This window comes from Hakea prostrata, chromosome 9 (assembly GCF_041222555.1).
Source record: "Hakea prostrata isolate BN-2017 chromosome 9, UWA_Hpros_2, whole genome shotgun sequence".
NCBI classification, from domain to species: domain Eukaryota; kingdom Viridiplantae; phylum Streptophyta; class Magnoliopsida; order Proteales; family Proteaceae; genus Hakea; species Hakea prostrata.
Window position 1 is genome coordinate 14,718,754 of NC_142608.1, and position 65,347 is coordinate 14,784,100.

Sequence of the window (65,347 nt, forward strand, 5' to 3'; positions counted from 1 at the left end):
GCCAAGTTTTCTGTCGTCAACCAAACCTATATACACATAATACATTCCGAGGTAAGTGGTGCAGTTTGGATCTTGAGAATCCGAAGGGCCAAGAATTGTTTCATGTCTTATATTTTATGAGGTGAAGTGGATTACCATTCTGGAAATTTCAAGCTTTAATCTTCAGACCTACTTCCCATGATCATAGGAATCTCAATTTCCCATTAACCAAAGGGATCATCTCTGATGTAGTCAAGTTTTAAAAGCCTAGATCAAATGTGAAAGCTTCATTCATATCCATGTAGAAAAAGTAGGACCTGACTGTCCTGCTTAACTTCTTCTTGACTTCATTTCTTTTGTATAGGTAGGAGAGGCTTCCCTTGGATCTGGAGCTGCCAGGATATCCAACAGACTAATAAAGCTGGTCCAAGAATGCTTTGGTCGTTCTGAACATGTGGCCCCAACTGTTGAGCAATGTTCATCTTCCATCTACCCTGTATTAAGTTCAAATTCATTGTTTTGAGATTACGGGCTGGAAATGAAGAACAAGCTGACCAGATTGGTAAATTGTACTTGAAGGTTTGAAGAATATAGATTGGAGAGACTAGCTAAGCCATCAAACGGATTTCCATGTAAGAGTATAGTTATTAGCTAGATCTTCTCTTTCCTTCTCTGTAATTTTGATCTGATAACTTATGGTTGCAGCTATTTACAGTTAAAGCTCAACTAACAATCCATCAAGGAAATCCCTTCTTGTGGACGTGTCACACCCCACCCAGCTGGTATTGGACTCACCCGAATAGCAGTGGATATAGATCCATAGTCACAAGATCAGACCCGTCACACCCCACCCAGCTAGCATCAGACTTACTTGCATAGTGATCCATAACCACAAAATCTAGGTTCACAGTCAGCCCATAACACATAATACACAATAGCATAGTCAAAGGAGCAGGCAATCTAAAAGGTATTAAATATAAGTTATTATAGTTATCCAAGATTTAAATATCAAAATATTATCAGACTTAAAACATCTAAATTTACTGTTATAACAATGGATGTCTTAAAATATTATCAAATGCTTAAAAGGGTAAACCCTCAATTTCTTTAACTAAAGTTATGTTTTCCCATTCAAACTCTAGTATATCCCGAAAGAAAGCCACTAGGCGATTGAAACAGTCAAACACCGTATGACACTTCATGCATGGACACATGTCCCCATGGGTCTTAATTTCCTCACTCGCTAGTGCATTGCAGGACTTCGACAGTATCGGGTACTCTGGGAAGACGGTGTCCTCATAGTCTGTATAAGAGTCTAAAAAGAATATTTTCGCATGGGATGAATCTAACCATGCTAGTCTCTATCTAAGGTAGATATACATTAAGACATAGCACCAATCTTCTCTGGAAGTCTCATACAAATCCCAACGTCTACAACTGACTGGGCGTCACAACCGAGGTTTGAGAACACAATCCAATCATGGACCATAGTTGGAGATATAGGGCCATACTCTCTCACCACGACCATTGGTATGAGATCTGGAAAGTGTCAAGGAAACTCTCTAGCCCAATGCATGAGGTTATATAGGCAATCATATTGTTCAAGGTTCAGATATCATTCCTATGGCACCAACTAACTTGGTTTGATATCTTCACCTAAACAAGGAAATGTCAATCCTCATCGAAGTGTCTACTTACTGTTGGAAAGCACCCATAACCCTATGGTCATCCATGTATAATAGGTAGGCTACCCATGTCCCCTCACCTTGTACAACATGTTGTTAGATGCCCATGGATCTCTTATTGTATGCAACCCTACCATGAATGAACCTTGGTATAACAATAGTTCCTACACTTGCCACTCTAAAACAACATCACAGGTCACTCGACCTCAATGCCCATGCCAATAGGGTTACAACACGATGGGGACCCTAACATGCATCTAGACACTCAAAGCATATGCACATATAAAGTGTATATGAAATATGAGATACTAGGAGTAATGGGCGAACCCACAACTCAGGGTAGAAATACACATGTATGCATAGTTCCCCCATTCTCATCATAACATTAACATCATAACTATAATTAAAAATAAATAACAAGATAATCAACATAATTGAAATTTATGTCACTACCCTTGTATGCAAGTCCTTTAACAAAGCCGCACAGTCACACAACAAGCATGATACACAAAAGATAGAACATGAATTTATACACATGATAATGTAAGATTGTCTCTCTCACTTGATAAGATGCTAACACTCTCCACAGGAACCAAAGTGAGCAATTATAAAGCCAAAAGATCACTCAAGACCTAGCAAAAACATAAAAAGTAGCTAAATTACAAATTGGAACCAAACGGGACACAAACGAATACCGGAGGAAATCAACCAGTTGGACCTAGGGAGGGCCAATTAGTCAGGATCACTAGGACTAGTGAACCACCCCCTGGGCTCTGAACCAACTTTGGTCTCTCATGCTCTATTTCTTGAAATCCAGATATTTGGGGACTTTTATGGTTTTAATGGAACAACAACAATGTCCCAAAAATACCTTCCAAACACTCCAATTAGTCTCCAGCACAAAATATTTAATTGTGTTATCAGAGAGTCAACATCTCAAAGAGGGTTGATAGGTCTCAAAGGGGTGAAATGAAACCAACCAACACTCAAAAAGACTAGAAAACAAACTAAGAAGCTTCAACAAACATTTAATAACTCCCAATCAACTCATCTATCAAATTTGGCACCATGAATGCCAACCACTAACTTAAATAATCCATAGAAAATGAAGAGAGAAGGTTTTCTTACCTTCATTTGCAATAATCTCCTCAGTCCTCACTTTGGCACACCTTAATCCGCAACGATTTGACTCAACACTTCACCTCTCTCTTCTTCTAAGCTCTCAGCCTCCAAAAGAACATAAAGAATTCGTTTGTGAGCCATGTGTGAAATCCCTCGAATTTCTAACCCTTTAACCCATGATTTCAGGATTGCGAACCCGGGCCTCAAGTCGGTCAACTGTGAGCCATTCGAGTCGAGCCCGAAGGTTCGGAAGTGCACCCAATGCTAGTGGATGAACCTTGTGAGGACTTGACCTCTCTCTTAGGGTTTAAGAGGAGAGAGAAGATCAACCACGATGCTGTTAAAAGATGATTTTGGCACGCCGTAGACCGAAGATGGAGAGTCTGATTGACGAGGTAAATATACCCAAACGAAGATAATCGAAAGACCTTTCTTTCAAGTCTAAAGAACACATACAAATAAAGGAATGAGTTCCATAGAACTCAGTGAGGTTAACTAACATTCATGTCATGCATTCAACCATTATTTCCACATCATGTCCACAAGATGATAATGTAAGTAATAACATTAATATAATGAATGCATGATTATGCTATTATGCTACTAACTCTATCATAAGGTCTCTATGGTAGACACGCATTAAGTAGAACACCAATCTCCTTTGGGTGGTTTCGATCACTCTCCCTCAACAAGAGGCGTCTATTGGGTTCTCCACTCTTGTTGGGTAAAGTCCGTCAAGCCATGGTTGGGGTTATAAGTCACCAGTCTCTCACATCACCCGTTTGGTATGAGATTTGGCGCACGTCAAGGTTACACCTAGGCCCAATGCAAGGTCCTATGGTCTCATACTACATATGGTCCAGATATTTCCCCTCATGCCTAGTGCCCTTTTGGTTTGATGCCTTCCCACCTATGAATGGTATCATCAACGGGAGGCATCTGTTGGATCCATTCCTTAACCCGATGGTCATCTACATATAATGAAAATGATGCTCTCCATGTCCTCTCACGGGTTGGTTACCGGTCTTGAGTGTCCATGAGCCCTTATCTATTATATGCAACCTTACCAATCTATGATGGCAGTGGGCCTACTTGACACACAGGACCCAGCCACTGACATCACGGGTTAACCGACTTCAATACCCCTACCGGAAGGGTAGTACTCATAGGAATTCCTAGCCCAACACTTCTAGACACCTATCATTCATGTAGTTGAGTCTAGATGCAATCACATAAGATCACTAGGGTAATGGGCGAACCCACAACCCTACTTGATAAAATAGGATAAGAGGAATAATCTCATTCGATGTCATCCATCTCATATCGTTTTCATATCAACAATATAAGATTCAAAATAAAGAATAATACCCAATCATTAAACCTTACCTTCCGTTCGAGCAAAGTCACACACAAGCATATCATGATTATCAATTTAAAGCAATTTATATCACCAATAGAATAAAAATAGCAATACTTAATAATACAAAACATGGTTTGTCATTCCTCACCTTTCAATTCAATTCCGTTCTCCAAAGTCCCAAATTCACACTCACGAGTTGGTGCTTATAATCAAATTAACCTAATCATGTAAGAGAATTAATAGATATTAATTGGAAGTCAATTGGGTTTCAAAAGGTATCCCAAAATCATCTCACAAAACCCAATCTGTCATATAGGTTCAAACTCGCCGTTCTCAACCTAGTTTCGGCGAAATTCATTATTTCACCACCGATTCGAAGTCGAATCAAAGCGAAACTTTGGGAATGTCTAATTGGAAACAATAGGGTCCTAAAGGTACCATCAATTTTCCCAATTTGTTCTAAATCAAAAAGCCCCAGATTTAGCTCTCACGAGTGCTCGAGGGCGTCTTTGAGAGCCAAAACGCGAAATCATTTGCAATGATTCACACAAACTAGAGGGATGCATAAATACAACTATTTATGAGCATTCACTATACCTAACATGCTTCAACTACCGAAATCCAACATTCCATGTGAAGAAACCCCACAAACCTATGTTTAAAGAAGAGGCTTTGAAGGATTCTTACCTTTTTCAATGTTCTCGCAACGATCTGGGTCACAAAGTGCCATTGGGTTGATGGAATCTAGTCTTCTCCTTATTTCTCCTCTTCCAGCCTTAGCCCCACTCTAGCATTAGAAAATGAGTTTAGATGAGTTTAAACATAAAATAGGGTTTTGAAACCCAAATTCCCGATTTTGCCTCGTCACTGGGGAGGGGCGGTTGGGTCAGGGTGGTCGACCACCCAACCGGTCCATGTTTGGACCTCCATCTGGGGTCCGATTCTAGTGATTCTCGGCTCGAATAAAAGGTCTTTCAATTATCTACATTTGGATATATTTACCTCGTCGATCGGGCTCTCCATTGTCAGTCTACAGAAGTGCCAAAATCATATTTTAATGCCGTCGTGATTGACCCTCTCTCTCCTCTTAAACCCTAGGAGAGAGGTCGAGTCATCACAAGGTTCATCTACTTGCATTGGGTCCACTTTAGAATCTTCGGGCTCAACTCGAATGGCCCACAGTTGTTGCTGACTCGAGGCCCGGGTTTGTGGTCTTGAAATCATGGGTTAAAGGGTTAGAAATCCAGGGGTTTCACAGAATGGACCGTTCAACCGCCCCCCCCCCTCCATTATTGGGGCAATCAGGAATTTGTGTATAAAACTCTATTTTAAGCTCCTATTCACTCCTACACGCAGAGTGCGAGAAGGCAACAACAATGGGCCATCTAGGTAGAGACCATTGGTTGGAGTCTGAACCAATGGAAGTATTTGGAGATGATGCTGATTTGGGAGTTCTGTCAGAGTTTGGAAGGAGTTCTTCTTCGTTTGTTAACGTAGTGATTCTTCTTCGTTTGTTAACGCAGCAAAGTTCGTTGATGGTTCCTTTGGGCGTGGATGGTTCCTCTCGGCAGGAAATTAGGTTTGGTGATATCTGTGTTTTAAAATAGAGTTCCTGATCCCCACCCTCCCCTCTCTTTTTGAAATTTCGGCAATTTCTGCAAGATCCCACAGTCTCTGTTTTGGGTGGAAAAATTAATTAAGGCTTTTATTTGTGATGCTCTAGTATGATGAAATATTTTCCTTTGATATCATTCATTTTTGGTTTTTTGGAATTATCTTTTAATGATTCCATTAGATTACATCTTCTTGTCCTAGAAATTTGTAGTTCCTCTCATGTTCGATTTCTACAGACAAGAACTGAAGGATTTCATTTCTCTCAATGTCTGCCAATCCCTAAAGAAGCTACTAAAACATGAAGGTGATTTTTAGGATTTTATAAGTGAGTAAAATTTTTGGAGTTTGGCTCTCTGTTTTGTGAGATTATCAACTCCCTTGAAATTGATTTATCTGTGCAGGCTTTTTTCTTCTTTCAGAGGAAACGGTGCAAGTGTTCTTCGGATTGTTTCATAGCCTTTCATAGATCTATTGGCTGGTTCAGCAGCTGGAGGAATAGCAGTTTTGTGCACTTACCCCTTAGATTTGGTTCGAAGAAAACTAGCTTATCAGGTAAGTTATTCACAGAGGTTGACTTGGTTCACTGGTACTTTTTCTGTTGAACAACCAAGTTGATAATTTTGAAAATTTGAATTATACATCTCGCAATTATAAAAAATAAAAATAAAAGCAATACATCTTTTTTGGGGAGTAATCTGCCGAAATTGATCAAGTTTAGGCATTACATGGCAAACTAATCTTTCTGTTTCCAAATGTTTGAAATTATTCACTAGTTGATATTACACCTCAAGCTAACTCATGATAATGGTTTAGGATCTATTCTGATGATGCATTTGTTATCTAACTACTTTATGTTAGTTGGATGAGTTCAAGAACTTGGATTAATGCATCCCATACCAGATAAGTAGGCAATTAGGTAGGTTGTCAAGTGTGAAGTTTAAGTCCATGCTGTGACTGCAAATCTTAATGACTTAGCTTTTGTACAGAGCTCCTTATCTAGATGATTGTTTCAAATTCTGCTGCATTGTGGTTGAATTCTGTTTTTCTTTTTTGTAACTATGGTTTTCAAAATTTTTGTAGGTCACTGGAAGAAGTTTTGGGAATGATGTGAGCAGTTACCAAATGCAGCCTTGCATATCATGGTATAAAAGATGTTTTCAGGAGTATTTACAAGAAAGGTGGAGTGTGCTTTATGTAGGAGAACATGGATGGGCTCATGAAGTGTATGTGAAGTGGCAGGCCACAAAGGAGAATCCTGGGAAACTTATTACAAAGACGAAGGTTTTAAAGGATTCAAAGATTTTTTTTTTTCATTTACATGTTGATCTACAGAATCTGATTGAGGCCATGTTTGACTTTATTATTTGATGATTTATAACATTTCATAAAGAAATAAGAGCATTAGTTCAGTAAGCAAGCATTTCATTGACCAAATCAAAGATCTTCATTTTAAAAATAAAAAACACATTGAATATACAGTCCCATAAAATTCCATGGAAGTCATTGAATTCCTAAGTGCCAACTAAATCCTTTGCTTTCATGTCCTTAAGAAAAACCCAATCCCATTGAGGGTCTTCAGCATAGATGATGAGAATTCATGGTACCCTTCACAATGGATATCTATTGGTGTGGATGCTCCAACATGGCTAATTTTGAGTGTGTCGAGCAACTTTTTGTGATAGTACACCTTTTAACAATCTGCATCGTCTTCATCCAGCTGAAACAGACGGAGATTTCTTACGTTGTGGTACATGTAACCAAGCCTTCATCATATCATATGTTGCAAAACCAATGGCCACAGACGGAACTATCTGAAACAAAATTCCAGGTCCTAGTTAGTATACATTCAGTATTTAGTATTATATTTTAAGACCTTTATACTTCTCAAATTGAGAGGATTCTAGTGCAAAGTAGAATACTATATAATAAGCAAAAAATAGAATAATTTGTAGTGATCATTTTATTCCCCTTGCAAACAAAAGGATAGTGCAATACAATGTTGCACTACAAAAAAAAATGGTTTTCGTGGCGGTTTTTCACGCCACTAAAAGTGGCAAAAACTGCCACCATTTGTTTCGTGGCGGTTTGTCAAACTGCCACAAATCCTCCGTGGAATGCACCACAACCATTTAATACCGCGCATGTAACATGCAATTAGTGGCGGTTTTATAAAGCCGCCACTAATAATATGAATATGAATTAAGTCTATTTAGTAGTGGTAGATGAATAACCGCCACCAATTGGTCATATTTCGTGGCGGTAAGTAGATGACCGCCACTAATTGTAGATATTTAGTGGCGGTATGACTAAGAACCGCCACTAAATGTCTATATTTAATGATTGGTACACTAAGACAGCCACCATTTAAGTTTTTTTAGTGATAGTAAATTACAGAACCGCTACGAATTAGCTTCTATTTAGTGGCGGATGTAGCATAAATTGCCACCAATTATCAATATTTAATGGCGGATCTCACATAAACCGCCACCAATTACCAACATTTAGTGGTAAATTACTCCCAAATAGTGGCGGTTTTCTGTTTACCGCCACCAAATAGATTAATATATATTTTTTAAATTTCCCCTGTTTTGGCATTTATTCCTGTATGACAATACAAATACATAAATAGAAAGAAAATTCAAGAAAGCTAAAAAATATTTAAAGAACAAAATTTAAGAAAAATAATGCCAAATACATATTAATCAAGTCAACTTGTGTACAAATATACAAATTTTAAGAACCAAATAAAAAAAGTCAAATGAAGAGTTTAATAACCAATGCATCAATATTCAATACATCAAATTCTTGCCTCAGGATAGTTGTCAAATCAAGCTCCAAATCCTCCAATGGAACCCTCTTCCACTAACATGCATCTCTGAAATCAACTCATGCAAGATCAAATTCTACACTTTCAATTCAGTGTCCTCATGAGAAGTACTGAAATGCACAGAAGAGGTAGACAGCAGTTGGCCAAAACATGTATAGATAGGCATTCTTCTCACTTGGGCTTTGACAATTTCTCTGCACATTTGAAATTCAAAATGTCATCAATGGGTATAACCCCAAAAGAACACATTATTATCTACACAGAGTGTGAACTAGTGAGGAAAATCTAAGCATCAGCTCATTCAATCAATTCAACAAAACTATCATTAGCAATACAAAACAAAATTGCAGAACCATGTAAAGTTTATAAATTCAACTAAATTACTAACCACTTTGGATTTTGAATTGATGAATCGCTGAAAAGGGAAAAACATCTACCTTTTTCTTTTTGAAGTTCTTGGAGTTGAGCATTAAATTCATCAAACTTCTTCAAGGACAGGTCAGCTTCATCAACTGCAGGAGCCCCACCCTGCTCACTGAGTTTCAAATTCCCAGCAATCTCTGCACAAATCTTCTGAATCTGTGACTACATCAGAAAATTCCCTCACTCTCTCCTCTTTCTGCTTCCATAGTTGTTCTAATACAGGGGCTATTGCAGCAAGTTGTTCTTTAATTGTACCCATTGTCTCCTCAGGCTGTAAAATAACAACAGGCAAAGGCAGTTAACTCAAGTTCCCAACCCTGGGGAAAATATGAATAAGACAATCCAATCCACGTAAATTGGTGTATCCATACCATTCCAACAAATTTTTTCTCTCCCAATGATGAGAGGAGCCTGGAGAGTTCACATTTGGCATCAGCCAATGCCTGGAGAAGATGGGCCCTTGACTTTGCAGCCAGGTCAACATTCCTTTTATAAACATCTAAGCATTCCTGCTCTAACTGAAGTAGCATCTTATCGCGTTCCTCATCACTCTCACCAACCTCATCCCATATTTGCTGCAATGCAAACAGAATAACAATTTGTCATTTCTTCAGTTTCATACGCATTGCTACATGTCCAAAGAAAACCAAAGGATGCTAAATGTAAGGCAAATCCAGTTGAAAGAAACTGAAACTGGGTGTTGAAGTTGTGCATCGCACATATTTGCTCTATGGTACCATCCTCTTTGTAATGTTTTTCTATTCTAAAAATAATGTACAATATGAAAAAATAAAAAAAATAAAATCACACATGCTTCCCATGTCAAGATTTCAGACATTCAATATAATATGTTTGTTGTTACACTTTTCACAAAATTGAAAGAGAAAATATATAGTTGTTTATCATGTATGTGCCCAACGTCCACACTTTCATATTTCCACGGAACTTTACCAAAGAACAACATTATCAAAACAGAAACAATACCAAAACATCCTAGGTTGGAGCATTTAAGTTCATGTATAATATGTGCTAAATCTCAATTACATTCCAAAAACAAACAAATCATGCATTAGCTTATCAACAATCCTAGAAAGTTGATGGATGACCACCGACTATTTTCCAACTGGATAATTTTAACTAGCTGATTTAAGGGGTGAAGTTCTGCCACATTGCCACTGTGTGGTTACTCCCATCTGAATTATTTATCAATTTCACTAGATCATAAGGCAATGATCGTTAAAGAAAGTGAAAAAAAGAAAGAAAAAGAAAGAAATTCCAAAAACCCAATAAATGATGTATATGGACATAGTTACAAAACCTATAGGACAACTGTGCAGAAAAATATTTAACGATGGATTGCCTGCAACTGCTGCAGCAGAGACCCACAGAAGTGCAAACGTATTCTAAATTATTCAAAAGCAAAATACAAAAACTTACATGGAAAGATATTGATTTTATAAAGAGATTATACATTAATTGAGTATTACAGTTAATATAATTAATGATTTGAGTTACCTCTTTGTTCCAATCAGTGCGAAATGTAACCCACAATAAAATACATGTCTGCAAGGCTGTACCTCCTATCATCCCTGACCATATGCCCTATATAAAATCAAAAACAAACATCAATTAATTAATTATCATCCATTGTTTTTTTTTTATACTTATTAAATGTAGCTACAAAACCCCTTGAATCTTCCAACATCCAGCACATACAAACAGATGAAATAAATGCTCAGCTTGCAATGCAATAGCAAAAGAGCTGGAGGTTAACTTTCAAAAGAGATACCACAGAACCATTTAGCTATGAGACATCATTTTGGATTCTAAAGGTCGACAGAGAGAAAAATTAATTGACTACAGACTGAGAATACATGAACTTTTGTATGGACTCTCTGAAAAGATCCAAGATTATACTCCACATGGGTTAGATTCCACTAGATGAGAATCGATCAAAGTCGATGATTGGGACAACCTAATCATTGACAAGCAAGAGGCACGAGCTTATTGTGATGGCAATGTTGTATCTTAACTCTTCTAATGTAGGATTCTACGATAAAAACAATAACAATAACAAGATACTGAAAATGCTAGTGCACTTCAATGATAAAAACAATAACAAGAACAAGAACAATAACAACATAACAATGATAAGGTCTCATATGGCTAAAAAGACAATATCACATCAGTAATTGATTACTGCATGCAATCCCCAAGTGAATCAAGAACCAGGCCAAAATACCCAATTGGTTTTGATGTGGACTCACCAAGTATGTAATAAACAATATAACAAAGGCTAGTGGTAGGATCAAAATTAGTAAGGAAGTCCAAAATGTACTTGGTAGGTAAAGAGTGCAATAAGGTAAATAACAGCTATTCTGTGAATATATCAAAAAGGCAGTAGTAAATGGCACTCCAATAATAAAGAAGCAATTGGATATGAAGGGGCATGGGGCCTTGTGTGGGGCTGCTTTTTCGAAAATCTTATGGATTCATCCGGTGGAGCAAGATTATCTCCCAATGCTGCTAGAGTTTAGTTTCTATTTTCAGTTTTAGAATGTATATTTTATTTCAACCCTTGGTTTTGCACCACCATCTTTACTTTTATTTTATAATTTTAAGGTTGTTTTCAACTTCCGTCCCTTAGCTTTTAAATAGTAAAACTATCTTCTTATCCATTTGCTTTCTTATTTTAAGTTGGTATCCAATTTACCCCTATTCTTTTATCATTGTTTTGCTTTTCGTTGTCTTTCATAGTTTCCTCAGTTATCTTCTTGTTGGGAACCATAATCTCATCGGCTGTCCATTCCTTGGTGTCTTCAATGTAGACCTCCTTGGTAGGATCCTTGATATGTTATCAGTCTAATATCCTCCTTTAGCATAGTAGCTTTGAAAGGAAGTGAGTGGACATTCGGATAGCATCAGCCTTAAATCTTGGAATGTTCTTTTCATCAATGTAAACGTTTCAAACCATCTGCCATATACTTAAAACAAGATCATCATGGCTGCAATTAATCTCCCACTAATTTGCACAGTTTGAGATTGACTTTTGCATTATTTAACATCAGAGCTACAGAGGAGTGTCCTAACAACCCTTCTAAAGAATAACTGAACTTTTTCTTGCTTAATTCTCCTTATGTATGAAAGAAGAAACATAAAAGGATAAGAAAGAGAAAAGGGGATGGGAAAATAGGCTATCTCAATTCTCAGCATTGGGCCTCTCATTTACAACTATCTCAGCTGTTGAAACAAATCTTCCTCAGACCAAACACTTGCAAGCAAGCAACAAAAATTCGATTAATCAAGTCTTAATTTTAGTGCAGCTGATGGTGCCTATTAATAGCTTGGCCTAGGCTTTACAAAATAGAATTCTCAAAATTAGAAACCTCAAGAATATAGCCACTGAATAAAAGCTAAGCACTAAAATAGAAACTTCCTACAAGTCTAACTGTCAAATATAAAAATGGAAATCCTATGGAAACAAAAACAGTAACGAACTGAATGGAAACTACTTAAGATTCTATTACAATGATATAATTATACTTTCTAAAGCCATAGTTCAAAATCTCATTACCTTTGAAAGGGTCAATTGCTACCTCTTCCTCAGGATTTGTATACATTCAACCACTTCAGTTAAGATTGCTACCCCCAAGGATTGGTTATATGCAGTATGTAGATGAAAGAGAAGGCAAATTAGAATGGAACACCTCACTGGCCTCTAGCCCACAAATTCACTCCCCTCAACCCAATCATAGCCAGCAGCTTATCTCCCCTGTATCCCTGCTGCAATCCTATTGATTTCACTTTAATGGCCAGAAAAGAGGCAACTTAACATGCTATACCAAATTCTGTACACTACCTAAAGAACAAACAGAAGGATCTACGATCATGTCAATAGTATCACATTTCATCTGTTCTAGCAGGTACTAAATAACAGAAGTTCTCGACAGTTGCAATACAATATTTAACAAACACAGCCCTCAGTAATACCCAGCAATACCCAACCCTGCTTCAATATGATATCCAGCTATTAGAGAACTAAGCGGAAATACAGACTCAAGTGGCTGGAGCACCAGTGTGATAACTATCAGCCATCAGATCGTCATAGAAATACAGACTAAGGAAGAAATATGTTGGAGCACCAGTGTGATAACTAAAGAAAGGATATCTTCTCTTCAATCGCAAATGGAAGAAATTAGATACAAATAAACTTGAAAACAAGTCGATGTACCAGATTGGAAACAAAGAGAAAGCCGAAGAAATCAAATCAATGTTCCTCAGTTACCTCTCAATATCTGTACGAAATCAAATTGATGTTGAACAATGAGAAAGCCGAAGAAATCTCTTCAATACTCGAATATCCTCCTGCAAACTGAAATCAATAACTTAGAGTAAGAAAACTGAGGAAATCTGAGGATCCCATGGTCAAGGCACACCTAATTTCCTAACCATTTTGAAATCAATAACTTTCAAGGAAACTAAGGAGCTACTCCGCTACCAAAGGTGAATCTCCTTTGACAAAAGCAGTAACAAATTCGACAAATTACCTCTCCTTGCGCTTCTCCAAAAATCGAGCCAAAGATGCTTTCCGAGCTTGAGGAACAGCTGCAAAACCAAAGACCAATCAGTCAAAAGTCTAGGATAGTAGAGTGTAAGATCTCAAGCTACCAACAACCAGAGTCTAAATTTATACAATATAACGTATAAAAAATTACCTGTTGGCATGAGAGTTGTTGAAGCAGATGACAGAGGAGTACCCATAATAGGAGCCTCAGATTGGCTGCTGCTAGGAGTTGTCAAAGTACCTATTGATTTTGCGGCCATCCCTTCATCACTGTTGCTGGACCCGCTACCTGATTGAGCACGAGATTGTGATGTAACAGAGGGAGGTCTTGGAAGGGACTGGTTCTCATGCGCAGCTTCTACCCCGGCTGGTTTTACAGTTGGTGTTGGCACTTGAGGTCTTTGGTTTGTTACAGAAGTTCCGTTTCCAGCCAAAAACATAATCGATTGAGCCTATATACAGAGTACAATGCTTTTTAGCAAATTGACCAACAAACAGCCTACCTATCTCTACATGGTTCTATGTTGTTGGGGATTATTTTTTTTTGGGGGGGGGGGGGGGGCAGTAGTCTTCCTGGGGATGGGGATGAGGATAGCAGGAGAGTAAAATACCTTCTCAGGAGAGACATCATCATAAACTACTACAGAACCACCATAAAAGATGGTCATTTGAGCCCCTGTGGGCTTTGAGATGTTCCTGGAAAAGAAAAAAAAAAGAAGACTCAATTCAGCATTCAAGGAGAATAAAAACCTGCCATACCAATTCCTCAGATAAGAAATGATATATTACCTTGAGTCAATGGACCCATTAGCAGGGAAAATTGCATGTGAGGTGGTAACCGAAATTCCTCCAAATGGTTGTTGATTCAGAGCAGTAGCAGGCAAGCTTTGGCCTGTAGTTGCTACTTGTGTCTTGAAGAAAGGGTTGCATATAGAAACCAAGATGCAGTGGTTAGGTGCACGGGAATCAATATGTTGCATTGGGTAAGTGGTCACTGCATTATGATTACCCAATTGCCTATCAAGATTGAAGTTTTTCTGCAGCATACATGGTTATGAAGATCAGATCTGCTATAAAGCTAACAAAAATACCAAAATTTCAACAAACTATCCTGCTAACTTGAAAGGGTTAGGGTTCAGATCGAACCTGGAGTATGCTTGCAGTGGGCTTGTGATTAGCATTGAACGCATCTGCTATTGGTACATCCATTATTCAACTAATCCACCTGACAACAGGTTAATGTACAATGACCCCTGTTCAATAGTTACAATCAGCAAATGCTACATAAATAATTTAGAAATTTAGGAACAGAGAGATTTGTGATAGAAAATTAACCTTTAATAATTAAATTTGTTTCTTTCATTTTCATCTTGAAAAGATAAAGTATGTCAAGACTGAACAATCGTTCCTAAGAACAGTTGCATGACTGGTGACCAGGCTATTTACCTGTAGATTAAAGCTCCGGCACAATTTTACGAAGCCCCAGTATGCATGATTCCAGCAAGAAATTTGCATTTTGGATGCATGTACATTCAACCAAAGCAAAAGAGTCTATGAAAGGTACCACTAGAACTTCTAAGAATTCAATATTGATGCATCTAACATCAGACTTCATCAAAAGATTCTTTTATCCCTGTTCTGATTTAAGAACAAATCAAAATTACCGGTTTCATCAGTTTCTTGCTTCTTCCATTTGATTTGAGTAGGGTAATTGTCAATAAAGAAAGAAATTAGGAAATGAGCCTTTGATTAAGAAGATAGAGAAAGTACATACACATTTACAGAGATCTGTACAAAAAAAGTACATGAAAAAGGTTTGTCATCCACAACTATCTATTTCGTCAGATGGTTTATTACCAATAGGAACAGAAGGAAGCTCCAAAATATATCCAGTAATTGTTAGCCAGAAAAAATGTAGAGACCTCAAGGATTTGTCTTCCAAGCCTACCACAGTGACCCGTGAAGTGAATAACTTAAAGAGTATATCCAAGAGGAAAGTTAAACAAGAATGAAGTAGAACAAAAACAGGGAATAACTCTGAAATAGACTACAGTACTCATTCTTCACATTCTTAAGGACTTGGAATCCAGATCTTGAGATACTGATGTTACAAGTGGTGAAAGCGATTCCAACTTACCTGAAGCTTCAGTCGTCTCAGAAATTCGAGCATTTGACGATTCTGACTCTAGAAAAATCCGCCAAAACTTTCAGAATCCTCGAAAGGTTCAAGTTCAACCATAGCTCCATTCTCTTCCGCAACTTTGGGTTTCCATCTCCTTCCTTCAAAACCTCATTCATCCTCTCTGAAATTCTTCCAAACTCCCTAGGATTGAGAGAGAGCGAGCTCAAGAGACGCAGGAGAGAGAAAGAGAGCGAACTCAAGAATGAGGTTTTCAACTCTTCATCTTCCGAAAATCGGAAGTGAAAAATAGGCACGGCTGCGAGGGGTTGGGCCGGAAGAGTTTGGGAAAAGCCGGCGGTATATTTTTCGGGATACACCGTCGGTTTCATAAAACCGCCACAGGTTAGGGATATTTGCAGCAGCCACTAATATACTTATAAATGCCGACGGTTTTCAAAAATCGCCACTAAATGCGTGTTACTTTCACATTCTTCCATCGGCATCGGGGTGGGGTTTGTGGTTTTTAATAATTAGTGGCGGTTTGTTATAAACCGCCACTAAGTATATATTATTAGTGGCAGTTATCATAAAATGCCACTAAGTATATATTATTAGTGGCGGTTATCATAAACTGCCACTAAGTATATATTATTAGTGACGGTTTATCACAAACCACCACTAATTAAGTATCACCAATTCCCTTTTTTCTTGTTGTGTTGACTATAGGACTGATGCTGAAATGGAACTGTACTTCTGGCTAATCCAAAGAGTTTCACATAATATGAATGCTCTAGACCTTCCACATCAGCATCAAGCAATGCAAAAAAAAACCTGTTAGCATAGGCTTCAGATCCAACAATCTCATATTGAAAAATCCTTGGCTTAAACTTATTGAATACCAGTTATTTCCACAAACGGCATGCTAACATTTTCAGGAAAAATCAGATATATGCATATACAGAGCATTGGTAAGCTGGTTGTTTTGAAAAGAATAACATAATCCTTGTATACATCTAATTTACAACATTTGCAACCAAAATGCTAGTCATGACAGATTTGAGAAAAAGCATTTTCGGTAAAATACCTTTAAATAGTTGATGCTCAGACCAACAGACAATTGTCTCCATCCCTGATTACTAATGATGGAAGCAAGCCCCTCCATTGTGTTCTTGTATCCAGGATCTCCACATTGAATTGCTGGTCACAGGTCTTGGACCTGAAATTATCAAGTGAATCTAGAAACCAAAACTTTTATCTGAGCCAAAATGAAGTTGCTAAATGTACAATTTCAGACCAGAATAAGGGAGGATACCGAAAAGTGTTGGACCTGCTCAAAGAAATTTGGATCATTGCTATTCACATTTTCCCAAATCCTCTTTCTTTCAATATTTTCCATTCTCCATCTAGTAAATATTTTTAACATAGAGTGAAAAAAAAATGATTTCTAAGTAGAACTCTTTTCAATCTCAGGAGTGTGGCTTACCAACTTAAAGCTATAATGTACAAACCAGAGGTAATTTTAAAAATAACTATGTAATGCAGCCCAATCAGATAGATATTACAGAACATTTCAAGTTTCCCAACAGCAAATATGTTCTATCTATAGATTTAGATTGAGATAAGACAAACAATCTTGCATGATAAACTAATGAATACCTACTTAATGGGTTAGGGCTACAATACCATACACTAATCATTGCTAGAAACACTGAATTTTCCTCACTAAAGTCCATATTATCTTTCCTTTAGCAGTTCAAATGTTTCACTGCTTCATCCCCACGATAGGTACTAAAACTGAGCGGCAAGTTCATACTAGTGACTATGACCATCACTAGCAGGCTAAAGTCGATTGGATCACCAAGTATATTGCAAGGAATAGAAAAGTTGATCACTATTTTTATGGATACTGGAGTATTTCAGGAAAGTAGATACAAGACTAATAACAAGTTTGATAATAAGCATGCACCATAAATAACAAAAATGAAAGAAGGCATTATGAGCCTTGCATGAGTTCTATAAGAAAATGTACCTCCATCCTCCGGAATGTCTGACGTCCACAAGGTAAGGTTGTCTCTCAGAAGCTGCATAATTAATGTGCTATCTTTGTAGGATTCCTCACTTAGGGTATCAAGCTCTGAAATTGCTTCATCGAAAGCTTGCTTGGTAAGGTGGCAGGCCCTGTCACAAGATCATGTCCAACTTTACAAGGGATTCAATGAAATGGTAGCAAAAGAATACTTAAAACAAACAGGAATTGATACCTTTCAGGTGAATTCATTATCTCATAATAGATGACAGAGAAATTCAATGCCAAACCCAAACGGATTGGATGGGAGACAAATCAGATTCTGCAGTACTGAAGGCTGTCTGTGGACAGAATGCACAAAAAAACACAAAAAAGCTAAGCAGGTTAATGCAATTGCACAATCATCTTACTTCTTGACAGAAAATTTTTGCATATGCAATCAAATCTTCAAGATGCCAAGGTTCAGACTACGTAGCCCTAACAAACAGCATTTTTCCCAACAGACTGGGGAAAAAGTAAAAAAAAGCTATACAATATGAAGAATTTGTACTTGGCACCCCTTACAAATCCATATTTCAAAAACTTGGTAGATCTTAGAGAACTCGAGATTCTCAACCATCTTGAGACACGATATGTGACACAAAAAATGCACATATTCGAACGAATTGGTTGAAATTTCAAATATTTCAAGAATTCTGGATAAATTTCAAATATTTTAAGAATCTCAACCTGCTTGGTAGGTAGTTGCATACTCATAGTATTGTATTGTTAAACTATGACAGTAGGGTGTCTTTGACTTATGTATTAGTCATTGTATTGGGGTTGGAGTTTATGTAACAAGCATCCTGAACACTTCATTGTATCTTGTGGCTCATAGCAGAAACTTTAAGTCGTTAAACATGTCTTAAGTTACAATGTGTCTTTATATATGCACTGCTTGATTATGTCTTAAAGCACTCAAACAATGTCTAGAATAGGCAATCTTAGTTTTCATCATTTAATCTGGTTGAAACAGCTGTTCAAGGACAAGTTTTGGAACCTTCGGCATTACCTTTCATCCAGGTTCCTTGCCAACACTTCAGATCCACTAGATGTCGTAAAAACTATTAACAACGAGAGTCTAAAATTTGGAATCATGTTACTCTTTTCTGAGTTAACAGTTGCAGACATTCATTTGCATCAGTTCGCACTGCAACCATACAAAACAACCGCCCTTCCATTTCTGAGATGGTCTTGCCTCTGCTTCTTCTATTTATTAAAATTTTCTTTGAAGTCAAACAAAAGAATTATATAACTGATAAGCATCTTCTTCAGTTCTTGTCTGTAGAAATCCAACATGAGAGGAATTACAAATATCTAGGACAAGAAGATGTCATCTAATGGAATCATTAAAAGATAATTCCAAAAAACCAAAAACGAATGATATCAAAGGCAAATATTTCATCATACTAGAGCGTCACAAATAAAAGCCTTAATTAATTTTTCCACAAAAAACAGAGACTGGGATCTCGCTGAAATTGCCGAAATTTCACAAAGAGAGGGGAGGGTGGGGATCAGGAACTCTATTTTAAAACACAGATATCACCAAACCTAATTTTCTGCCGAGAGGAACCATCCACGCCCAAAGGAACCATCAACGAACTTTTCCCAGAACTTTGCTGCGTTAACAAACGAAGAAGAATCGATGCGTTAACAAACGAAGAAGAACCTTGATCCGAACGGGAGGGAGAGGGTTTTGGGTCTCGGCTAACGAAGGACTCGACTTTGTAAATTAACAAAATTTAAACCCTTCAAATGTAAAAGAAAATTTTAATATTTACAAACATACCCCGCTATTTGATTGTCAGCCGTTCGATCGCATCTTGATAAAACCAGAGAGACACGGACTCCACCATTTACCAGCACCTTCCACTACTAGGGTTTTTGCAGCGGAAACGCAGAGAAGGAATTAGCATTCTGCTGGAGAGAAACCTCTTCAGAAGAAAACGAACAGAAGATAAGCAAGCAATGGTAGGGTTTGAGATTGGAACGGTTCCGTTCAATCCAGATGGTTGGGGTCCTCCGGAGACACCAGCAGCACTGGTCGCCAACCACCCATCCAACGTCCCGTTCGCTCCATTTTCCCGCTCTGAGAAGCTAGGGCGCATTGCAGATTGGACTCGCAACTATAATAATCCTTCTCGTGGCAACAAAAATCCCTCTGATGCTGTTTTTGATTTCACCCTAGATGATTCTTCTGCTGCTCTTGCCGCTGACGACGATTCCAATTTCCGTCTCGTCGATGGGAAGCCGCCGCCGCGCCCGAGATTTGGACCCAAGTGGCGCTTTCAACAGCAAAGGCAACTCCCACAGCGCCGTGATGAAGAGGTCGAAGCCCGCAAGCGTGAGGCTGAGAAGGAACGTGCTCGTCGTGACCGTCTCTACAATCTCAATCGCTCTGGCGCTAACGTCCAACGCCGTGAAGCTGCGGTCTTCAAGTCTTCCGTTGATATTCAACCCGAATGGACCATGCTCGAGCAGATTCCCTTCTCTACTTTCTCTAAGCTCTCATTCTCTGTTCCTGAACCTGAAGATCTCCTCTTCTGTGGAGCTCTTGAGTTTTACGACCGAACTTACGACCGTGTCAATCCAAAGAACGAGAAGCGATTGGAGCGCTTTAAGAATCGCAACTTCTTCAAGATTACCACTACCGACGATCCCATTATCCGTCGTCTCGCCAATGAGGATAAAGCGACAGTCTTTGCTACTGACACGATTCTTTCTTCTTTGATGTGCGCTCCCAGATCGGTTTATTCTTGGGATATTGTGATTCAGCGTGTTGGGAACAAGTTGTTCTTTGATAAGCGTGATGGTTCGCAGCTTGATCTGTTGTCCGTTAACGAGACGTCGCAGGAGCCCTTGCCGGAAGCCAAGGAAGATATCAATTCTGCTTATGCTTTGAGTGTTGAAGCCGCTTATATTAACCAGAATTTCTCGCAGCAGGTTTTGGTCAGGGATGGTAATAAGGTTGCATTTGAGGAACCCAATCCTTTTGCTGCTGAGGGAGAAGAGGTCGCTTCTGTTGCTTATCGTTATCGTAGGTGGAAGCTTGATGATGAGATGTACCTTGTTGCGCGGTGTGAGCTTCAGGGTGCCACAGATGTGAAAGGCCAACAGGCCTTCTTGACCTTGAATGCCCTTAACGAATTCGATCCCAAGTATTCGGGAGTTGATTGGAGGCAGAAACTGGAGACGCAAAGAGGGGCGGTATTGGCTACAGAGCTGAAGAACAATGCCAACAAATTGGCAAAGTGGACTGCTCAAGCACTGTTGGCAAGTGCAGACATGATGAAGTTGGGTTATGTTTCGAGGGTTCATCCTCGAGATCACTATAATCATGTTATCTTAACTGTGGCCGGGTATAAGCCGAGGGAGTTTGCCACTCAGATTAATTTGAACACTTCTAATATGTGGGGAATTGTCAAGTCCATTGTGGATTTGTGCATGAAATTGGATGAGGGAAAATATGTTCTGGTAAAAGATCCATCGAAGCCGCAAGTTAGGATATATGAGGTTCCTGCGGATGCGTTTGAAAATGATTACGAGGAAGAGCCATTGCCTGAGGATGAACAGGTGCAGCCGATGGCTGAGGAGGATGCTAATGGTGGGGAAGCTTTGGCATCTGCTAACAATGTGGAGGAGGAGAAGATTGAAGCAGAAGTCTAACAGGTAATTTTTTTCCCTCTCTCAAGGTATTCACTCAATTCAAACATATCACATGGTTTTGTGCTTCTTGCCTTGCCCTTTAATTATCATTCCACTGTGGAACTTTTCGTCGTCATTGCTCTACAATGAATGAAGTCGTGTTTTGCAGGGTGCAGTATTATGTATATAGGAAGAAAGGTTTATATATTTTATGTATACATTGTACCTCATAGGTAAGGTCACACTTCACAATAGATTGTTACTTTGGTGTGGTCATTGTAGTACAACAACACCACGCCTTATACCAACTAAGTGGTGTATGTACTCTTAATCTTTAAGAACGGGGTGACATATGGGTTCCTTAATGAACACCTAAGGTTTTCACAAAACCATTTGTTTTAGGTTCAATTAATGGAACTTGTTAGAGTCACATATATGCTTGAATTTTCAAGCAAGAATGAATGATTTTGCTACAAAAGATAGGATTCACATTATTAGGATTTGTAGCAAGCAAATTGGTGAAAACTAATGCTTTTATGAGTCATTGTTAAAATAACTTTGTGGAATTGAAAAGTACGGTTCTGGTCTAGATGACTAAAGAAGCAATTCTTTTGTTTGTTGAAGCATATCAAAGTGGCTATAAAATGGCAATTGGAAAGGTTTATGTACGTAAGATTTTATTTTTTTGACTGGTTTTGTCAAGTATCATATCTAAACTTGAAAACTGGCATTGCTTAGATGATTTGTAATTATAATGAAAAATTATGTTTATATGTAAGTACTTATAATTTACAAGTACATAATTAGTAGTTTGTATTGATTTACATGTTGTTTGCTTGGGTTGGAACTTTGGAGGTTATGTTAACCCAGTCTCTGAATTTGTAAATAAATGTTTGGCCAAATTTTATTGCTTAATTGCTGCTTATTGCTTAGTAGTAGGTTTGATGCTTCACTCAATAACGAAGTGAGTCACATTTATGTCATGAAGATACAAAAACCTAGTATTTGTTGGATGTTATTATTTTGTACATATTTATGTTGCATATTGTTTAAAACAATTGATTACATGTATTAAGATATGTGACACGATAGCCAGTGTCCTTATATCATTGTTTTCTGTTCCAGTTCTAGGCTTTAACTCTGTGAGAGTTACATTCCTTTTATGATTCTGTTTTAGTTTGAATATAAGTATTGTCGGCCTTGAATGCTAGAAGGTGTATTTTATGGTATAGCCCTTTTGTCCTATTCTTCAGTCTTCTACTGCCCTGGTATCTTTCTATGTTCTTGTTCGCTCCTTTTTGTCAGGTACTGATTACTGGTTTTGGGTATATTTGAATATTTTAGGGACGAGGAACTAGGGTCTATGGGTGTTAGAATGGGCTAAAACTTGGACGGAGAGTAAGTGATGATATAGGGACATTATCCTCCCAGTTTGGTTAGATTTGAATGGCTAAGCTGGAATATATGGGGTGCCTAGGTTGTAGGGTTTTAAGGGGGGGGGGGGGGATCCAAAAATCAAGAAAAAATAGGTGAGAGGGAATGGGGATGGGATATGCTGGCTGCCCTAATCCCCTGCACATGGAGGCTCCTTACCAATGCTGAGAATAATATTCTCGATGGAACAGCAAAGCAGACACAAGCTTGAGCTAAAAAGCTGTATTTTATTAATCTGAACCTTGTTTCGAATGCTCCATGATGGGTGCCTTTTATGGCCTTGCAATAAAGAAATCCTGAAGCAAGTAGAAGTCTTCATTGGACTTGGACTTAAAAATGAAATTAGACCTTCTTAAAATAGCTATAATAGAACTTGGGTTTTATAATTCAACCCTTACAAGGACTCCCTGTCTACTCTAATAAGGATAAATTAAATAACATGCATCAGCCTAACAAGGATTAATCAAATAATATGTATCAACTATAATAAGGACTAATAAAAGACTAAGTAGGGAATTTTCGTACTCAAACTCATGTACTCATGTTTTAGGCCCATTAAGTTGGCCGATACGACCAAAAACCCATCCATTGGAGGCTCAAACCTATATGACCAACCCTACGCCTAATTTTTGGGGCTAGATCTGCACCAAACCTTGTTGTTGGCCTTACCTTGAGTCTTGGTATGATAGATACTTGGAGTCTCATGCCAATAGTAGTGATGTGAATACAAAGACCCCCAGCCGAAACAACAAGTGGGCCCCTCGGATGTCTCCAAGTAACCACCCAAGTTGGCTGAACCCCTTTTGAGGTGTATTTTGGGTATTTTTGCCCTTATTTGATTCCTGAAAATATTTTTAGAATTTTCATTGTGTCCAATTTGTTAATTTGAGTTGAGGATGGTTTTGTTTGGAGAATTTATTTTGAGTTAAAGTCCTAAGTGGGTGGAAATAGTTAGTTGAGATAAGATTCGATTCCTTATCTTACCTCTTAAGAGTTGCTTTATTATTAAGAGTCCAATCCAAGATGTATTTGGAACCTTATCTGTTAAAGAGTTCCAAAGTTGAGTCAGAGTCTTTCTTTTTAGGCTATACAAGGCCTCTTCATGCAATGTTATTTTCAGATTTGATGAATAAGAGTTTTGATTATTGCCTGAGTGAGTTAGGGTTCCTTTGAGGGAACCTTTTGGTTGTTTAGTGAGTGTTCTCAATTTGTTTCCAGCATTCAGGCAGTCGATGTTCAAGCTGTGAAGATCAATTCAGCAAGTCCAGCAAGCTTTTTCAACCTTCAAGCAATCATTCCAGCGCTTCCAAGTAAGTAGAAGACCCCACTCCCAATCCCAGCCTTCTACCTCCTTACCCGTAGCTTTAGGCCCCTTCCCTCTTCCACCATAGCCTCCTACCCTTCCCCTCCCTATCGCAAATACCCCCTTGTCCATTCCCCTTTAGTTTCCTCAAGCCTAGCCCCTCCCTCCCCCTTTCCTCCTCTTCCTCATATCAGCAACATCCTACTCCCACTAGGAAACCCTCAGTGCCAGCCCCTCTCAAGCTCCTTTATCCTCCATTTAGATTGCAGGAACCCTAGGGATTAACCCTACTGTTATTTTCTGCAATTCAGTGCCACTTCTCGAACTTTAGAAAACCCGCACTTCATCTTCAACCTTGAGAAGTTGCAGGAATTTTAAAAATTGCAGAATTCTGGTTTGTTAAGTTCTATTCATTCAGTTAATACTCTGAGACATAGATAACAATTCTGCCAGTACAAAACCAGCATGGTTGAGGCTTCTTCCACCCTAGCCGAAACCCTAATTTGGCCTTGGAATTCAAAATTCAAATCTGGAATTCAGTTCTCAGTAGAATTCAGATCTGAATCTCAACTCCAGTAGGCCTGAAAGTACCTTAGAAACCCTAAAAACCTTTTCCCATTTGCTGGAATTTCCTGGGCAAACCCTAAGTTAGTGAAACTACTAAAATGCCCCTAACCCTAGACCTAGTTTACATCAAGTAGTTTTAAAACGAGACTTTTCCAGGGTATGGGGAGGACATGGATTCTTCCCTGCTTTGTTCAATGCAGTTAAGATTGTCCAATTGTACCAATCTGGCTCTGAAGACTATATTTTCATCCATAGTGAATGAGGACTGTGTGGTGATTTCACATCTAAATATAAAATGAGGCTCCTTAGAACATGTCTCTAACACCCTGAGCCTAAAAACTTATTGATGAAAGATCTTCCGCATTGAAAACCTCTGCAAGACCTTCTGTTCGCCCAACTCCATAGCATGGAGGCTCAACTCCAGGCACACTACTCCCCCAGCAAGCATGTTGGTGTTCCCCTTCTGCGAGGTATGCTTAATTCTTCTTCTTCTTTCTCTCTGTCCATCTCATCCTCCCACCCTCCCATGTCACTTGTTCTACTGATTTCGTTTCACCGAGAAACGAAACCTACAGTGTATAATTATCTAGATCCCTTATCTTCACTAGTTCCCATTTTATTAACAAATGTGCAGTAAACTTATTCATTTAATAGGATACCTATTTCTGTTTATGGACATCACTCTTGTACCTGAATTCCAGAACACCCTTTGAATTGTTCATGATTACTTTTGGTACCAATTCTCTAGTTGCATATGAACACAAGAATCCATTCTTGGAGATCTCAGGTAGCCTTCCTTCAGATGCAACATTATATGTAACCCCTCGAAAACAAAGAATATGAACTTGGTTGATGGCATCTACTGCAATTTTTTAATTTCTTTTCATTATCTTGAATCTAAATGCTTTTAAGAGAAAACCAGGTAGGGCTTTTACATTTTCTGGAAGACTTACTGGTGCAAAATAGCTTTTATATGAGATCCAGGAGGAAAAGTACCAGGTTTCTATTACGTTTACGATTCCACAACGGCTTGGATTGTTCATCTTTGTTTCTTTTCTGATTCTCTATGTCACATGGGTAAACAGTCTGGCACCATGGAATCTATCCCATCTCTCATCTCTATCTAGACCTCTCCTTAATTGTAGCTTTAATGCTACATGGATATATTATAAGCCACCTGGCTATGTCTGCATTTGTATCCACACAAAGACAAATAGTTTTATATAGGATTCCTAGCCCTTCTTTTCTGATTACTAGTCTTATTTTCAAGGATCTGTATTGTTGAAGAGCAGCTCTCAGTCATAATTTCAAGCTGTCTATTCAGAGTTCATTTCCGTACTCTCTTGAAAGCTTATGGTGGGTCAAAGAAGAGAGAAAAGATAGGAAGAAAAATTGACAGGAAGAGGAAACTCGACTTGTATACACAGAATGTCTTATCTAAGGCAATTTTAACTCCAATTCAGAATCTATAGGTATACTAAGATAATTAATGCCAGGATCTGGGATGGAAGTCTATGTTAACAGTTGGATTTTACACACATCTGAAATTGAAGGAAGAACAATACTGTTCCAAATCATTGATAGCTGATGCCAGCAACTATCTTCACTTCTGCTCTTTCTTTCTGTATCTATATAAACAGTGGGGAAGTTCAGGAATCCTTATCCTGCAGATAATCTTGGTTGATTACCTTAGATTCACTGTGGGCTTCTCCAGTCTTTAGATCTGTAGACATGAACAAAGCTACGCTTGTATAATCCCGGTACTCAAGGAGTTTGTTCTATTGAAATAGGGGATAAGGTGTCACTCTTTAAGGAAGAAGAATATTTTTAGTGCTAGGTGGAGATCTGGGAAGTTCTTGTAGAAGATAATTCCATTGTTACTGGTTTTAGAGCAAAACTCCAACACCAGATATGGATAATCAATTTATAATTGAATCCTTGGATAAGCCACAAGCTGGAAATGGCATAAATTTTTTTCGTATCTTACCCATATAATCCCCACGATACACATAGGTCAGGTTACCCCATTGTACAATAATAGCTAATGTATGGTTTCTATTGTTGATACCTTTTGTTCTGATTCCCTGTTATTGTCTACAATTTTGAAGGGCTAGAACAGTCCTTGCTTGTAGTATATACCATTGCTGTCAAGATGCTGCTTCTACTGAAGAATTCCTTGGTGTTTGATTGTTGGACAAGGAGACAGTGTGGATCCTCCTGATTCTTTGCAGACCTGAGGGTCCCTTATGTTATATTTTCTGTACTTCATGACCTCTAAAGCAGTTAGAAGACTCATCCCTGCAATTGTACAACCTACTGCTGCCTCTGTAATTCTGATTGGTTTCTGTTTTTTAAACCAACATATTTCATTCCCAGAGTCTCCTTGCATAATCCGGCCTTTTAACTTTGTCTCAGTTTTTAAGCATTCCTTTCCCTGCTTGTTCCCGCTTTCACTCATTTCTGACTTTCAGATTGTCATCCATTTGAAATCTCCTAGAAAACCCTTTCACCCCAGAATTTGGCCTCCCTTTTGAAGTCAATAGCACTTAGATCTGCTACAGAACTAGTATAATCTCATCCTTTTGTTTTACTTGATCTTGCTACTAACCTATACTTGTTTCCTTCCCCTATAGCCTAACCCTGGTCTAACCCTTCACCTATCAAGACACCCTGCCTTAACCCATTGAGTAGAACATTTTTGCTGTTTCCAGATCATGGTTTTGGATGGGAGATCTCTCAGTTCTGTTCTGCATTAGCAACGAGTGATAATGAAATAGAAAGTTGCAGAAACTGGAGACTTCTAGAAGTTAATGAATCTATAACTGCTAGAAAGTAATGAAATTATAACTGCTATAGGCATTCATAAAAGTGGAAACCAAAATGAAATCCTGAATTCTCCATGCAATCTGATCTTGGCCTCATAGTTCTTCTAGGAATATTTTCACTAAGTCATTTATGGGGCTGTCCAAACTCCAAAGCAGTGTATTTACACCAATTCCCCGTTGAAAAGTACTCACCCACGACTTCTGTAAACATGAGAATCAGTACCTTCGATTGGCATTCACAATTATCAAATTTGATGGGACAATGATCTAGAAAATTTCATGATCAACGATGATATCTCCAGTTAGAATCTGATTGTGGGTTTCAGCACTGTCATCACTCATCAGACAGTCGATCAATTCTTCAATTGCAACCTTGACAGGGCCATGTACTTCAGTTTGATCTTTGCTTTTGTTCTCCACCCTGTTATCAATCTCTGATCTGCCTTCTGAAGATATATCATAGAAGGTTTTATTACATTCAGTAAGTTCCTGAAGGTCTAGCCTTCTAGTTACATAATTTTTTCTGCAGTTCACTGAACGTATTGCTAATTGAAAGAAGTAAGTTAGATTGGTCAACCTCTATGATGTAGTCGATTGATGGTAATAATGGCAAGATTGTTGATAGAGTGAAATTATTATAAGAGGATATTATCATAATTATGATAAGTTCACCCAAGAGAGTATCATGAAAAGAAAGGGTAGACAGGGAAATAAGTTCAAAATATAACATACATTGGAGGGGATTGGTAATTCTAGGAAAAGGTAAAATGGAAAATTTAAGACTGAAGTCTAAAAGTTATTGACACAAAAAGGAGGGGGCATTGTTGGAAAATGGAGAAGATAGAGGGAGAACTTCTCTGGAACAGATTAGTGGGGGTAGGTGATGTGAACAAGGATCACCCCCTGGCCGAAACCCTGCTGTGGTCCCCTAGGTCACTTCAAGGTGGCGCACCTAGGGCTGGCCTAACCCTCCTAGTGGGGTAGTTTGGTCCATTCCCCAACTGTCATTTAATGCTGGAGTTAATTTTCAGAAGTTTTATTTCTTAGTTTTCAAAGCGTCTTGATTAGTTAGAAGTCTTGTTCAATTTAAAGATGAGTTCTTGAGTCCTTAGGAGTCTTCTTTAAAGATGGACCCTACAAGTCTTTATTTATAAGAAGAGTTCCTTTTATTTTTAGGAGGAATCTACTTTCAAGGACATTCCATTAGATGTTTAAGTTTTTAATTGGATGACTGAGATTAATTGTAAGGGAGATCCTAAACTAAACAGTATTCTTCTGAAGTTGGAGTCTCTAGTAGGCTATAAATAAGCTAGATAGTAATTTGTCTATCCAGTTAATGTATATACTTAAGTGGCTGGACTTCTATATGAAATGCAATGAGAATTAGTAGGGTTAAAAGCCATGATGACAATATTGTAATCATTGGTAAAGTTAGAAATTGTGTTTGCAGAAACAAGCCCATTTGTGTACTGGAGATTTTTCTTGAACCAGGGCAATCAAACCCCTGTAAAACTATTTCTCAGAAAAGAAACATCAAAAAGTGTTTTTGAGCTTCTATGTTCTCTCTTGGCTGACTTTCTGAAATTTTCTCTATTACACTTTTTCTGCATGTTTCTTCTTCATTTATCTGACTGTTTTGCTGTGGATTCTGGACTTCAGGATCGAGATACTGAAAGATTGTAGGAAGGCTTGGACAATTCAACACTACAGTTGGTGAGCGTGGACTAGTCTGCATAGTAGTTTTGCTGGTGGTAGATTTTACTTGTGCCCCCTATTAGTTGGCCAAAGAGGGAAGGAGACTAATTCTGTTTCGGCTTTTTTGATTTTGCTCTGTATTAGATACTGTTTAATTAAGACCATAAGAATATAATGTTTGGTTTTGAAAAGAATGTTACAAGGGTAATGCATCATTCCTTGCATGAAGGTTCATTCCAATTGAACCAGACAGAGCATTTAGGAAGGTTAATTTGATTGATTAATTAATTAATTCATATTTATGTTGTAATGAACATGATTAGGTGTGCCGAGAAACGTGGTTCAGTTGAAAAAGAAAATTAGATTCAAGCTGTTCCCCTGCTGCTATTATGTCCAAAGTGACTGTAGCTGATGAAAATAGTTCTAGTACAGCCTTAATTGCCCAAATGGAATTAACAGTTAGTGGATTCCATCTGGACGGCCAGGGACCTATGAGTACCTGAATTGTGTCTTCCTAACACTCATGTTAATTCTTTTTTTGGGTTGGGGGGGGGGGGGGGGGGGGGATAACTTTGAGCATCAACGAAGTAAACCATAAGTTGTTAGAGATGAGTTCTTATCTTAAACACATGATTGAGTGTTAGAAGAGCATAATCGATCAGGACTTGAGAACCTATGCTTTACTCATCTAAAGGATCTTCATTGCGAATCTGGATCATCACCCCGTCACGGGAGCACAGACGATGGCTTTAACACCACAAAATTGGTGGGCCCCACAGGTAAAAGATATAAGAAAAAAAATTCCATCACCCAACCCTTGGCCCCCCTGCAATTTGTGGTGGTAAAGCATGTGCTCCCCCGACGGGTTGAGGATCCGGACTCCATTGCCACTCACATATCTTTATAAAATGTCGCTAATAATCTGTGACCTTGTGGATACATCACCTCTTCTGTAGTTGCTTGGGGTCAAATTCAATATATGATGTTGTTAGATTGTATCACCTCTTCTCTAGTTGTTTGGGGTCAAATTCAATATATGATGTTTTTAAGATTCAACGTTTTTAAGTCATGCAGATGTATCAAACAAAAAAATTTCATCTTACTCACAATTCATTTAGAAATATTTTTTGCTTAAATAATTGGAGTTGATCTATGTAACGTGGTATGGGAAGTTGGATTCATACTATGTTATTATACCGGAGAAAAATCCTCTAATGGGCACATCTCCCTGCTATGCACAGCAGTGCGGCACCACAAATTGACATGTGTCGTATTCTTAATGAACGGCTCAAATTAGAAGGCAGGGTTTTAAGTGAAAATAACCCATCTTATAACCCGTTTTAACAAAAATATAACATGTTTATTAGACCCGGTTTTAAATATGGTTGCCCAAGATTCTCTCATCGTTCACGCGACTCCATCTTCTTCCCGATGATGAGATCAAATCAATCATTTCTCATCCTTAGCTTTTGAATTGATAATTTCTTCCTAAGAAATCGAAGTTAGTATGGTCGAGTTTTTGGGGTGCTTGCTTTGGTGCTCTGCGATTTGAGGTAAGATTCTAAAAGGATTTCAATTTTTGTGGTGCTGGGTTCTTGAGTTTATGCTGTTGAGTTGAAATTCCAGACCGTTCAAGGGATTTGTTGACGAGACTACATTGAAAACTGGCGAGGGTTTAGTGCCATGGAGGTTCACTTGAACAATCTCTGCACCAGATTGAAACCCCATTTTGGTTTCGGTCCTGGGCTGGGCCCTAGCTCAGGAACCTGTCTTTTGAAGCTAGATGGAATTGCTCCTGCATTCATCAAATCGCTTTTCAAAGCTTCAGCAGATCTTTACAGAACAGATCCACGGAAGAGATTGCGATCTCAACAACTTGTTTGGTGTTCTTGTTGGTAAAGACTCCGATTGGACTGGCAAGAAATAGCCATTTCCTTGTGATTCATTGGAAGATATGGAAGAACAAGAGGGAAGAAGATGGAGTCACACATGAGAGAATCTTGAAAAGAAATCTTGGGCAACCATATTTAAAACTAGGTCTAATAAACGGATTATTTTTTTGTTAAAACGGGTCATAAGATGGGTTATTTTCACTTAAAACCCTGTCTTCTAATCTGAGCCGTTTATTAAGAATACGACATATGTCAATTTGTGGTGCCGCTGTGCACAGCGCAGGGAGATGTGCACAACAAGATTTTTTTTCCATTATTAAACTGGAAAAAAAAATCATATTATCAACCAAAAAATAAATTTCCATATCGGTTTCTTTTATTTTGTAATAAATATATTATTGTTATAAAATAAAGCGAATATATCAGAGACAAAGAAGAAAACTAGAACAAGATCAATCAGAAGTAATTCATTCAGTTGAGTACATTACATATTTATGGTAGAAGGAGCATCTACTCTGATATGGAAATACAATATATGATTCTTGCACACAATAAGATATTCTTGATATAGAAAGATAGATTGCCGCCCAAGATAGAATGTGCATAGAATGGAAATATTGACTGCCAACATTGCGTGTTGAGATCACTGTAATCTTCAATTAAGATGGGAATGTGAATCACCAAGATTGTATGCTGAGGTGGTTGAAGTCTTCAATTGGAAGTACTATCTATTGGAGGGTGATGGATATCCACAATCAATATTATTTATAACACTCCCCCTTGGATGTTCATCAATAGATAATGTACCTCATTAAAACCTTACTAAGAAAAAATCCTGTGGGAAAAAATCTTAGTGAAGGAAAAAGAGTATACATGTCGAAATAATACGTATTGGTAGCTGCCTCATTAAAAACCTTACCAGGAAAACGCAGTGGGACAAAACCTTGGTTAAGAGAAAAAGAGTGCAGCACGTATTTTACTTCCCCTGATAATAATTTCATTGAGTATCTTTAAGTACGTACATTCCAATATCATATACCAGCTTCTCAAGATTTGAAGTATACAACTTCTCAGTAGATAAATCTGTCAAATTATCACTTGAACGAGTTTGTTGAACATCGATTTCACCATTTCATTGAAGGTCATGAATGAAGAAGAATTTCAGTGAAATATGTATCGTTCCATCTCCTTTGATGTATCTTCGCTTCAATTAAGCTATACATGGAGCATAATATTCATATAATATTGTTCAAACATCTTCTTCTAATAGAAGACTGCATGCTTCCTGAATGTGTTGTATCATTGATCTAAACCAAATATAAAATAGCTAACATTCACTTATGAATAAATAGCCTGTATGAGATCTAGTTGTATATAGATCAGATAAAAAATCTTGCATTTGCATAACAAATAAGTTGATGTCCACATTCATAAAATAATATCATATCAATAATTTCTCGAATATACTGAAATATATGTTTTATAACATTTCAGTGTCTTCATATTGGAGAAAAGATAAATCTTGCTAATACACTTATAGAAAATGTTATATCTGGTCTTATACTATTAGCAAAATACATTAATGCTCCAATTGCACTAAGTATGGTACTTTATGACCAAGAAATTTTCTACTATTTTCTTGGGGTCGAAATAAATCTTTCTTTATATTGAGCGATCTCACAACCATTGGGGTACTCAATGGATGTATTTTATCTAGATAAAATCTTTTAATATTCTCTATATAAGTTGATTGATGAACGAATATTTCATTCGTCAAATGCTCAATTTACAAGTCAAGACAAAACATTGTCTTTTCAAGATTTTCATTTCAATTTTTTTTAAATAATCTATTGCTTTTGGAAACTCTTCAGGAGTTTCGATGATATTTAAATCATCATCATATATACTTACTAAAATTAGATCCATATCCTTTAATAAAGGTACAATAATAAATTGGATCATTTTTATATTTTTCATTTAGTAAATATCCACTAAGGAGATTATACCATATATGCCTTGATAATCTTTGAAGCCTTATTGAACAAACTTCCTAGGAATTTTTATATGCTTCAGTCATTTTGAATCCTTCAGAGATTTTCATATATATATTTCACACTTGAGTGATCCATATAAATAGGCTGTAATAATATCCATTAGATGCATGTCAAAATTTTCATACACTATTAGATTAATAAGATATCTGAAGGTGATTGCATCCACCACAAGAGAACATGTTTCAATGTAATCAATGCCAACATCTGCGAAAATTCTTGTGCCATAATTCATGCTTTATATATCACGATTTCATTCTTTTTCTCATTTCATTTTTCGCAGAAAACTCAATTGTACCCCCATTGGCTTTTTACCTTCAGATGTTGGACTACAGGTCCAAAAAATTTTATTTTCAAGCGAATTCAATTATGCTTGAATTCCGTCTCTACATTTTGGCCAATCATTTATTGATTTATATTCATCAACAAATTTACGTTCAAGATCTTTGTCTTGTTGTATTATTTCAACAATAACATAATATGCAAAAATGTTGTCGACAACTTTATCTTTTCGGTTCCATCTTTTTCCTGCAATGACATAACTAATCGAGATCTCTTAATTATTTTCAGGTACATAAACCTCTTCTGGGGTTTTATAGAAAGTTATGTCTTCAGGGTCTTCATAATCAATTGTCTCCATATTATGATCATCTTGATCATTTGCTCATTTCATTTTATAGGAATTTAACCTTGGAACCGATTGATCTTCCACGTTTTAAACATGGTTTAATTTCATTTGCACTGATAGATTGTCCTGCTGGGACATCAATTCTAATTGGAGCATTTACAGCTGGAATACGAGATTTAGTAACTCCTAGCAGTCACCAAATCTGGCAGTTGATTTATAATATTTATTGCATTATCCTTTGAACTTTAAGTTCACAATGCTTAGTGCGAGGATCTAATGAGATAATGATAATGCATACAATCAATCTCTTTTTCCAACTGTTTATTCTCTCCCCCTCATGTTAGAAAAATTAATTCATTAAATAAATCTCCTTTCATTGGCAATATATTGAATTATATAAGGAGATTCATATCCAAATATATTCCCAACTTTATTTGGAAACTCATCTTTGTGCACTGTGATGGAGCAATTAGAACATAAGCCACACATCCAAAAAATTTTAAGATTATAAATATTTTGCTTCTGACCATAAGCCAATTGTAATAGGGAGAATTTATGACAACCTTTTGGCCTGATGCATATAAATGATGCTTTGTTCTCATAAACAATGGTTTAGCTATTAATTGGAGACATTTAATAAATAATTTTACCAAACCATTTTGGATATAAATATGAGCAACAGGCTATTCAACTGTGATCTCAGTTGTTATACAATAATCATAAAGCCTGAGATGCAAATTCACCAGCATTATCAAGACAAACTGTCTTTATCTTATAATCCATAAATTATGCTCTTAATCTCATTATTTGAGCAACAATCTCGTAAATACCAAATTGCGAGTTCATAATGAACATCCATGTGACCATTTTACAGATGCATCTACTCAAATCGTATATTATATGAATGGTCCACATGATGGGTGAATGGGCCCATATATTTCACCTTATATACGTTTCAAAGACGTAGAATGTTCAATCTCAACTTTAGCTGGTGAATATTCAATATTCAATAATAAATTTTTCTTGAGAACAAGCAATACAAGAAAATTCACTTAATTGAAGAATCTTCTGGTTCTTCAATGGATGACAATTGAATTTTCAATAATTTTTCGCATCATACTTGATTCGGGATGGTCCAACCGGTCATGCCAAATAATAAAATTATTGGAATCAATGTTCATTTGATTTACCCAAACATGTGTTTCAACCATGTGATATTTGTGTAGTACAAATTGGGAGAAATATCTAATACCTTTGTATAAATATTTACTTATACCATTATTTGTAGTCTCAATCTGATAATCATTTTGGCAAATAACTTTGAAACTTAATAAGTTTCTTTGAGACTTACTACAAAATAATAAATTCTTCATAACCAATTTTATCTCCCAGATAATAATAGATTACTTCGTCTGGAGCTTCCAATCAATGTTGTACTACCTATTTTATATGAATATTGGCTTCCGCATTATCAAATAAAAGAAATATGTATATTTTTCTCTTAGTATAATATGCGTCACAGCATATAAGAGAATATTCACATTCTTCATCAAAATGAAACAAAATATATTAAAAGATATAGAAAAAGTCAATAAAAAAATTATAAAGGAAAAAGATTAAATTTAAAAACTAACATATGAGATGAGATTTGAAGAGAAGAAAACTACAAACTAATATAATAGTAATTTTATTTTTATTTGAATTCTGCTAACATAATCAAATCTTCAACTATTATCTTTAAAAAAGTTTGCAGCATCTAGATGTATAGTCTCTGTGAGGCCATCAAAATCATTTCTTTTATAAGCAAAAATTGCTCAAGTATCATGATTTTGGAAAATTCAATTTATCTCCACATTATTTTTATTTCTTTAATTAAGGCTTGACAAAGCTTAATTAAATATTGTGGAGTATGACAGATACATGTTTAATAGCTTTCATACCACATCGATAACAAATATTATATTTACTTCTTGAATTGTTATATTGAGAATCCTTATTGTTCTCTTATTTATTTCTATAATAATAACGGTAATTATTCTGTTTTTTGCCTCATTCTCTTCCACAGTCATGACCATAATTTTAATTTTACCTTCTTTCAAGCATATCATGAATTGCTGCATTCACTTTAGGGAATGGAACATAACCAATAGGACGAGTTTTATGACTTTTCATTAATAGTCCATTATTTTACTCAGCCACAAATAGGCATGATATTATTCAGAGTATTTCTTAAAACTCCTTTTACAATATTGTTATTGTAACAACAAATCTGAAACTAGAAAATTTGCTGGCATATTTTCATGAATAATATATTCTCCTTATAATCTCAATAGATAATTAATTTCAAAAACTACAGAACTGTATTTATTTACAGTTTCAAATCTTACAGTTTCAATATTGCAACTTCATGTGCATCCGCAGAACTGTATTCATACACAACTTCAAATCTTGCAACTTCAAGTGCATCTGCAGAAATGTATTCATTTACAGTTACAAATCTTGCAACTTCATGTGCATTTGCAGAACTGTACTCATTTACAGTTACAAATCTTGCAACTTCATGTGCATTTGCAGAATTGTACTCATTTACAGTTTCAAATCTTGCAACTTCATGTGTACCTGTAGAACTGTATTTATTTACAGTTTCAAATATTGCAACTTCAGGTGCATTTAATAATATTTGTGATGCAAAGCTAGCAACCACTATATATAATAAATAAAATCAATTGTTAATGACAAATCACAATTGTTAAGGAAATCTAATATCTTATTATTTGTTTGATTCTTAGATTCAATAAAACACATACCTTTTTATTATGATGCACTTACATTACAAGATGAATAAGGTAAACTCCATTGTTTATAAAAACGCACAAGGAGGTCGATCATTCTTTTCACTTTGGAATATAAAACATGATGATACATAATATGCTGTCTTTCTTCTCAAAACGCAATGCTTTGAGTGGATTTGTTTACAATTATTTCGAGCAATCGTCGTGCTGATAACGTGTTATAAAATAAAGCGAATATATCAGAGACAAAGAAGAAAACTAGAACAAGATCAATCATAAGTAATTCATTCAGTTGAGTGCATTACATATTTATAGTAAAAGGAGCATCTACTCTGATATGGAAATACAATATATGATTTTTGCACACAATAATATTCTTGATATGGAAAGATAGATTGCCGCTCAAGATAAAAGGTGCATAGAATGGAAATATTGACTGCCAACATTGCCCGTTGAGATCACTGTAATCTTTAATTAAGATGGGAATGTGAATCACCAAGATTGTATGCTGAGGTGGTTGAGGTATTTAATTGGAAGTACTGTCTATTAGAGGGTGATGGATATCCACAATCAATATTATTTATAACAATTATAAAATTAATATTTTATTTGAGTGAATTCATGTGAAAAAGACCACCCCATTTATTAAAATTTAGGTTAAAGCAAGTAAGAAATGAATTAATAAAAAACTTTAATTTACAATTATTTTTAATTTATATCTTATTCAAATGTACGTAGTTCGGTAGTTGGTTATAATTAGTATTAATGTCCTTGTATTTTTAAAGTTATAGAGAATATAAAAAAAATCTTTTGTTTTTAAATATCTTTCTTTTTCCTTTTAAAGGTGTGTCAATATAAACGTATTAATTTGAATTAAAATGAGTGGTTACAATCCATCGTATTTTAATCGAAAAACGACAAAATTGATTAAAGGAAATCAAATAACATAGACTTAAATTCCAAGCAACCATGACCTAAAATTTAAAGAAAAACCTAGAGAAAATCAATAAATGTTGAATAAAAACTTAAATAAATAAATAAATAAACAATTAAAAATAATTCTTATCCTTAATTAATGAAATACGACCAACAATAGTTTCACTATCAATAGGAAATCAACTGAATAAGAGTAAAACCGGAACCTTCTTAATACTATTGCCTTATTTTAGCTCGATAACATACTACGATACCAACCGATTTTGTTGGTTAACCCTCTAGTTGAAATTTTTTATCCATTCTTCTTTGGATTGGAAAAAAAGTGTGAAATTCAATGTGAGATAAAATTTTCTTTCGCCCTACATATATATAAGATAGTTATCTCTACTTATACATAAGAATTATGATATGAAATCAACCATGCTATTACTTTTTTGAGTTCGGATCAGTTACTCATCGGGGTAGCACTTTGTGCTCCCATCCCAGAAAGTGGAATGCCCTAGGATTGGATTCATTTCCATATGGAACTGGTCCGGATTCGCTTTAGCCAGCGGATGAGACGAAGGATGTCGGACTTTTCTGTAGGAAGCTGGATAAATTAGGTACCCGTAGATACCAAAACGAACTAGCCACTCGTTTTCTTAACAATGCCAATCAGTCTTGTCCACCGGTTCTGTGGTATGTGAGCTTCTGGGCGTGAACGAGAAAGCCATAAGAAATGACTATCCTCTTCACGAAGGGCAATGGCTACGTCCCGCCGGTGACCCGCTTTACCACCATAAATACAGGGCGACCCAGGGGTTGGGTGATGAGAGAGTTTTTTTTTTTAATTTTTTTATTGGAATAATTACTATTGGCTTCCTGTACTTTGATTTTATTACTATTGTATCTCCTGTACTTTTCAAAATTACTAATCCAACCTTCAACTTTGTCTATAATTACTATTACCCCCTACCGTTAAATTCCGTTAGTTAATTGATGGTGTGGCATCTTTATATTTTCTCAAAAATTCTAAAATACCCTTATACTTATCTTTTTACTTATTTACCCTTTTGTCAAGTTACAGTAATACCCTTAATTAACTGTGGACAAAATAAAAATAAAAATGAAAGAAAGAATGATTGAATAAAACTCAAATAGAAACGGAAGAGGAATGAAAATCGAATTCAACTCAAATTGGAAATTGAAAATCACCTAAATTTTTTTCAAAATAAATGAAGTTTAGTGAGGGTGGGAAACCAAATTGGATTTGGATTTTGTTCATTTTTTTAAAGGTAAATATCATTTACCTCCCCCCTTAGCTGGACAAATAGCACTTACACCCCCTCTTAGTTGAATAATATCACTTACCTCCCCTCTTACCTAGCAAACATATCAAACACCTCCCCTCTATTGACTTTTTCAGTTAAATTTAACTTTTACCGTAAAATATTTTTCAAAAACCCCAAACTACCCTTGAATAAAAATATTTTTTTATTTTAAACCCTAAATTATCGTAATCACCCTAACAGTTAAAATACTAAATTACCCTCAACTAAAATAATTGTTAAAAAATCAAAATGGCATAATTAAAACCCAAATTATCTTTAATTATTAAAAGCCTACATCCCTTTTTTTTTTTAATAAATTTATCAAACAATTAGAAAAACCCAAAATAGTAGTACGTGTTTTTTTAATTGTTTCATTAAATTAAAAAAAAAAAAAAGAAAAGGGTATGTTGGGCTTTTAATAATTAAAGATAATTTGATTTTTAACTATGGTGTTTTGGTTTATAATAATTATTTTAATTGAGGGTAATTTAGTATTTAGTTGTTATGGTGATTACGGTAATTTAGGGTTTAAAATAAAAAATATTTTTAGCCAAGGGTAGTTTGGGGTTTTAGAAAAATATTTAACGGTAAAAGTTAAATTTAACCGAAAAAGTCAATAGAGGGGAGGTGTTTGATATATTTGTTAGGTAAGAGGGGAGGTAAGTGATATTATCCAACTAAGACTAAGAGGGGGTGTAAGTGCTATTTGTCCAGCTAAGAGGGGAGGTAAGTGATATTTACCCTTTTTTTAATTCAAAATAAATGAAGTTTAGTGAATGTGGAAAACCAAATCCTATTTGGATTTTTCTCATTTCTTTAATTCAAAATAGATGATGTTTTGTGAAGGTGAGAAACCAAATCGGATTTGGATTTTGTCTATTTCATTAATTCAAAATAAATGAAGTTTAGGGTAAAATTGACATTTAATCTGGTTTTATAAATGGGGTAGCATCGTATTTTGATTTTTTAATTTTAATGAAGGGCAAATTAGACATTACATATTCAAACTTAACGGCAACTTAACACCGTTATAAGGAAGGGGGCAACAGTAATTTCGTAAATAGCAGGGTTTTTATTAGTAATAAAATCAAACTACAGTGGGCAACAGTAATTTCGTAAATAACAGGGTTTTTATTAGTAATAAAATCAAACTACAGGGGGCAACAGTAATTATCCCTTTTTATTTTATTATTTTTTATGGGTGGATCCCACCAAATTTGTGGTGGTAAAACTGTCGGGCGTCAGGGGTGATGATCCGGATTCTACTTTTTTTGGGTAGAAACCATACTAATATGGGTAAATATCACTTACCTCCCCTCTTAGCTAGACAAATAGCACTTACACCCCCTCTTAGTTGGATAATATCACTTACCTCCCCTCTTACCTAGCAAATATATCAAACACCTCCCCTCTGCTAATTTTTTCGGTTAAATTTAACTTTTACCGTTAAATATTTTTCTAAAACCCCAAAATACCCTTGGCTAAAAAGTTAAACTACTAAATTACCCTTAATTAAAATAATTATTAAAAATCAAAACACCATAGTTAAAACCTAAATTATCTTTAATTATTAAAATCCCAACATACCCATTTTTTTAAAAAAAATTATGAAACAATTAAAAAATACGTATTAGAATCAAGTAAAATAAAAAATGCAATTAAAAAAAAGGGCATATTGATAAAATTAAACACATACTACTATTTTGGGTTTTTTTAATTGTTTGATAATATTTTTTTTTTAAAAAAAGGGGTATGTTGGGTTTTTAATAATTAAAGATAATTTGAATTTTAATTATGGTGTTTTGATTTTTAACAATTATTTTAATTGAAGGTAATTTAATATTTTAACTAGGATGATTACGATAATTTAGGGTTTAAAATAAAAAAAATATTTTTAACCAAGGATATTTTGGGGTTTTAGAAAAATATTTAACGGTAAAAGTTTAATTTAACCGAGAAAGTTAACAGAGGGGAGGTGTTTGATATGTTTGCTAGGTAAGAGGGGAGGTAAGTGATATTATCCAATTAAGAGGGGGTGTAAGTGCTATTTGTCCAGCTAAGAGGGGAGGTAAGTGATATTTACCCTACTAATATTGAACCCAGAAAAAGAAAAAAAAATACCGATACGTACAACGGTACAAATTAGAAGTTTTGAAACATGAAAGAATAAACTTCGTGATCATCGTTTGTAGGGTCAGTGTGGGACCCATGCATTCATCTGTATATGTGATCTGGACCCTTCGTTTTTTTTTTTTCCCCCCCCCCCCCCCCCCCCCCCCCAACCCCAACACCACAAGTTCTTCCCTTCCTTTTCCTTTTTTTACCTCCCCACCCCCCCCCCCCCCCTCCCCCCCCCCCCCGCTCCCCTTCTCTTTTTTTTTTTTTTTCTCCCCCCCTCTTTTCCCCCCCCTCCCCCTACAACACCCCCCCCCCCCCCCCCCCCCCTTTTCCCCCCCCCCCCCCAAAAAGGGTCGATTCTGTAAGAGCTTCTCCCCGATTTGATCATCTTCGTTTCCAGGTACACGACCCTTCTTTTCTGCTTTCTGAGATTTTCTGATTTTAGTTCTTGTTTTTCTTCTTTTTGGGGGTGTACACTCGATTCCCTGATCCATTTTGTTCTAGATTATTTCCGGTGTTGTAATTTCTGTTTCGGACAAAAGCTTGGATATTTATTCATTTCTTTGTATATGATTCGTATGTTCTTGTCTCTGTCAACCTTTTGTCGACGATAGAAGCTAATAAATCCGTTTCTGTGGGGTTAGATTTAGTTTTTTTCTCCGGTGGTGTAAATCATTTTTTGTTTTCTTGACAAAAATTTCCTGTGTCTTTGATTTGTTCTGTTTAGTTTGTATTTGTTTATTTCTGATTTGATTAGCCATAAGACTTGAAGTCCGGATCGCTTTTCAGCTGAGGTCTGCATGTTGGAATTACTTCTACCTGTTTGTGTGTCTCTTTGAATGGATTTGTTTGATTATTTTGTGCCATCTGGTAATGGAATTGTCTCCTTGTTGAATTGCAGCGGTTCTGGGCCTCTAAATTTTCCTTCTCTTCCGTCCCCTTCTTTTTCGGTTTCTGTTCTTTTTTGTTCTCCTTCAATTTTGGCATAGGATCTGCAAGATACGATTTCTTTACGGGTTGGATATTTTTCTTGATTATGGATATCTCCCCTGGGATTAACGTGATTCATCCTTCTTATACTTCTCATAATCAGGTGGTGAAACCATGGGTGTGGAGGTAATGGGAGACGATTTCATACAGGCACCTGTGAAGGATGGAGCCAATGCGGAAAGTATTTTGAATGAGAAAGAAAGCACAGGACCTGAAGAAGTCGCAGGGTTAGATGAGCCTATCGTTTTTGGTTCGCATGGAACACATGCGCCTGTTAAGGGAGAGGGCGATTCGGTTCTTGATGACCAAAAATTTCCCAAGGACGCCGTTGATGAATGGCCTGCTCAAAAGCAAATCCATAGCTTCTATTTTGTCAAGTATCGAGCTTATGATGATCCAAAGCTGAAAGCCAAAATTGATCAGGCTGACAAGGACTTCCAGAAGAAGAGTCAAGCTCGATTCCAGATTATTGAAGAGTTGAGAGCCAAGAAAGTATGTAATGTATTCTCAATTTTGCCAGTCTTTTCCCATTTTCTTTAGTTGGTAAATTGAGTTAGTGAGTTGGTGTTGTTTTTGCTATGTTTATCATAATACATACAAATTCAAGACGATCTTTATTCAAAATTGTGATACCTTAAGTACGCTCTGAAATTAAACATTGTTCTAGGGTTACCCATCAAACTGGGTGTCTAAATATTTCTTCTCAATCCATTTGAGCAGTCGGAACGAGCACAGGTGATAGCTCAGCTGAAGCCTCTTACTGTTGAGAGCAAGCAATTCAGAGTTATGATGGATGAGAAGAGAAAGGAAATGGAACCACTGAGTCAGGCTTTGGGTAAGCTCCGAGGTGCAAGCAGTGGTAACCGAGAGAGGGGAGAGAGGGGTATTAGTATATGTTCATCTGAGGCTGAGCTTAATGCACTAGTAAGTTTATACCTAAAATATTGAACAGTGTAATCTTACTCCCTTTTTTGGGCTACATTAATGACTTAAATTTACTCCAATGGAATTGGCATTACAGATCCAGAGCTTGAATTATCAGATCCAGCATGAGAGTCTGACCTTGGCTGAGGAGAAACAAGTTATGAGAGAAATTAAACAGCTTGAGGGGACTAGGGAGAAGGTTATTGCTAATGCTGCTATGAAGGCAAAGATTGAGGATTCTATGGGACAGAAGGAGGCTATTCAAGACCAGGTCAAAGTAAGTTTGATTTATTTTCTAAGAATATCTATATGTTTGATTTATTATCTTCTGCTTTTCTTTTTCCGGTACTTTCTATAGTTAATGTTTTTTCATCTCATGATAAGTCTAAGCTTAAGTTTTGTGTTATGGTTTCATGCTTTATAATTTGATTGTAGCTCATAGGTGTTGATTTGGACGGAGTAAGGAAGGAGCAACAAACAGTTAGGGCAAAAATCAAGCTTTTGGAGGATGAACTGAAAGCAGTTGATGATGAGATTAGTTCATTGCAAGAAGAATTGACATCTGTGACTCAGAAAAAGGATAAAGCTTATGAAACCCTTGTTGAACTGAGAAAACAGCGTGATGCTGGGGTATGAAGACTTCTGACTTCCAGTTTCTTGCTTTTGCACTTCTACTTGTTTGGTAGTATTGCATTGTTTTGTTTTCCATCATTATTTTATATTTACTTAATTTGTGAATACCGTCCAATAGATAAAATGACGAATTGTCCCGCTTCCTCACTACGGCCCTACCCGAACTATTCTTAGATTTTGAATTAGTGCTCTATGTTGTACAAGTAATTATTGAACTCCTTGTTGATTTTAAGTTGACTCTGTTATTATTTTAATCAGGTGTTGATGTAGCTCTAGATTGAAGAGGCTCAACTAGGGGCCAAATTTCCAGGATCTCAGCTCAAAAAGGGGTTTAGAATTTTAAGATTTTGGGTAGTTGATTGAGTTAAGAGCATAGGTTATGGTGGTTGGATAGCTCTGGAGGAATTTAGAGTAATAGGTTGCATGGATGGATGGGGCAGGTTCTTGAGGTATGGGATGAAAGTGGAATGGGGTGTAACTTGGAAAGAACTTGGGTAATGATGTATATTGGGATGATCCCTAAAGTTTGATCTTCTCTAATGGTCAGATTGGTGTAGATTTGAGTTTGATTTTGGGTTTTTTGAAAGTACGAAAATAGAAAAGGGGGGGGGGGAAGAAACTTAGGGTTGGAGAATTTATATAGTTAGAAGAAGAATTGGGGATGGGGATAATTAAACTTTTGCTAAAGATATTCTTTAACATCAGGTTGAAGAGGAAATATATTCTTAGGGAAAGAAAAATGGAGAAGATAAGAAATCACATAAGAAAGAGAGAGAGACAGAGAGGAGGGAGGGTTGAGGTGCTGTGTCATCGTTACTCTTTGGAAGCCTTAGACAAAGCTCAAAATTCAAGTCATCCTTCGATTGGTGCATGAGGCATTACATATGTATAGACTTTCTGAAATTCCTAATTTGACTCATAAAAGGACTTCTAATCGCTCTAGAAGACTCAATATGGTAAATAAAATCAAAATACAATTCTATTTAAGAACTAGGTACCCTGATCTAACTCAAACACGAAATCAAATATTGAATTTAACATATCTAATCCCGTATTCCATCATGAGTGCACTTTATGCACTTGTAAATTTGGCCCGTTGCATCAATAAACCCAAATTAAGAAGCTTATTGTTGATAATTACCACCTGTAGGCCAAAATTTAGTATTTCAAAACCCCCTTTTGAACATTCTTTACTGCACTGGGTGTCCTTTTAATATCTATCAATTTCATAGTTATTTGTGATATAGTTGGTTACATAAAATATGAACAAAAAATTGATTATTTTGAATAGCTAACTCTTATAAGTTAAATATGTAAAGTTATGAACATTTTGCTTACATTGAAAAACGTAGATATTTCTATAGCGGGAAAAGTGAATGTTATGTAACACACCAACCGAAAGAAAGAAGACAATGAGTCGCTATACTAAATTACCTTAACATTGTTATGTGATATATTGAAATGAACGACCTGGATATCCAAAAACTAAAATATTGGAAGTAGTGATTATATTGTATTTACAAGAATAAGAATGAGACAATACAGAAATAACATTGCTAGTACGATTGGTTGTAACTAATTAATACAATACATTGGGTGTGACTAATTAATACAATACTGCTATAAATCCTAAAGTGAAAGCAGTTTTCGCAATTGATGGGAACTAATGAAATTGAGTATAATTGTACAGAGATGGTAGAGCCCAATTATTGCTGATAGAGTTAGTGATCTACGTCAATTTTCCCGTGGATTAGGAAAAAGAACTCTCCTTTGCATTCTAAGTAAGTCAGCAACATTGGATCTGCCACGAGGCTCTTCCATTGTCCATATTTGTATCCTTCTTTTTGGCTGGATCTTCTAAGAAGTTATTAAGACTAAAGCTTCTGCTGGATCTTTTAAGAAGTTATTAAGAGAAAAACTTCTGTTAGGTTCTTGTTCTTGTGCCAATAATTCTCCTACTCTGTGAATGTAAGCTTGAAGTCATCCAAAGTGTTCTTCCACATTGCCTACTTTTCTTGTACTGCAAAAAATTTGTTGACTGTTAACTTGTTCAGGAATTGTAGAATGTCAGCCATTGACCCAAAAGCCTTCGATTCTGTTACTGCCAGGCAGAAACCAATGAGCCTGCATCTGCAGTTTATGTATACCCCTTGAATCTGCAACTTGAATCAATGAGGTTGCAATCTTTCATTCATAGTCTTCTCCTCACATGGACTTTCTTCTTGTGCAATATTTTCCTATTAAAATGGTTGTGTATTGTGAATGTGTGCTTTTATTTATCTTGGTATGATTGACTTCTTGAATGAAGGCATGGCAAGGGGGCACAAAGCTCTTGGGATGCTAAAAGGAGTGAAAAAGATCACTTTGAATCTGTTACACACCAACTCCTGGATGACTCCTTTTTTTTAAGTTGCACCCTACTTTTTCCTGAACCGGAGAATTGGGTGCAAAATCAAATTTGTTCTTGCAGAAACTGTTCAGATTCTTTGATTTTATGGGGGAATGGTAGCAGCCATTTTTGTGGAAACAAGAAGCAGACTCTCTGCTAAGTATGCATTTAGTAGTATAGTTTTGACTTGGTATTCTTTTTTTTCAATGAAATAATCCCATAACAATCTTAAGTTTTGATGAAATTGCCACAGAAACCAAACTCTTCAAAATGTCTCCTAGGTGCCTTTTTGTCTTTTTCTTCCTCTTTTTTTTCTTTTTCTTTTTTTCCCTCTTTCTTTCTTATTATTAAATTTCCCCTCCCCCCCTTCTTTTGGTTGGGGGTGGGGGTGGGGGTGGGAAGGGGCTCTAGAGGGCATTTCCTGATAGAACTTTAAGGTTCCTCCATTGTGACATAGTGACCGCGAGTTCAAGTTTGGAAATAATCTCTCTATCATGTGGGGAGGCTGCATACATGATGACATTCCCCAAACCAGTAGTGGCGAGAGCCTTGTGCCTTGGGTATACCCTCCCCTGCCACCGTGTTGAATCACCCCTTGTCTCCATGACAATTATGGGTTATTGATGTTCAATAATTATAACGAGGTGAATATTTTTTAAAGAAAAAGATCCTATGATTTTTCATGATAATTATTTCATATTTTATACAAAGCATGTTACTAGGAGTTGGAAAGGTTGCCTTTCTAGCTTTGCATTGCTTAAAGAAAGGCTTGAAGATTAAAAGATAAGTTTGTGTTTAAGGTCTTCTGTCATACAACAAGAGGCTTGAAACAGCACTTTAGGTTAGTTCGAGGGTTTGGAGGAGTAAGAAAATCGTTTGGAGTTTGATGGTTATCCTAATGAAATCCTAGGGTCCAATGGCAGGGCTTCGTGACGATGCCAATATAAATCTTGTGAAGAAGTTGATCAGGGCACCGTTAATGTACCATATACATGAAGAGGGTTTAGGTGAAGGGTATTTGATGGATATATCTCTCATATAAATGCATTTCATAGGGAATTCGGGTTTGAAGTTTATTGGAGGAAACACTGATATCTCGAGGGTATTTCTGTGGCTCTCTTGCTACTTTGATATGATGTACAAAATCCATTCACTCTAGGCATGTAAGAGGGGCTCTTTTAGTGCTTGGTATCAATTTTGTTTTTGGATGATGGCTTTTGTATTTGGTATTAATGTTACATTAGAGACTTTGTACTGACTACCATGTATCCCTTTCTGATGCTGTCAAATATGAAGTAATTATCAATTATCTTAGTAGTTAAAATCCTAAATTACCCTCAATTATATTATTGTTAAAACCTTAAAATACCCTCAATTACCTTAGTAGTTAAAGCCCTAAATTACCCTAAATTCATTTTATTTCTCAAAACCCCGAAACACCCCTATGTTCTTTGATCTAGAGATCCTTCCATTGGGGAAAAAAAAGGAAAGGAAACATAAGAAAGATGTTAGACTTTATCTTAATTAATTTCCTCTTTTTTCCCCCTTTCCTAATGAAAGAAAGATGTCTAGTTTAAAGAATAGAGGGGTGTTTTGGGGTTTTAAGAATAAAATTAATTGAGAGTAATTTAGGGTTTTAACTTCTAAGGTAATTCATGGTATTTTGGGATTTTAACAATAATATTAATTGAGGGTAATTTAGGGTTTTAAATACTAAGGTAATTGAGGGTAATTTGGGGTTTAAACTAAAACATCTTTTCAGTCAAGGGTAGTTTGGGATTTTAGAAAAATATATAATGGAAAAAGTATAATTTAATTGAAAAAGTTAATAGAGGGGCGGTGTTTGATACCTTTGCCAGGTAAGAGGGGAGGTGAGTGATATGTACCCTTTTAAAATCTTTGGATATACAAAATATGAACCATTGTCCTTGCGATACAAAGTGGCGGGAAAAAGGATCATTTTTATTAAGTGGTTCTGTATTGACGCTCATTGATAAGTGTGCCTTACCATGTAGTTTTTGTACCGTTATTTTATTATGAAAGAACAGTAACTTACAGCTGTTTCGTTGTATTCCTGGTGTAATGAATCGGAAGGGAATTCCATTGCAATGTTCTATGGTTGCCCTTGGAAGATGAAGGCGTTTGCTTGTCTTTTTTATTGATGATTTTAAGGAATGCTCACTCAGATACAATTTTTGGGAATATATTTCCCATCCTAAACTTATAGAGAAGAGAAACCAGTGTCCATTTAATTCTTGATGGTTTTAGCAGCTCCTGTTCCCTTGGGATTTAATAGATAGGGTGATGCTGTTTCATAGTCTGTCAAAACAGGATATGATGGTGTAGAGCACAAGTAATTAGCACATTCCACAGGTACATCACTCAAGGATGATCCTATTGAATTCTGATAAAACATGACACAACCAGTTGATTGTGTGAAAATTTAATTCATATCCAGCAAATTATGTGGAATTTACAACATTTCACCCAGGATGAACGCTAGTATCTATGCTTAATTCCTGCAATCTTATGCCTCTGAAAACAATGTCTGTGCATTTTGTACTTTGATATTATATTACAAGCTTTCACAAATATCAGGTAGGTCCAATAATATGTGAATTGTTCTTGTCCCAATGGTCTGTTGTTTCTTCAAGCATCATAAAGTATAAGCATTTATTGTGACATGTAGTCAGCAATGGTGTAGACAACCACCTGTCAAATTTCAGTCTAGTTTACTCAAATAACCTTTTTGTATTGTCATGATCTCATTTGTGTGCGTGAATGTGTACCCACTATAGAAATTATTATGTAATATTAGGTAATTTCAAATACTATTTCAGAACAAACTTACAATGGATAGCTCAGATTTGTGTTTTGATTTTGGGAAATTATATTAGTTTCCATTTTTATGTGGGTTTGTTTGTTTTCTTAGAATGCAGCCTTTTATCAAAATCGTACACTTTTGAACACTGCTCGAGAAATTGCTGCAAAGAAGGATGTTGCTGCCCTGGAAGAACTATGCCACACAGAGGTGTGTTGGATGAATCAATAGCCAATTATTTAACCTTCCTTACTATTAGTATATTGTGGCCCTTCACTCACGTTGTGTCTATTTGATGATAGGTTGACAGATTTATCTCCCTCTGGAGCAGTAGTAAGGCTGTTAGAGATGATTATGAGAGAAGAATCTTGCCATCACTTGACTTCCGCCAGTTGAGCAGGGATGGAAGGATGAGGAATCCTGATGAGAAGCCATTAGTTTCTGAAGCACCTACTCCCATTGAACCTGAAACAGTGGCTAAAGCCAATGTGAAACGGGTAAAGGAAGATCCTCAAAATGATAGTATTCCCGTCCAAAAGGTTCAAAAGGAAGACAAAAGTAAATTAAGGGGTTCAGAAATCGCCACAAAGGTTGTTGACCTTGAAGAAAAGGAGAAGACGGCTGTGGTTGAAAAATCTCAGGTGACTCCAGCAGCCACTGTGATTGATGAGGCAAAGCTTAAGGAAATGAAGAGAGAGGAGGAGATAGCAAAAGCTAAGTTAGCTTTGGAGAGGAAGAAGAAGCAGGCTGAGAAGGCTGCAGCTAAAGCAGCCGTGAGAGCTCTGAAGGAAGCTGAGAAGAAGCTCAAGGAAAGTAGCGTTTTGATCCCATTCACCACCCCCTTTCATCTCCCCCACCCCACTGCATGCGCCCCTGTAGGATACATAAACTATCTTGGATTTAAGATACTGATGCGACCCTGTATTTTCCCCTGGATATTTTCAGGACCGTGAAAAGAAAGCAAAGAAGAAGGCTGCATCATCTCAGCCCGAGCAGCAGAATGAAGTAGCATCAGCAGAAGGAACAGATGCAGAGGCTGCTGAGCCAGAGACTGCTGTTGTGAAAGATGAACCTCCAGTCCCAACCAAGAAAAGGGAGCTAAAAGAGAGTACTGTCAGGCATAGGATTCGACCAAAAGGTCAGGACCATCTTCCCAAACTCATCCGTAAGCGGACAAAGCAGACTCCTTACTGGGTATGGGCTGCTCCTGCGGTGGCTATTGTTTTGTTGCTTGTGGCCCTTGGATACTACTATTTTCTCTGAAGACAATAGTGGACAACAGAAACAGATGAGTAGCAGAGATATGGACCAATTTTCCAGTTGGCTAGCTTTTGACTGGCTGGGTTTTGTAGAAATTAAGGTTTAGTTATTACTGGTTCTTTACATCCTCGGGCAGGATGGGACTCTAAGCTCATAAAATTTGTAGTTCATCATGCAGCCGTGATATTTCAAATAGGGAACTATTGAAACATGTAGTAGGGGTGTAAGGTTGAGTTGGGCTATGTCGAATCTGTGACTATTTTGGTTTTCTGTTCATCTGGCGGAACAAGAATTTTCTGTTTTCTTATTCAAGACTGGGCATCTCATTTTTTATTTCTTTTGCTATAGGAAAACTTGTTTACATTGCGCTTTGTGTGGTTTCTTCTTCAGAAAAGCTGTTTATGTATGCATTTCTCTGAGATATAGAGATCTGGCTGATTGAATTAGCAACTTTTCACATCACGGTTATATCCAAGCAAGCAAAGCTCATGTACAGTGTGATTACGACCAAAGGATCTGGTAATACCTAATCTGAAGCATATTTTTGAATTTCATACGTGCAGAAAGTAGGCTGACAGAAATTAAGGAATTTCACTGCCGGTTATGGCAATTTAGAAAAATACTTGCACATGACTTGTGGGCGGAAGACCTTTGGATTAGTGGAACCACCTCTGCAGTCATGAGCATGGCAAAGGTGCTATGTATTTTGAAACTGACCAGAACTCAGGCCATACTCTTCCATACTCTTATTGGTTTTGGCACGAAAATGCAAAACTGATGCTTTGTGAACAGCTGGGAGTCCAGCATGGGGAAGCCAGAACTTTAAAATCATCTTCCATTCTCACTATTAACCCCTGAACTGCTTTGAACTGCAGCAACTATGTGTAGGAGAAACAAGAACACAGGTGTTCGATGGGTATAAGCCCTTATCTTCAGAGTATAGTTATTATTTGTTCTGCTTCAGTTGCAAGAACCTAAAAACAACTCATTAAGTATTCTTCTATATCTTACTTCATCATCAAACTAAACCCTCTTTTTTTCTGAAAAGGGAAGGGGGTGGTTCATAACCCCCAGGAAGAAAGGGGTACTCCAGGTAATTCTCAGGGAGGCTATTTGTCCTACGTCTGATCATGCCTCATAGGTGAGGAACCTGCCATGTTTTTGGTAATATAAGATAATATTAAAAGCTCCAGCATGCTTATAGTAGAGGAGCTAATAATCAGAGCTAAACACTGTTGCCTGATTATACATTCCTCTTGCATAGCACGTTTATGGTGAGGGGATGAACATGTATAGGTAACATAGCTCAAATGTCATCTTCACCCTTGCAGGGTATTATCCGACGACAATATTCTGCATCTCAAGCTGTATGTAATCAAGAAGCAAATGTTGAGGGTTAGGGATGTCAGTTCGGTCTTGATGGCTCGAATCTACCTTGATTTGTCCTAAACATGTACAATGTTGAGGATCGAAATTTGGCCTCATGGGTAGGTCAAAGCTAGGTTTGGATAGCCCTAGATTAAGGTCAGGATCAAGTGTTTGACCATGGTTATATAAGGGTTCAATCTTATCATCTTGAGAGCAACAATATGAAATTATGCATTGTTTTATTGTACGGTGATTAGGGCCAAAACTAGCTTAGATATTTAAAGTTAGTGTTAAATACTTAAAAGTTTGAGTGAAATCAAATAAACTCACAAGTGGTCACAAAAACATTATGAGGAAGTTACATAGACCTTGGTCTGTGATCGAATTAATGAAGGTCATTCATAAGATTACCAGAGATTTATTTCAAACAGCTATGATTTCATCTTCTACTCCCCAACCCCACCCCCCCCCCCCCCAAAAAAAAAAAAAAAAAAAAACTCTTTTTCAACTATATGGAGAAAATGAATTCTTGTATCGGTTTTCAAGCCGATTTTCTTGCCTCGCATCAAGAGGATTGTCTTTTATGGATGCTTTTCCACATGTTTAAGGAAGGAAACTAAGAGGAAGAGGACCTTCTGAATCAAATTTATACATATATATTATCCCATATTAATTTTTAAAATCCCCCTTTACCCTTTTTTTAATTAATGCATGCCCCTTTTTAAATTTCTTCTGTAATAAATATCTCACGTTTATCATTTTCTCTCTTTTTTTTTAGATAAAAAAATGTAGAAAACAAGGTCAACCATTTGCTTGTTCCCCACGGCACAAAATCTTATAACGTGGCTTTATATGTGTTAAAGTCTTCTTAGTACGTGATTAGTAAAGAAATGATTTTTAGTTAGCAGTAAGTGCATGATGGATCTGTGTAATTAATAAAGAACTAATTCTAATTAGCAGTAAGCACATGGTATATCTGTGTGTCCTTAGAAATTTTTCATAAGGAATTAAATATTTGAGACTTATTATTATTATTATCTTTTGAGCACCATTGAATACGTATCTCAAAACCTCATTTTAACTCCTCGGTGCTATCATGCAAAACTCCCCTAATTTATGCAAATCTAGATCCACTCCATACATCTCTCAGCTAGGGCATCAACATTTCGTCTGATTGTACCTTCTCTAGGTGGTCCCCTTCAAACATTCCTAGCCGACTTCGCTGGAAGGTTCATACACGAGACCAAGCATCAGTAACTGTGAACAATAGTCAATAATCCTAGTCATGCAATCCTTGGTGCAAGAAAAGTCATCTTCGTGAATATTCTAATTACACCAGCTTTACGAGAAGTAGAGGTACATGCGAATTTAACCGACTACAAAAAGAGAAGTGGTCATTACCAACCCAACATATATATTCCTTTGATGATAATACATAAACTTTTTCATTTTTAATGTTGTATGATGTATACATAACTTTTTCATATGATTTTTTTTTGGGTGAGAGTCCGATATTGAGAACTACTGTTAACCTCCCAGTCTTTTTTTCCTTCTTTTATGCCGTACCCCCCTTGCCCGCTTTGAATAAGATTGTTGTTTACCAAAAAAAGAGAGGTCCTTCTTCTTACTTCGTCCATCATTTTATATCATAAGATATAGAGTAATACAACAAAGGATAAGTCTGTCATTTTCTCTAATCAACTGACAATTCTAACCAAAAAAGAAATGACTGCAAATTTGAAATAATTCTAAAGTGTCTATTCTTTTCGCCAATTATATTGGGCTCTTTAAAATTTGGCATCCATTAATTTTACCCAAAACAAAACCTGAATCAAGTGAAAAACCACAAACAAATGAAAAACCAAATCAATGTTAACTAATATGAAACGAAAACCACACTGAAAGCTCATTAAAAAAAACGTCCCTTATTATGTATCATATGTCCTCAAATCAAAACCAAACCAGTAACATATAATAACACATACCTCACACCATCACTGAAGTTGTTTGAGAGATAAGTTTTAACCTACCTTAATTACCTCAAAATTATACCTTCTATTAAGGAAGATATGAATTAATCAGTGGTTGATGTGCTGGAGTTTCTTCCACGTGAACTGGTACATATTATATGTAAACATGTTTGTCTGGATGTGAATGTGAAGTAACAAGGATTTCAGTCGTCTGCTTCATTTGATCGTAGCTTGGAAAAGCGTCTTTGAAATTATATAAAGAAGTGAAGCTATTATTATATTGTCAATACGAAGATGTCGATAATCACAACACTCCAGGATTTGATCGCTTGCGTGCATGAGTCTCGAAGCTTGAAGCTGATGAACCTGGTTTATAAAGAAACCCATACTTAATACAACCCTTGCCATCTTTTCAAGATCTACTTTTGAGGTCAGAGCCACTATAAAAACTCAACCCAGTTTGAGTTCTATTTGCTTCTTCCTCATTCTCAACAGAAGTAGCAGCTAACTGATCAAAGGAAGGAATGGCTGGTTTTGCTTCAATGAAGAAGCTTCTCTTTGTTGTACTTCAGCTTGCAATACTGCTCTTATTGAGTAGTGTTAATGCTGAATCAAAGAATGGCTCTAATGGTCGGGGGCACCATCATACTAAATCTCCCCCACCAGCTCACTCTCCAAGTGTCCCTCCTAGCTACAATCCCACAGGTCAACCTCATAATCTCCCTCCTCCGGAGAGCCCTCCAACACAGTCTCCAAGTCACCATCCTGCTGCTACCCTTCCCCCACCAGCTCACTCTCCAAGTGTCCCTCCTAGCAACAATCCCACAGGTCAACCTCATAATCTCCCTCCTCCGGAGAGCCCTCCAACACAGTCTCCAAGTCACCATCCTGCTGCTACCCTTCCCCCACCAGCTCACTCTCCAAGTGTCCCTCCTAGCTACAATCCCACAGATCAGCCTCCAACACTATCTCCAGTTCAACCTCATAATGTCCCTCCTCCAGTGAACCCTCCAACACTATCTCCGAGTCACCATCATACTAAACCTCCCCCACCAGCTCACTCTCCAAGCGTCCCTCCTAGTTACAACCCCACAGTTCAATCTCCAACACTCTCTCCAGTTCAACCTCAGACTCTCCCTCCTGCAGTCCACCATCCAGCAATGTCTCCTAGAAAAGCTTCAGAAGTCCAACCTCCCACTTTCCACTCTCCAGTTCATCCTCCAGCGTTGTCTCGTAGAAAAGCTTTTGAAGTCCAACATCCAGATCTCCATCCTCCAGTGAACCATCCCACTCTACCTCCTTCAGTTCACACTCCAGCAGAATCTCCTAGAAAAGCTTCTTCAGTTCACCCTCCAGCAGAATCTCCTAGAAAAGCTTCTCTAGTTCACTCTCCAGCAGACTCTCCTAGAAAAGCTTCTTCAGTTCACCCTCCAGCAGAATCTCCTAGAAAAGCTTCTCTAGTTTACCCTCCAGCAGAATCTCCTAGAAAAGCTTCTCTAGTTTACCCTCCAGCAGAATCTCCTAGAAAAGCTTCTCTAGTTCACCCTCCAGCAGAATCTCCTAGAAAAGCTTCTCCGGTTCACCCTCCAACACAGTCTCGTAGAAAAGCTTTTGAAGTCCATCTTCCCACTCTCCTTTCTCCGGTGAACCCGCCCACTCTATCTCCTCTGACAGTTTCTCCAATTCAATCTCCAGCAGACTCTCCTAGAAAAGCTTCTTCAGTTCACCCTCCAGCAGAATCTCCTAGAAAAGCTTCTCTAGTTCACCCTCCAGCAGAATCTCCTAGAAAAGCTTCTCTAGTTCACCCTCCAGCAGAATCTCCTAGAAAAGCTTCTCCAATTCACCCTCCAACACTGTCTCGTAGAAAAGCTTTTGAAGTCCATCTTCCCACTCTCCTTTCTCCGGTGAACCCGCCCACTCTATCTCCTCTGACAGTTTCTCCAATTCAATCTCCCACAACCACACCTCTAGTAGAACCTCCAACTCTATCTCCTGTAGCGGTTTCTCCAATTCAACCTTCCACGCTTCCTCCTCCAGTTCAGCCTCCAACACTATCTTCTAAAACGGTCTTTTTGGTTCAACTTCACAATCCCCCTACTCCAGCGAAGGCACCATGCAACTCTCATACTCCCAATTACACACCAGTTCAGCCACCAAGTCTCTCACCAGTCTACCCTCCTAGAGCTCAATCTCCTAGTTATTCACATCACCATGCTCCCGAAGCCTCTCCAGTCAACAAGTCTGTGGCTGTGGAAGGGCTTGTTGATTGAAGTACGAGGAGAATCCCAAGAAAGCGTTTGCCTCAGACTCCTATGATGTCTTCACCCCTGGTTCTTTGGCCTTCGAGTCCGGTTGTTGATCAGGCTCAATTCTTCATCTATTTCATCAATCTTTATCATGGCTTTCTCCTATATCTATGACTGTTGCCGCCATTAATTCTAGGTTTATGCAAGGTTCATCTCTTTATTAGTTCATTTTGAACTTAATATTCTAGATTCCATTAGCAAGTATTGTTCCATGAATGTATTATTGATCAGACTTGATCTGTATTATACATAAATAAAAGTGATTGCTTTTAAGAACGACTTTGCCCTTCCCTCTTTATTAATATTTATCAAATGATGATGGGAATCACAAGGCAACCAATATATCCAACAACTTCTTTTTATGTAAAATGACAGGTGATATGTGTGCTTTTCGGCTTGGTAGTAGAACGGAATGAATCTCTATCCCTATATATATACACGACCTAGTAAAAACTGCACGTGACCATACATGTAGAGAAAGAAGGAAAATGTCTTGAAAATCAACTTTTAAATGTATTGTATCCTCTTTACATTGGTACTTGGGTTTGCATACAGAGAGTTATATTTTTATTTTGCTCAATACTAACTTTAGTTAAAACGCATCCTTCTTAATACCAAATTTGGAGCCTTAACTCCATTGAAACAAAATGATCCAAGCAATGAAAACTTAAATAAGCATTCAAAATCTAGAAGATGACAATACATAAGAAACAATGAATTAGTGAAGATTTAAAGAGAAGAAGTGAATCTCTTTAGTGAAATCTACAAGAACTTCCTTGCTAATGCCTTGCTCTAGGCAAAGCTGTTTCTCTGGCGACATTCATCTTTGGTGACCCATTAGAGAAACCCTCATCATCAAACAGTCTTTCACCTCGTTATTCTTGAATCTAAGTGTGGCAGAGCTGAGAGTGAGACTTACGTGGTGGTGAATGGATGGAGAATGAAAGATATGTGTTACTAAACACCCACTTAAATAAACCCATGATCATAAGCTTTTCACAATATTTCAAATAATTAATAAAATGCTGTAAATTTCCAACCAAACATTAACCTACCAGAAAATTAAGCAAAGATGAAAGATCATGCTAAACTAATAAGAATAAAACTATTCATATTATACAGTCGAATAAAAAATAAAAAATAAAAATTAGTAGACCTCAAGAAAAGGAGTCCTAAAATGCGAAATGATCAACACCCAATGATATAGAATGGTAAAGCAATGTCTTTACAATCAAAATAGTCAAATACGAATTAAGTAAATAAACAACTCCAAATCTTACTAATTATCACACGAACAAATAAAGTCTAAACAACAACATTCGCTTATTGTTATTAATAAATATATCCTCTATTGACATCTATCTAAAGTTAAAAATTAAAACATTAAATAAATCAGAGAGGATACAATACTTTTCATTAAAGAACTACACGTATTTAAAACTCTAAAAAGGAAATGCGACTTACTCACTAATAAGTAGTCAAGCCATTTTTTAAAACATCCAATAATTTAATTGGAAAACCTAAAATTAAATTGTTGGATGGAAAGAACGGTTTCGTTTTCTTACGGCCTTCATAGGTACTATATATCTTCCGATCGTCATTCTTTGTCCTCTTGGTAATATACTCAACGCTTCCTCTTTGGATTTGTGGAGCGCGTAGAACACAACATTTTTCCTTGAATGCTGGGCACTGATAAATTTCTATGTAATGGATGAACGGCAAGTAAAATATAAGCAACACCACATAAAAAACAATGAATCAATGAAGACTGAAGAAGAAGTGAACCTGTGCACCTAAATCTTCAAGAATTCCATCATTGTTGTGCTCTAGGTAGCTGCTTCTCTAGCGACCATTTGGAGAAACCCTCATTTGTAGTGGTGAATGAGTAGAGAACGAAAGAGATTTTTTTTAAAAAAAAAATAAAAACAAACAAAAGATATGATATCTTAAAAAAAATCATACCCCAAAAATATATTCTTAATTAAAAAAAAATAATAATTAACCTTTATTTTACTAAAATGTATTGCCTTTTCAAAAAGTGTCCGATATTACAATATTTCTTTTTCCAACTTTCTTTTCTATTTTATGATTTATAAAACCAAAATACCATTTATTTCTTTATAAAAACGGATTATCACAAAAGAAATTAAAAAATAAAGTTTGGAATAATTTTATTCATCTTCCTTTTCTAAGTTGTGATTTATAATTTCTTTGATATCTGCTAGAAAATTTTCCTTTTTCGATTCGAAAAAACTTTTAAAATGGAAAAGTTTAGACTGAATTTATTCAACTTCTTTTTCTAAGTTGTGATTTATAATGTTAGGTTTTTTATTAAAATCTATATTATCTATATATTAAGTTTCAAAATTAGTTTTTGCATTTCTTTTATTTAATTATTTTGTTTGTGTGTGGGACCCTTTAGGTAAGGGTGGTAATGAGGCACCATGAGGTAAGGGGTGGTAATGAGGCACCATGAGTAAAGGAGGCTCTTTATGACCTTGGTTATGAGGCTCTTCATGACATTGGTCATGGGTCTTAAATGTCTTGATTATGGTGATGAGGTGGGCTTACTTGAATGGTGGAATTACTCAAATTCTAACTCTTGACCTTTATTTCTCATTTCAACTTCATGAGCATTCATGGCCATTACCATGAGTGGGGGTTAAGGTCTTTGAATGGGTTAAATCCTATTCATTCCAAAGAAGTGAATATGAGAGTTACTTCCCCAAGTAGTGGGGAGGTTAGGTCAAGGGGGTTTATTCACATTAGTGGAGGGACAAGCCATTGATTCTCCATTAGTGGAGAATTGATTCTCCCCTTGTGAGGAGGTGTGGTTTGGGCCTATATAAACCCAATCCTTCCTTGCATATTGTGTGCTATTGTGACACTTCTCACTCACATTATTTGTTTTACAAAGTTCATTTATTTCTTGAATTGTCTAAGTGTTGTGCTCTAGCTTTTGGCTCCTTGAAGGGACTAATAGAACTACCTCATCTTCTAGTTGGAGGTTGCTTTATCTTGGAGGTGGTGGTGCGAAGAACCCTTAGTAGTAGGGTGCATCAATTACCTTAAAGACAGCATCAAGGTGTGACTCAACCTCATCAATCGGTGGTTCGTTCGGTTGCAACTTCAAGCTCTCCGGATTTGCTAAAGATTTTCATCTCTCAATTGTATTGCAATTTCATTTTTGTGTGTTTGAAGAACTTGTAATACAATTACCCCAACATATAATTTCTATAAAATCCGTTGGTTTCCTTTTTAGATTGGATTTCTCAAATTTTATAAAACCAAAATATCATTTATGATGTTTACAAAGAGGAAAGCTTAGACGGACTTCGTTTTTTGCATTCCTAATTCCTAACTTGTGATTCGTAGTTTATTTGAAATTCATTGGAAAAATTCTCTTTTCTATTTTGACTTTATAAATTTGAAAAAAAATAAAAATACAAAGGGTAACAACAATTTGTGAGACAAAAGAAGAATATATATATATAAAGGAGAAAATAAGATCTTGGCAAAATTTTGGAGAAGAAATATAATATTAGATGGGAGCAAAATTAAGGAACAATATTTCTGAAGCTAATTATGTGTTGAGATCAACAATATACTTTTGTATGCTTATGAATTATGAATTCCAGGTATTTTCCTCTACTTGAGGAAGTCATTTGATATTCCTTTCAATAATACAATAATTAATGAGATAATTATTAATACAATACTACAAAATTTTCAAAATAAGGTTTAATGTGTACCATTAAGCTTGCAATATTTACCCAATCTCACCGACTACCTGTTAGCCATATTGTAAATATAATCAGGGGGATAAATAATTAAGACAAAAATTGGAAAGGCATGTAAATAGAACCTAAACCGAAAGGAGAAGAATAAAGGAAAATCGTTGAGGGGCATTAGACGCTTTCTTTAAAACAATTTCACCCCCCTCTGGAGTGGGCTTGATGATCCAACGGACGTCTGTCTCCTAGGTTACAATGACAAACAACAGTATACTTAGTACAAAGTAGACCGCTACGACGAACTTGATATGTACCTTCTTTCTATCACCGGAATACCCCAAAATAACAAGATTCTCAAAAGAACTTTAGCATGACTCTAAAACAAGATGAGGGAATAGTGCCAAAACCTTCTATCTGTCAAAGGAGAACTTCAATCATCCATTAACATGACCCACAACCCTCAAGGCAATCTTAGCACGATACTTAAATCACAAGAACGAAAAATCCCAAAGGACTATCTTCATCAAGGGGGGATCCCACTTTATAGTGGAGATCTTTGGTAGGTATAATGAACATTCTATACTATCATCAATGTCTCATTAACAAGCTTGAGAAAACAAAAAACTTTTGTTACTCAACCAAACTTGGAAAACGAAGAGCTACGGTCATTTATTAACCAAGCTTGGAAATGAGAGGTTCCTTGGGAAATCAAAAACCCAAATGTTAATGTCCCATAATCATCCATTAATAAACAATACTTGGGAAATCAAATGCCCAAATGTTAATGTCCCATAACCATCCATTCATGAACAATGTTTGGGAAATGTAAAGCCCAAATGTTCATTAACTTCTATGCATGAACAGTCATTGGGATTTGAAACACCCAATCAACCATAATAATCTCATGCACTTATTTCCCAAAATTCCTCTTAATGAGTGATTTTCATTCACATATGCTCATTTTCCAACACTGTGTCCCTATGCAATAGCATCTACATTATGCATTATAAATGGTTGTTGAGATTATACAAAGTACAAATAAAACAAACTAACATGTTTGATTATTGGGTCACGGATTTTATATAACCTTATCTGTCAATCATGAAATTATCGGGAAAAATAGAAAGACAAGAAAATACTAATAGAAAGCTTGGAGTTGGCATAAGAAAATCCAAAAAGAATAACTAAAACATTGAACAATCTCTCAATTCTAGTCAGCATTCTCTGGGATGAATAACAAGAATGCATTTTCCCAATAAAAACAATCCTAAAAAAAGAAATGAGAACCCCAATATGGATCAAAAGAGAAGGCTTCCTCTCCTCAATTTGTCATCAAAATAATGTAATGTAATTATATTAGCCTCGTATCTTTGATTTGGTTATCACGGAAAAACCCATCACCTAGTCTCAAACTCATGCACCCTTCCAAGCAGGAAAATAAACAAACCAGTAACGAACCAAAGTTGCAATTGTTATAGCTTCGAACAATAATTCAATTTTCCCAACCTGATCATATTAACCCATATCACCAAAACCATCAAATCCAATATTATCAATTGTATCCCCCCAAATAAAGTAGTACTAAAAAAATAGTTCTTAAATTGATAAATATCATTGTTCTTCACTCGTAAAGCTAGAGACATGGGCACTTCTGTCCAATCCATTTTGAATGCCAAAGATAAAGAAGCCACGGTAAAGTACATAATCAAGCTTTTTCTTTTTACAAATAACAAATTCAAGAATGATCAAGATTAGAGACAATCATCAATGAAACTAAATAATTATGAAATCCTCTACAGAGCCAATTTCTTGAACTTACAGGAAGTTCATGGGTTGAAAGGAAACCATCCAAGTAATATATTGATTCAATCGACAATCAAATGTCCAAAGCTATAACAAGCATGAACCTGTCAAAGACAAAAGGACAACGACATTAGTAATCGATGAAAAAGACACAAACTTGGCCCAAGAACAATAACACATTCAATAGCGACAATCAAATGAATACTAAATCGAAAAAGGTAATTTCTACCTATATAAGGAAGAATTAACGTTTAGTTTAGAACGGGAGAACCTCGAAATCCTTTCTGAAAAGGTAAAATGAAAGAATAAGATTGAAATCAATACCAATGACACATGAGAATATAATTACAACAGAAGAGAAAAGACCAACTTCGTAAAATAATGCAAACGAAAACATACAAGGAGTTGGAAGAACCAAAACCAATATTTTAAAGTATTCTACCATTTAACAGAGCCAAATCTGTTTGAGAAGCTCCTGCTACGAATTAAATTAATATCTGACAACATATGAGATTGGTTTACCAAGAAATTCAACTTTATAATAGAAATTCTCAATTTTATACAAAGTAAAGTTCACAAGCTAATTAAATTAATATCTAACAACATATGAGATTGGAAGTGATGCGTCCAAAATCTGCTCAGCCCTTGGATCTCCACGTGATGTCCTGCAAAACGAAAGCGTCAGATGTGGCCCGACCGCTGGGGTCGGGAGTCCACCTCCGAAGGCTAAGTCAGTTGATGAACTTAGTCACAAACGGCTCTGCTAGAAGCACAGAGCTAATGAATGAAGAAACGGGAAAGGTGATCTAGATAGCAGAACGCTGATAGTTTAGGATCTATCAGTATGTATCTGAACCTGAGTCTCAGATAGTATTCTTTTTGATCGATTGATCCGTCCCTCACCTTGTATGGTAGTGAGGTTTATATAGAGTGTACCTTCGAATCTCCTTCGTTGGATGCACTCGAGCCTTCTTCGGGTAGTCGTTAGATCTTTATCAATAAGATCCGTTGAGCGATAGACTTCTACTAGTTTGGGCTAGTAGAGGACTCCTGAGATAACCGTTAGGTTATGCGATAGTTATCCCTTTGATGATGATTATCCGCAGCCGTCAGTTTGAGTCTGCTGTCATCAGGGTGATTACCCTAATCCATAAGTAAGATTAGGGCACGCTTGCAGCAGAATAATCTTTCTTCTTGACAAGCCATCTTCGGATCCGGTTCGCTCGGGAGCGATTCGGTTTTCTCCGTCTCGACCGGGGTCGAGGGTCGGACCAGGTATGAACCCGGTCAGATCATAAACTCTCCATATCACGAGCCCCCCAGACCAAGCGTTCGGTCGATCCCGAGGGCTTGGTTTTTAACTGGGTTCGTCGTCAGGTGATGATCTCTGCGTGCTTCATTAAATGTCATATCACATTTAATGAGGTGGTCACTTTTCCTCGAGCGTTGTGAGTGTAAGGCCACATGTCTTCGTTGCAGTTGATCTGTCATGGCTCACGTCATCCAAGCGACGGTTTCCGAACGCCTATTTCGGATTCGTGAGTTCAAACTTTCAAAACGTCTTTGAATCTTGATCGTTGATTTTGAATCAATCTCGATCGTTCAGATTCCCGAACACTCGTGCGGGAGTTTTAAAAGCGGTTCGTTGTCTTCGTAGGTTTCATTCTTCCTGTCTGGAATTTGAACCTTTGTCGTCTGCTTCGCGCCTTCCTGCTCTCAAGCTTCTATCTCACTGAATCGGTAAGTTTCTTGGTCTTTTCTTTTTTTAGTTTATCGAAACGAGTAATGGCGGACGATAGGGCTTCTTTAGTACCCCATGCTGGTGATAGCGATGATGCTTTTGCTTCTCCCCGCTCCCGAACAGTCGGATAGTGATAACAAAACCCTAACCGTCCTCTGGCGGGGAGTTCGCTGAAGTTTCTCAAAAAGGTTTTGAAAGAAAAACCGAAACTTCCCTGTCCTTGTCGAGTCTGGATCTTCCAAGATCGTTGATTCTTCTAGGCAACCTCAAACCTCCGGGTCCAATGGTGGGCCCGGCTCTGTTCCTTCCATTTATAATGGAGAAACCTTTCTTTCAACTGTCCAAGATTTTGACCTTCCTTCCTCATATCGGGTTAGGGCTCCCCACCCCGATGAGAGGGTTGATTCATCCCTTTCGGGTGAATTTTCTCTCGTACATAGATGCACTTGGAAAGCGGGGTTCGCTTTCCCTTTTTTAATCCTTTATTCTCCTGCAGTTTTGAATCACTGGAACATTTGTCCCGGAATGCTCCTCCCCAATAGCTGGCGTCTCATCGTCGGCTTCTTGGGTTTGTGTTTTGAGCTTGGCATCACGCCATCTCTTTCTCTTTTTGTACATTTTCATGTTCTTTCTATCTCCCATCCTCCCGGATGGGTCTTTTTTCCAAACGCAATAAGGCTGAACTTGATTGGAGGGGCAGCATCCTTGTCAAAGGAACTTGCCCTTCTAATCACAAAAGATGGCGCGAACGATACTTTTTCTGTCGAGCGCCTCCATCAGATCTTAACTTCCCGACCACTCGGAGGAGGTTTACTTCTTCGTCCGAAAGTAACCGGGACCTTCCCTTATCCAAAGAAGACGAGGCGGCCATCGGGAAGATCAAATCCATTCCGTGGTATCAAGAGATACATGGATATGAAATGGAGTATAACTCCATCCTTCAGATCTTGGGGCTTGGCTCATTGTGAGCTTCTAACCATCATCCTTTGATTTGACTGAAGTGATATGTCTTGAATTCCGATTCTTGTCCTTCTTCTTTGCAGGTGCCTCCCCCGAACGAACCCCGAAAGCCTGCGGGTGAAGGCCGCTAGGGCCGTTGTGACAGCCGAGCAACGATCGCCCGGGGTCTTGATTGCAGATCAAGAGGCTTCTCTTCCCTCTCCCGACCCCTCTTCACGGGGTATCGGGAATATCGGGCACTGTAGGCGATGCTTCGGGCAAAGGGAAGAAACCAATGGTGGAGAGGGCTAATGTCTCCTCCTCCGTCCGAACCAAGAGGAGGCATGACACAATTGATGCTCCCTCCAACAAAAAATCCAAAGCTTCGACGGATGGTGAGGAAGTCTTCATCCCCCGGTGGACCACGAAGATGACCGACGGGGTCACTCGGGATCTCCGAGAAAGCTGCGGAGTGGAGCTCTCTCGGTCTTGCTCCTTCGATCGCCGGGAGTTTGAAGCCCTGGATGACACCTCCCTTGTTAGTCAATCTACAAGGTAACGGTCTTCTTGCTTACTTATGTTTTCATAATTTCTTATGACTTCTTCGATATCTTCCGTCTTCCCGGGAATGCTTGTGTTGAGCTTTTATCAACACATGGAAGCATTGAGCCGGGTTGGTCGCACCAGACTCCTTGCTTTGCAAACTTGTGAAGAGAAATTGGCCAAGGCCAATTCCGAAATAGACCAGTGACTGCAGCTACCGTGGAGCTGCAGAGAAAAGCATGAGGAAGAAGTGATCTCCCTCAAGGAAACTCTTGAAGCTTCGAGAATTCGTGTCTCTTGCTGCCGAGCGCGAGGCCGAGGAAGCAAAAGGCAGCTGCCACGTTGTTTGGTGACAGCCTTGAAATCAAAAGTAGTGATCTCGAAGAACATCTGAAGTTGGCAATCCCTAGCAAGCCTGAGCATATAAAGCCAGACCTTCGGAAGGAGTGCATTCGGAAATATCTGAACAACGTACCTTTCTCCGAATTGCTAGGTTTTTACAACATTCAGGCTTACCGCATGGGGCGTAACGACGTTTGGGAGCAGATCCTTGGAACGATCCACGACTTCGATCTTGCTCCTTTTCGCGAGGTATGCCACCCGAGAGGTCTTCGGGAAAGTTGGTATGGATCTCCCAGACTGGGCTCAAGGAGTAGATGATCCTTTTCCAGCTGACCCTCAATATGAGGCATATCTCGATGACGAGCCGGCACTTCCAGAGGAGAAATCACAAGCCGAGTCTCAAGTTGTTGCTGTAGAGGATTCAGCCGATGCCACTCTTGAGGAAGGCTCTTCTCATGGTCCTGAGAAAAGTCATCCCGACCAGGGGTCCCTCGGGCAACAATGAAGAAAAGGCTTAGGGAGTTGTTTTTTTGTAAAGATGTACTCTCAATATAATGAATAGACATTTCTTTATTCATGTTGGCCTCAAAATTTCCCCGTCTCCGTCCAAGTATTGCCTTGAATATC

At 37.2% G+C, this 65,347-nt stretch overlaps 5 protein-coding genes and 1 long non-coding RNA gene across 7 annotated transcripts in view; 4 read left to right on the plus strand and 2 right to left on the minus strand.

Moving 5' to 3' along the window:
* The window catches only part of LOC149004800 (transcription factor bHLH162-like), a 1,660-nt gene extending 633 nt beyond the window's left edge, over positions 1 to 1,027 (plus strand). The window contains exons 2-3 of the mRNA XM_089169275.1: positions 1 to 51; positions 344 to 1,027. The exon at positions 1 to 51 is cut by the window's left edge and continues 270 nt beyond it. Of these exons, the coding sequence (XP_089025401.1) occupies positions 1 to 51; positions 344 to 502 (210 nt within the window). The 3' untranslated portion in view covers positions 503 to 1,027. The remainder of the gene's footprint in view (positions 52 to 343) is intronic.
* Positions 1,028 to 8,431: 7,404 nt separating this feature from the next.
* LOC149004801 (protein TIFY 6B-like) lies at positions 8,432 to 16,114 on the minus strand. The gene is made up of 11 exons (XM_089169557.1): positions 15,021 to 16,114; positions 14,721 to 14,827; positions 14,364 to 14,611; positions 14,186 to 14,270; positions 13,726 to 14,026; positions 13,558 to 13,615; positions 13,296 to 13,382; positions 10,526 to 10,612; positions 9,382 to 9,585; positions 9,025 to 9,281; positions 8,432 to 8,781 (listed from the first exon to the last, which is right to left on the minus strand). Exons 2-7 carry the CDS (start codon positions 14,781 to 14,783, stop codon positions 13,316 to 13,318), a joined length of 822 nt encoding a protein of 273 aa, XP_089025683.1. The 5' UTR covers positions 14,784 to 14,827; positions 15,021 to 16,114; the 3' UTR covers positions 8,432 to 8,781; positions 9,025 to 9,281; positions 9,382 to 9,585; positions 10,526 to 10,612; positions 13,296 to 13,315.
* Positions 16,115 to 16,343: 229 nt separating this feature from the next.
* On the minus strand, positions 16,344 to 19,455 carry LOC149004802 (uncharacterized). Of its 2 annotated transcripts, XR_016175602.1 has the most exons (4): positions 19,313 to 19,455; positions 17,958 to 18,063; positions 17,726 to 17,874; positions 16,344 to 16,912 (listed from the first exon to the last, which is right to left on the minus strand). It is a non-coding gene; the product is annotated as an uncharacterized LOC149004802 (long non-coding RNA). The 2 variants fall into 2 exon arrangements; XR_016175601.1 differs by having other exon boundaries at positions 16,346 to 16,912; positions 17,958 to 19,455.
* Positions 19,456 to 19,609: 154 nt separating this feature from the next.
* Positions 19,610 to 29,542, plus strand: LOC149004803 (eukaryotic translation initiation factor 3 subunit D-like). The gene is made up of 2 exons (XM_089168304.1): positions 19,610 to 21,430; positions 29,195 to 29,542. The coding sequence occupies exon 1, from the start codon at positions 19,730 to 19,732 to the stop codon at positions 21,425 to 21,427; it is 1,698 nt and encodes a 565-aa protein (XP_089024430.1). The 5' UTR covers positions 19,610 to 19,729; the 3' UTR covers positions 21,428 to 21,430; positions 29,195 to 29,542.
* Positions 29,543 to 41,297: 11,755 nt separating this feature from the next.
* On the plus strand, positions 41,298 to 50,493 carry PPI1 (proton pump interactor 1). Its single transcript, XM_089168274.1, has 8 exons — positions 41,298 to 41,357; positions 42,051 to 42,439; positions 42,668 to 42,871; positions 42,969 to 43,148; positions 43,307 to 43,501; positions 48,826 to 48,924; positions 49,017 to 49,532; positions 49,660 to 50,493. Exons 2-8 carry the CDS (start codon positions 42,062 to 42,064, stop codon positions 49,975 to 49,977), a joined length of 1,890 nt encoding a protein of 629 aa, XP_089024400.1. The 5' UTR covers positions 41,298 to 41,357; positions 42,051 to 42,061; the 3' UTR covers positions 49,978 to 50,493.
* Positions 50,494 to 53,754: 3,261 nt separating this feature from the next.
* LOC149004805 (uncharacterized) lies at positions 53,755 to 55,944 on the plus strand. Its single transcript, XM_089169127.1, has one exon. The coding sequence runs from the start codon at positions 53,837 to 53,839 to the stop codon at positions 55,580 to 55,582; it is 1,746 nt and encodes a 581-aa protein (XP_089025253.1). The 5' UTR covers positions 53,755 to 53,836; the 3' UTR covers positions 55,583 to 55,944.
* Positions 55,945 to 65,347: the final 9,403 nt, after the last annotated feature.

What these genes read in the sequence shown, in the direction of transcription:
- PPI1 (XM_089168274.1), top strand. Translation starts at nt 42,062, where the DNA reads ATGGGTGTGGAGGTAATGGGAGACGATTTCATACAGGCACCTGTGAAG. An exon ending in GAAAACAGCGTGATGCTGGG is followed by an intron (nt 43,502 to 48,825) that starts GTATGAAGACTT and finishes TTGTTTTCTTAG; the next exon opens with AATGCAGCCTTTTATCAAAA. An exon ending in AGAAGCTCAAGGAAAGTAGC is followed by an intron (nt 49,533 to 49,659) that starts GTTTTGATCCCA and finishes GGATATTTTCAG; the next exon opens with GACCGTGAAAAGAAAGCAAA.
- LOC149004805 (XM_089169127.1), top strand. Translation starts at nt 53,837, where the DNA reads ATGGCTGGTTTTGCTTCAATGAAGAAGCTTCTCTTTGTTGTACTTCAG.
- LOC149004803 (XM_089168304.1), top strand. Translation starts at nt 19,730, where the DNA reads ATGGTAGGGTTTGAGATTGGAACGGTTCCGTTCAATCCAGATGGTTGG.
- LOC149004801 (XM_089169557.1), bottom strand. Translation starts at nt 14,783, where the DNA reads ATGGATGTACCAATAGCAGATGCGTTCAATGCTAATCACAAGCCCACT. An exon ending in AATGGGTCCATTGACTCAAG is followed by an intron (nt 14,271 to 14,363) that starts GTAATATATCAT and finishes TTTCTTTTCCAG; the next exon opens with GAACATCTCAAAGCCCACAG. An exon ending in ATGATGTCTCTCCTGAGAAG is followed by an intron (nt 14,027 to 14,185) that starts GTATTTTACTCT and finishes CTCTGTATATAG; the next exon opens with GCTCAATCGATTATGTTTTT.